Source organism: Daucus carota, chromosome 8 (genome assembly GCF_001625215.2).
Source record: "Daucus carota subsp. sativus chromosome 8, DH1 v3.0, whole genome shotgun sequence".
NCBI lineage: Eukaryota > Viridiplantae > Streptophyta > Magnoliopsida > Apiales > Apiaceae > Daucus > Daucus carota.
The window spans coordinates 1,881,044-1,949,509 of record NC_030388.2 but is presented as its reverse complement, the minus strand read 5'-3'; the positions used below and the strand labels follow the sequence as shown (position 1 = coordinate 1,949,509).

The window sequence follows — 68,466 nt, the reverse complement described above, 5'->3', positions numbered from 1 at the left end:
AATTTAGATATTAGTTTGAGTCGCCTTACTGTCAAACACATACTAATAAAAATTATTCTAATTATGATAAAATTAAAGATTATAATTGGACAAAAACTATTTTGAACTGTGATCCCGTTTTAACAAAAATATATATTATAACATAGAAAAAAAATTATTTTAGCCACTTTCTCGTCAAACATAATACTAATAGAAAATTTATTATTATTTAGATAAAAATTAGTTTGGGCCGCCTCCCGTGCCCGTCAAACACAATACTAATTAACATTATCATAAAATCAATATATGATTCCTATTTTATATGTATTATTTTATATGTTAATATTTTTATTTTTTGACTCCTTTTATTAGTTTAAAATTATTATTTTTTTATGGTTCTAATATTTTTGGTATTAGTTTTTTAATGATTATTATCTTTACAATCCTTTATTTTCTATTCGAAATTTAAAAAAATTATAAGACTAAATCGGAAATAAAAATTGTACGTATTACCTTACAAATCTTAAATATAAATTGTATTTTATCTATGATTATTAGTTTAAATATATATAATCATATTACTTTTGGTATTCCTAAATAATAAAAAAAATTGTATTACCTCTAGAATTCGGAAAAAAAAAATTGTATTAACTTTTGGAATCCTTCAAGTTGATTTTTTAAATTATAACTATAATTGGATAAAAATTATTTTGAACTGTGGTACCATTTTAAAAAACAAATATTATAACATAGATAAAAAATTATATTAGCCACTAACCCGTCAAACATAATACTAATAGAAAATTTATTATTATTTAAATAAAAATTGGTTTGGGCCGCCTCCCGTGCCCGTCAAACGCAATACTAATCAAGAATCATTAGCATTATTATAAAATCAATATATATTTCCTATTTTATATATCATATTTTTTTGTTAATTATTTTTATTAAATGATTCCTATTTATTAATTAAAAATTATTACTCTTTTATGGTTCTAATTTTTTTGCTATTAGTGTTTTTAATGATTATTATCTTTGCAATCCTTTATTTTCTATACAAAATTTTAAAAAAAATTATAAGACTAAATTAATAATAAAAATTGTACGTATTACCCTACAAATCTTAAATATAAATTGTATTTTATATGTGATTTTTAGTTTAAATAAATATAATCCTACTCTTTTTAGGATAACTAAAAAAGAAAAGAATTGTATTATCTTTAGAATCCAAAAGGAAAAGAATTGTATTAACTTTTGGAATCTTTGAACCTGATTTTTTAAACATAATCCTATTTCTTTTGGGATTACTAAATAGGAAAAAAATTGTGTCATCTTTAGAATTCAATAAGAAATATCAAATAAAAAAGAAAAGAATAATCCTATTTCTTTTAGGATTATTAAATAAAAAAAATTGTGTCATCTTTAGATTTCAATAAAAATATTAAATAAAAAAGAAAAGAATTGTATCATCTTTAGTATTCAATAAGAAAAGAATTGTATCACCTTTAGAATTCTTAAACATGATTTTTTGAATTATAACTATATTTTTTATCTGAAATTTAAGAAAAATTAGAAGACTGAATCGAGCAATTCTAGAGACGCCCGCATTCTCCTTTATATATATATATAGTGAAAAAAGCCGCGCTTCGCGGCGGCGTGATAAATTTTGATATGAATCAGAATTATAATAGGATAAAAATTATTTTGAGTCATCTTCCCATTAAACATATCACAAATGAAAAATATTATAATTGATATAAAAATTTGTTTAAGTGATCATCCTTTCAAACACAATGCTAATAATAAAATTAGTTCGAACCCCCCTCCCGTCAAAGACAATATTAATTCATAATTATTATTTTTATGATAAATTAAATATTATAATTTAGATCAAAATCAGTTTGAGCCGCTCTCTTGTCAGACACAATACTTATAACAAAACATTATAATTTAGATATTAGTTTGAGTCGTTTTACTGTCAAACACAATACTAATAAAAATTATTCTAATTATGACAAAATTAAAGATTATTTTGAATTGTGTAACAAAAAAATATATTATAACATAGATAAAAAATTATTTTAGCGACTTTACCGTCAAACATAATACTAATAGAAAAATTTATTATTATTTGGATAAAAATTAGTTTGGGCCGCCTCCCGTGCCCGTCAAACGAAATACTAATCAAGAACCATTTACATTATCATAAAATCAATATATGATACCTATTTTTTATATATTATTTTATTTGTTAATTATTTTTATTTTTTGATTCCTATTTATTAGTTAAAAATTATTATTCTTTTATAAAAATTATTTTAGCGACTTTCCCGTCAAACATAATACTAATAGAAAATTTATTATTATTTAGATAAAAATTAGTTTGGGCCGCCTCCCGTGCTCGTCAAACACAATACTAATCAAGACCCATTTACATTATCATAAAATTAAGGGCTTTTTTTATTAATAATCACGTTTTCAATCTTATTTCCAAAAATACTACCTTATCCAATCTTATTTTCAAAAATACTACCTTCTCTAAAATATTTTCAAAAATACTGTGGTTGCATATGCAACCATATATGCAACTACAAATCCTGATTTCAAGTTCCAGATTTCAAATGTCATTTTCGACCTCATCTTTGGAATTATATATATATATATGTATATATATATATATATATTGCAACCACAGTATTTTTGAAAATAAGATTGGATAAGGTAGTATTTTTGAAAATAAGATTGAAAACGTGGTTATGAATAAAAAAAGCCCTAAAAAGTATTTTAAACTGTGGTCCCATTTTAACAAAAAAAATAATATTATAACATAGATAAAAAAAAATATTTTAGCTACTTTCATGTCAAACATAATACTAATAGAAAATTTATTATTATTTAGATAAAAATTAGTTTGGGCCGCCTCCCGTGCCCGTCAAATACAATATTAATCAAGAATCATTTACATTATCATAAAATCAATTACGTTAAAAAAAATAAAAAAAAATCAATCTATTATTCCTATTTTATATATATTATTTTATTTGTTATTTATTTTTATTTTTTGATTCCTATTTATTAGTTAAAAATTATTATTTTTGTATATTTCTATTCGAAATTTAAGAAAATTATAAGACTAAATCAAAAATAAGAATTGTAATAATAATTTTATATATCTTATATCTTATAGAAAATAAGAATTGTACATATTACCTTACAAATCTTAAATATAAATTATATTTTATCTATTATTGTTAGTTTAAATAAATATAATCATATTTCTTTTAGAATTACTAAATAAGAAAAGAATTTTATCATATTTAGAATTCAATAAAAAAATAATTGTATTTATTTTAGAATTCTTGAACCTGATTTTTGGATTATAGTGAATAAAGCCGCGCTTCGCGGCGGCGTTATAAATTTTGATACGAATTAGTATTATAATAGAATAAAAATTACAAAAATTATGTTGAGTCATCTTCCGGTTAAACATATCACTGATAAAAAAATATTATGATTAGTATAAAAACTTGTTTAAGTGGTCATCCCGTCAAACACAATGCTAATAATAAAATTAGTTCGAACCGCCCACCCGTCAAAGACAATATTAATCCATAATTATTATTTTTATGACAAAATTAAATATTATAATTTAGATCAAAATTAGTTTGAGCCTATCTCTTGTCAAACACAATACTAATAACAAAACATTATAATTTAGATATTAGTTTGAACAATTCCACGTCACCTATTTTGAATAAATAAAATCCTATTCCTTTTATCATTCTCAAATAAGAAAAAGAATTGTATTATCTTTACAATCCTTTCACCTTTATAATACTTGAACCTAATTTTTATATGATTATTTTATTTTCAATTTGAAATTTAAAGAAATTATAAGATGAAATTGAACAATTCTTAATAATATTTTTTTATATTAAATTTAAGAGAAATAACTTTTTGATATATAAATTATATTACAGTCTTTTTAATCCTTGAACCTGATTTTTTTAAGTCATAAATTTACCGCAAAGTCCAGACTAACATTCTCACGAAGATAAGATTGAAGATTAATTCATACAAAGAAATTTTGCGCCTTTTGTTTGGAGATGTTCGTGGAGTTTATTCCGTGGATAATGAAATCTTTTCTAGTATTGAATTTAAAGCCTGACGAACTGTGTTCATAAAAACAGTTGTTTTCTTGGCATTACAATTGTTTTTGCTGCTTGTGAAGACAAAAACGTACTTCATCCTCTTTTTGAAGGTTGATATCTCAGCCTTCGCAATATTCGAACAATTCTTAATTTTGTTTTCTATTTTAAAATTAAGAAAATTAATTTTTAGATATATAAATTGTATTATCTCCGGAATTCAATAAGAAAAGAATTATGATTTTTTAGAATTGTATTACATTTGGAACTCAATAAATAAAGAATTGTATTACCTTTAGAATTCTTGAACATGATTTTTTGAATTATAACTATATTTTCTCGGAAATTTAAGAAAAATTAGAAGACTGAATCGAGCAATTTTAGAGACGTCCGCATCCTCTTTATTACTTTTAGAATTCGATAAAAAAGAATTGTATTACCTTTAAAATTCGATTCGATAAAAAAGGAGTGTATAATTTTTAGAATTCAATAAGAAAAGAATTGTATTACTTTTAGAATTCTTGGACCTTATTTTTTTGAATTATAGTTATATTTTCTCTCCGAAATTCAAGAAAATTCAGAATACTGAATCGAGCAATTCTAGAGACGCCCGCATCCTCCTTTATATATATATATGATTGATTCAATACGAAATACTAAATAAGAAAAGAATTGTATCATCTTTAGAATTCAATATGAAAAGAATTGTATTACTTTTAGAATTCTTGAACATGATTTTTTGAATTATAATTATAGTTTCTATCCGAAATTTAAGAAAAATCAGAAGACTGAATCGAGCAATTCCAGAGACGCCCGCATCCTCCTTTATATATATATATAGTGAAAAAAGCCGCGCTTCGCGGCGGCGTGATAAATTTTGATATGAATCAGTATTATAATACCATAGAAATTATTTTGAGTCATCTTTCCGTTAAACATATCACAAATAAAAAATATTATAATTGGTATAAAAATTTGTTTAAGTGGCCATACTTTCAAACACAATACTAATAATAAAATTAGTTTGAACCTCCTTCCCGTCAAAGAAAATATTAATCCATAATTATTGTTTTTATGATAAAATTAAATACTATAATTTAGATCAAAATTAGTTTGAGCCGCTCTCTTATCAAACACAATACCAATAACAAAACATTATAATTTAGATATTAGTTTGAGTCGCCTTACTGTCAAACACATACTAATAAAAATTATTCTAATTATGATAAAATTAAAGATTATAATTGGACAAAAACTATTTTGAACTGTGATCCCGTTTTAACAAAAATATATATTATAACATAGATAAAAAATTATTTTAGGCACTTTCTCGTCAAACATAATACTAATAGAAAATTTATTATTATTTAGATAAAAATTAGTTTGGGCCGCCTCCCGTGCCCGTCAAACACAATACTAATTAACATTATCATAAAATCAATATATGATTCCTATTTTATATGTATTATTTTATATGTTAATATTTTTATTTTTTGACTCCTTTTATTAGTTTAAAATTATTATTTTTTTATGGTTCTAATATTTTTGGTATTAGTTTTTTAATGATTATTATCTTTACAATCCTTTATTTTCTATTCGAAATTTAAGAAAATTATAAGACTAAATCGGAAATAAAAATTGTACGTATTACCTTACAAATCTTAAATATAAATTGTATTTTATCTATGATTATTAGTTTAAATATATATAATCATATTACTTTTGGCATTCCTAAATAATAAAAAAATTGTATTACCTCTAGAATTCGAAAAAAAAAAATTGTATTAACTTTTGGAATCCTTCAAGTTGATTTTTTAAATTATAACTATAATTGGATAAAAATTATTTTGAACTGTGGTACCATTTTAAAAAACAAATATTATAACATAGATAAAAAATTATATTAGCCACTAACCCGTCAAACATAATACTAATAGAAAATTTATTATTATTTAAATAAAAATTGGTTTGGGCCGCCTCCCGTGCCCGTCAAACGCAATACTAATCAAGAATCATTAACATTATTATAAAATCAATATATATTTCCTATTTTATATATCATATTTTTTTGTTAATTATTTTTATTAAATGATTCCTATTTATTAATTAAAAATTATTACTCTTTTATGGTTCTAATTTTTTTGCTATTAGTGTTTTTAATGATTATTATCTTTGCAATCCTTTATTTTCTATACAAAATTTTAAAAAAAATTATAAGACTAAATTAATAATAAAAATTGTACGTATTACCCTACAAATCTTAAATATAAATTGTATTTTATATGTGATTTTTAGTTTAAATAAATATAATCCTACTCTTTTTAGGATAACTAAAAAAGAAAAGAATTGTATTATCTTTAGAATCCAAAAGGAAAAGAATTGTATTAACTTTTGGAATATTTGAACCTGATTTTTTAAACATAATCCTATTTCTTTTAGGATTAGTAAATAGGAAAAAAATTGTGTCATCTTTAGAATTCAATAAGAAATATCAAATAAAAAAGAAAAGAATAATCCTATTTCTTTTAGGATTATTAAATAAAAAAAATTGTGTCATCTTTAGATTTCAATAAAAATATTAAATAAAAAAGAAAAGAATTGTATCATGTATTTCAGATAAATAACTTTCTTTTTAACAAATAATATCCTCACTTTGTTCCAAACTTCTGTTAAACTGTCTTGTAGAATCGATTCCCAGAGGCCGGAAATAATCAATATTAAGCTAACCTAGACATTAAGCTAACCTAGACAATTACACAAACAGCTTGCAGTAACCAACATTCAACAAACCTTTAAATTGATTGAGAAAAACATAGAGATTATTATGAGCAGAAAACAGGAACAGGTGGTGATTTTAGACTATGCTTGCTGCAAACTTAAGTCTCTTCAATCAATATTTTCTCGCATAAAGATTATCTAAAATTCATATTCCAATAAAACTGACCAGGTGCATCACATACCAGTTGTTTCATCAAATAGCACTTGCCAATCGGCAGGAACAGGCGAAGAAGCTGGTGGTTCCAAGTTCAAAGAAGAATCAACAGGTCTTTCCCATTGACTTATCCCAGACTTTTCATTATAGTAATAAAAGTCAACCGCTTGCAGGATCACATGCCTCAATCTACATTATGAAGTAGACAAAATTACAATATTAGTAGAAAAAGGAAGAATGACGGGCCCTGCGAAAAAATAAGTTTGTATACATATTTGATACAAATTTATGTGGAAACTTTAATAAAATAAAATAGAATAAAATAAAATTGAAGATAAAATTTTAGTTATGTTATAAATCTTCAATATATAAATATATAAGGAATTTTATTACTTTTAGAATTCGATAAAAAAGAATTGTATTACCTTTAAAATTCGATTCGATAAAAAAGGAGTGTATTACCTTTAGAATTCGATAAAAATTTTAGAATTCGATAAAAAATAATTGTATTACCTTTAAAATTCGATTCGATAAAAAAGGAGTGTATGATCTTTAGAATTCGATAAGAAAAGAATTGTATTACCTTTAGAATTCTTGGACCTGATTTTTTGAATTATAGTTATATTTTCTCTCCGAAATTCAAGAAAAATCAGAGGACTGAATCGAGCAATTCTAGAGACGCCCGCATCCTCCTTTATATATATATATGATGTACGAAAACTGATTTATATCATTTACAAACGGAATTTTACCTTGAAAACATAAATTTATAATTAGGTCTATGTATCTTATTTTTGACAAAATTTGAATTGAAAATAATATAAAATAAGTCGAAGTGAAAAAAAAAAAATTCTGACAAAAGCATATTCGCCGTAATTCTATAGACGTGCCTAGTTGAGGGTGAAGATGAGTTTTTAATCATTTTTTTCACATTTATTAACAAACAAACAATTTAGACAAGTTATCTATTTTCTTTCTATATCCTCTCATTGTTTGTTTCTTGTGATGGATATATTTCCATCAAGGTGGACCAAGACTACCTGAACCATCACCATATTCAATTAATAACCAAGAGTCAACCACTAACACTTATCAAAACATAACATATCTAAAATATGTAAAGGGCTGAGGTTGAAAAATTTCCAAACTTTTTCTTTTGCATTTTGTGATTCTATTATATGACATAAATCTCTATAAAAATTATATATTTTTATCAATAATGCTTGATTTAAAAAAGTATATTTTAAAAACTTCAAATAAATACAAGAAGATAAGCATTCAGAAAAATATTTTATTACATTTCTCTTGAATCTTAAAAAATAAAGAAGTTTCTAAAACAGGAAAATTCTCTTAACAAATAATATCAAATTTTGAAAAATGACTGTTCTTAAAAATATATATTAAAATGAAACATTTTCTCGCTTATTTTTACTCCTTTTGTCCATATCATTTCTTTATAATTTTCCCAATTACTTGACACGCATTTTGAGATGTATAAAAATATAGTTTCAGAATCTATCTTAAATTTTTAATTTTTTATATAAATATTTAAATGTTACTCCATACGTCTCAAACATTTCTTTAGAGTTTCTTTTTTGGGTTTCATATCCTTACATTTCAAAACTTACTCCCTCCGTCTCTTTTAATGATACTTTTACACACTATCTCTTTTTTATATATTAAAAATCAATAGGTCTCATCACTTTACCCATTTTTTTTTCTTTTTTCACCACATTATACATATTTCTTAATATACGTGTCAACCAAACGTAATGAATTGGTTGTGACAGAGGGTGTAAAAGTTTATTAAAAAAAATATTTATAATATTTTATGAAACTACATTTTATAACATGCTTAAAAGTGACTTCCCATCCCAAAGTAAAGAACCTAAACGACCGAGAGAGTAATCTTCCTTTTGAGGAAAAACATTTTAACAAAAACAAAAATATTTTCCTTTATGAAGATGTAGTCCACTTGTCTTATGGGGCAAGCAATTTTAAAACAAACAAATGGCTAATTATTTGCTCGAGAGTTTGGAGAGGGATCTCTTGTCTGGGGTTGACTTTTACAAACTTCCAAAGCGAAATCACATCGGGAACTGTGAAACACACAAGTCAAAAACCATCCGAAACCCAAACGACAAAAACAAATCAATTTAATCGGACGGGGTTGACTGGCAGGAGTGGGTTTAGGTTTTGGCTGGTTCAGAGATAGTGGGCACCGGTTCATTGGGGCAGCTAGCTTGTGTCCCAAACGTCCCGTTTCATGGCCTCCTCTGTTTTTTATTTACAAAAAAGTCAACCTTTTTATGTACTCCCTCCGTCCCCCTGAGTAGTATACATTGGGGTAGGGGTGAGCATTCGGTCGGTTCGGTCCAAAACCGGACCGAACCGAATAGACCGAGAACCGAAGTTTAGATTTTTTTCGGACCGAACCGGACCGAAGTTTTATAATAGACCGAACCGGACCGAACCGAAATAATTCGGTTCGGTACGGTCCGGACCGAAGGAACCGAAATTATTTTAAAAATAAAAAAATATTATATTTTTTAACTAAAATTCATGATTTATTTTAAAATTTTCATATTAATTAATCACCCCCAATTCATTAAAGATACATATAATTAAATTTACAAACTAGATATTATAATTATAACATATAAGATACATATATAATATAAATATAAATTAAAATTATATATATTTTGGACAATTCGGTCTATTCGGTCCGGACCGAAATAATTTTTTACGGACCGGACCGGACTGAACTTTATTTCGGTCTATTCGGTCCGGACCGAATGGACCGAACTTTCAGAAAATTAGGACCGAACCGAACCGAATTTACACGGTTCGGTCCGGTTTTTCGGTTCCGGTTCGGTTTTGCTCACCCCTACATTGGGGGACGGGGACGCGGCACGGACTTTAATGCTCCTGTAGAGTGTAGTTGTGTAATTTATTTTTAAAATTTTCTTTTTCTGAATTAAAGTTTGGATGTTGTATTTTTATTTAGAAAAAAAAAATCTCAAAAATAAGTTACGGAACTATATTTTATAAGAGCATTGAAATGCGTGTCGAGCAGTTGAAAAGAAACGTATACAATTAAATAGGACAGAGGGAGTATTTTTTTAAAAATTGTTTGTGAATGTGATTATGTATATGATTGGAACTTGGAAGGTGCATGCATGGTCCATTCTTAAATTATTCACGTGTGGTTTTGGATTATTGCAATTGATCGAATTGATTAGGGATCGGTTCAAGCTGTTGTGATTTTGTGTTGTGGGTTGTCGGTTTTAGCAAAGCAACTCTGGCGCGGCCGCCCCACGACCTGAGCGGGAATTTTGGCCCGATTTGCCCGTTTTTGATCCGTTTAAAGGCCCGTTTGCTGGTAAACTTAAAGGAGGACTTGGGGGACTTAAAAGATAACCTAGAAACATTCTAAGGAGCACGTGACGGCTACGGAGTAGATCAAGATCGATTTCATACTTTTCACTTTTGTAATTCTTCGAAGTAGGCGTAACTTGGATGCTCGTTTTGGATTTGATTCTTAACTCTTGTTCTAGTACTTTGATATTGTTTTTCCTATTCAGTACCATGTTTACATTCGAACCCATGATGATGAGAAGTTCGATTATGAACTAATCATTGTCATGGGATTTTAGCGGATTTATCGATGAATTTCAGTAGTTAATTTGCCTTGTTCATATGTGATGGTTTGATTTCCTCGTATTGGTTGTGCTTATTCGTCTTGGATGCGTAGCTAACATCTAAGATTGCTTGTTAATCTTTATTGAAGCGAAAGTGAATATATTGATTTAGAACTTGCCATGCGAGCATAGGTTTCGTGTTCGATAACATGACTTGTGATGTGATTTTACCCATCTTGCATCGCCCTATGTAATCTTGATAGATAACTTGCTCTTCAACCGTTATGTTTTTAAATTCTATAGACATATAGGGTCTAAGCATAATTGGTGTCTGTTTACTTTCTATCTTCATTGTGGATGTGTAGCAGTATGATGCACGTATAACGACAGTTAGCGTGTATCAGTCTCGTGTTATCTGATTAGTTATCAACCATTACAATCGAATAAAGGTAGAACTCTGAATGAAGTTGTTAATGAAGCTAGAATCCCATGTTTATTCTCATTGGTAAATCGTTATTCTCTTAGTTGATAATTCTTATTTTCATAATTCAAATAGGATTAGTAAGTAGAAAACCAAAACCCAATTTGATACTTGTCTAAGCATTGAATAATAATCATACATTGGTGCATAAGTGTATATTTCTGAATACACCAGTCTCTGTGGGAACGAACTTGAATTCTATTCTATATTACTTGTGACCACGTACGCTTGCTTGATTTTGTGCGAACATCAGTGCACTCCGTTAAGTCACTATACATATAATTGCAATTCGGACCCCCTAACTTACGTTCAAAAACATTATTGTACCCATACTTTTGGAAACCCGAATTGCACCACTTATCTTTACATTTCAAGAACGATACGCACCCCCTCTGTTGAATTCCGTTAACTTCTGTTAAAATACTACTCCGTCTCAATTTACATATGTCCCTTTTGCTTTTTGAGAAGTCAAATTGACTAATTTTTGACCAACTATTAAAAAAATATTTATTTATTATTTTAGGAAATAGAAAGTTACATATTGAAATATACTAGATTTTGTTTAAAAATAATATCATCAAAAAGTAAATCTAGTCTATTTTAATAGAGGTAAATAATAGGGGGTCCGAATTGCAATTACCTCAATTATTTACGAAATTCGGACCTTCTATTATTTGCGAAAACAAATAGACTAGATTTAATTTTGATGATATTTTTTTTAAAATTTTTGCTTAATTAAGTTATCCCCATGTCAAAATGATTTTACATATTGAATGATTTTAAATTTTTAGTGACATATGTATTAAGTACTTAAAATATACACTATTTTAAATATAAAAAATAAATATTATGTGATATTTATTATAAATAATACATAAATTTATATATTGATTAAAATATATAAATTTTAAAAAATATCATCAAAAATTAAATCTAATCTATTTTAATATGTAACTTTCTATTTTCTAAAATAATAAATACATATTTTCAAATAGTTGGTCAAAAATTAGTCAATTTGACTCCTCAAAAAGCAAAAATGAACATGTAATTTGAGACGAAGGAGTACTTTAACTGAAGTTACCGTAGTTCAACGGATGGTGTGCGTATCGTGCCTGAGATGTAAAGATAGGTGGTGCGATTCGAGTTTCTAAAAATATGGGTACAATATCGTTTTTGAACGTAAGTTATGGGGTCTGAATTGCAATTACCTGTATAGTGACTTAACGGAGTGCACATAGTTAACAGAAGTTAACGGCAGGGGGTGCATCTCGGGCTTGAACAGTAAAGATAAGAGGTGCGTGTTGAGTTTCTCAAAATAAGAGTACAATATCGTTTTTGAACGATAGTCAGGGGATGAGATATCCAATTACCTCTAGAAAATATCTCATTATAAAACAAAAGATGACAACCAGCAAATCCAATACCAAAAAACACAATCTACAACTAATACAAGATGCGCGAGTTACATGAGTCGTATAGAGCCAAGGCCCAAGAACACAAGCTGATGGGCCTGTGGTTAGCTTCCGCGTTTTTATATCTTATAGTATCTCCCATGACAATAATGATACAAAATATGATTCAGATAAAACTAAAATGAAAATGGTGGAAGTTAATAAATCATAAATGAGAATGCAAACAATTGGATTTTGGGAAACTCGATTTCTTAAATTTAAATTTATTTTTCGAAGTCAAAAATTCTAATTCTCATTTTCCATTTCATATTGTTAAATTGGTGAAAGTTGATCATTTCCCGACAAAAAAATTGATATAATATTTTCCGGGAAGTTTATCTACTTATAAAATGATATGGTCTCAAGTAAATTTTAAACTTACACCTTCAAAAATTTAAAAATAATATAGACATGGTAGATATTGTCCACATGTAATAATAAAATTTTGACTCAATTTTTTTCTTCAAATTTTAAATTCGATTAAGTGATTTCAGACTTTAGATTCTCAATTAAGATTTTAAATGAATTTTAATATCCAAAAATGTTTGAATATCGAATCATATGATGAATACGATATCAAATTTTATGGATACGATATCAATACATCGTTGACTCGTGAAAAATCCCGACCATAATATATATAAATAACCGTCACGTTGCATGTCATGAGTCAAAAAACGCGGAGAGGTGGAGCCTCTAACACGTCCACGTACAGTAAGTGCCATCCCATGATCCGAATAATATTTATGTTAGCAATGCAAGCCTTTAAAAAATCAAGTAGTTATTATTTTGTGTTTGCATTTATAGTTGAAGATGGAAGAAGAATGCTGCACTACGCCGAAGCAACGGGAATTTCGCATTCCAGAGACGACAGTTTGCCCTCCAGCACCGAAGAAAAAAACGCAAGCCGAAACCAAAAAGAATCTGAAAAATCCGAGTTCGTCGTCGGAGATTAGCTTTTTTGAGTCGGCTGAACTCGACTCGTTCTTTGCTTCCCTCCGTAGGCGATCTTAGCATGTTACCATTGGCTAAGAGCTAGTATTTGTTAGGCATTCGTCACATTTATTCGTCAGTAGTATTTCTCCGTTCCAAATTAGTTGTCGTAGTTTGTGTTCGAGTAGTTTTGAATTTTAGCGAAGTATTTTCGTTCCATTTATGAATTGTGTTACCTTTTGAAGTTGGTGGCTTAGTAAATTTGCAACTGGGTTTTATCTGGATCGTTACTTTAATGCTATTGCAAGTGTTTTATATTTATTTTAGACCGCAAGAGGTGAAAAAAAGATATATTTTCCGAAATATTGATGTCCTGTTTGAGATTTCGGAAATGTTTACCTCGAAGAATAATGTTGTCCAAATTTCTTTTTCCCGTGATGGGTTGGGAGTCTTGTGCATAGCATCTTGAGAAAAATTTTACACCCTATATTTCATCAGATTGTATACAGATTGTATTGAGGGACAGGACTCGTCACACGCATTTAAACGCTCCATTAATTATAATTTCATAATTTTTTTAATTTCTTTTCTTCTATACAAAAATCCAATATTTATTTTTTAATAAGAAGAGGAAAAAGTTAAAAAGTAAATTATATAAATAAATTTTATATTCATCTTAAAATACGTGTTGATCATTAAAAAAAACCGTATAAAAGTAAATAAGACGGAGGAATAATTATTTGCATTGTTCAATCAACCATATTCCACACTTCCTCGTATTCATCAGAAGTATCGTCACTCAATTCATATTCACAGAAGTAACATCACTCAACGATGAAAAAGAATCGATATAACGACGGGGATATTCTTTTTCTTCTAATTATGATAATGAGAAATAATTATCACTCAGAAAAAAGAGCGAGGACATGAAACTATTGCTCTCTATGTTGCTATATCACTGAAAATAGAACATACCGTATCAACTTCCAATGGCAGCTTAGAATCCAATAATCAACATTGCCACCATATCTCAGAATAATCAAAGGTGAAACATCAGAAAGAAAGATGGGTCGTAGGACTCTTATTCGTCAGCTAAGCACGAAGAGAAGTTAATACACAGATCGAAGAGATTTTACTAGGTACAAGAAAGGAAGCTGCCTCAGCTACTTGGGTAAATGTGGCTGCAAATTGCAATCCCATATTGAGAAGCTAAGAATGTCTAATAGAGTGAGAGTTTGAGAAGCTAAGAATGTCTAGTGGAGTTGAAGCAGTGACTTGTTTCTCGCTCTTTAATCTCTCCTATGGGTGTATAGGGGAGAAAAACACGTATATCCTAAAGATGTGGCGAAAAGATACATTGAATTGTGGGAACATAAGCTTTTTAACATGGAAGCAAAGTAATATTATCCGGATAGCCATGACACATAGTTCATCACAGCTTCAATTGAGCAAGACCCTTTTGAGCCTTGAGACTTGCATCTCTCGGCAGTATGACAACATGTCAACAAGTTGTCTGAGTAGATAAGAGTCTTATTTTTTCATGAGAAAAAAACATGGGTGGACTATTGGGAAAACGCATGCCACAAACCGATAAAAGGGGAAAAAAAAAGACATGAACATAAACTACAACATGGTCAATTTTACAGGATTACAAAGTTTAAAAAGTTTACATGTTAATTATGCTCATTTGTGCTAGCTGTTTTTCGTTTGTTCCCACCAGATTCTGAATTGCATCAGCAGGGCTTCTGGTTCTCTCTGTACATGATCAGCAAGCACAGCAACTGTGAAACCTCTACATAAACCACAATCTAAAAACCAAACCTTTTTGACATTTACGAACTTCAGCTATGATAGACCACTACTATGTAAGAAAGATAGAAAGACAACAAACTAAAACCAAAATTCTAACATGGTTGTATGGTAAAATCTATCGCGCTCTCAGGTTGAAGCTAATATCTTACTTCTAAGATTAAGCAACATTCAAGCGCTAGTTGCTTTATCATACGATGTGTGGAAATGAAGACCAGAACCCACATGACCAGTTGTTGGACATAACCAACAGAAAACGTTTGGACCAAGTACCTGTTCAATTCAAACAAAAAAATGAGGTGTTACAAAACTTTATTATCCCAAACGACAAACAATGACAGGATCCCCATGTACAGTCCAAATACTGGTACCCTCATGAACTAGATATTACTTTATTGGTGGTAGAAATCAAAGAGGAACAATACTAGATGGAAGATTAAAACTGTGAGGGAAGCGAGCACTTACTGATATTAGATTTTCATAAGAACCAATATTATATGGATGTATATACACATCTCCTCCCTTGTCTGCAAGCCACAAAGCTCTCACCCCTTCAAGTTGCTGCCAAATAAGTATCAATAATCATCAAATGTTAGTGTAAATAAGTATGTGGTCAGACAATTTATAAAGTAACAAGTTTGTGTCAAGGAACCTCAATGGTTGTCTGGTTACGTAGGATAAGCTGGACATGCCAACTCCAAAGATAGCTTAATGCAACACTTATCGCGACTAATAGAATAAAAGAAGTAACCTGAAAGTGAAGATTAAAAACTGTTACTTCAACAGATATTTGGCAATCAAGTGTAAACTACTGCAGGAAGCTAATGAGCTTACATAAACAAATTGGAGATATCCTTCAAGTTTCTGCTCATTATTGTGAGGCACTACGGTTAAACTACCCAGAAGCAGAATCTGATGAATTAAAAGCCAAAATCAGAGACAGGAGAGATAGATATTAGAGGTGCGATAAAGAACTGACAGTAAATAGGAGTAGCAGGCATGCCACTTGGTCAAGCATGACCTTCTCATTAGAACAGAAAAGAGAATTCCAGACTCAAAAATATAGCTTAAACTATATTGACCCGTTTAGACACCGAAAAGATCATCATCTTGAACGTACCAGGGAGTAAATACATGCGATCACAGCGTACGTAACAAATACAAAGAAGATCTTATAGTTTGCATGCCCCACACAATTATCTATCCAAGTGCAGTGGTGGTCCTAAAATCACGAGTAAAAACTATATCAATGTATATGGTTTATTTAACAGAAGGTATTTTGACAATGTACATAGACTAGGCATACCATTTTCAAAACACATCTTCTGCATATGCGGCAATGATGGGTGCGAGGTGGCTTGTATTGGGAACACTTTTGACAGTATCTCAAGTCCCCACCCTGCAAGAACAAAAAAATTAAGTACGTTATAATACTAAATTGTTCTTTATAAACTTTTATTTGCTTCATATCACAGATCCTGAGCCATAAGTTATGAATGCTAAGACCAGGCCAGGAAATAAGAAAAGGATTTATTCTGCACCCTTTATTGCTAAAAAAACAAGTTTGCCCCTACGCCTTATTAGAGGAAATCACAATAGCAGCATGAATTTATTTATGATTTCACATAAGAACCACATGAGCACTTTCTTCAAAAAAAAAAGTGCTCATGTGGTTCTTATGTGAAATCATAAATAAATTCACATAACTTAACACAAGAAAGGGCAAATATTAGATACGAATTCTAAATCCGTCACACTCATGAGGAATATTACAATAGTTGTCAGTTGTCACTAAAAACCTCAGTAAAAGTATATGAAATTACTCACTACTATAATTGACACCTATTAACACCTTCACCTCCATGGTTCCATCTGATCCGAATAACAATTTTGATTGGTTGATTAGACAGATTATTATTTTTCATTAGAGAGTATTATGAAGCTGGAAACATGCCATTTGAAACGGAATGGACTGGAACTCATTGTAAATGTGATTAGACAAAGTGACAAACACAGTCTGTTAATTGCGGTAAGAAAAAAATATATAATGTCAAGCAAGTCATTCAAATTGGGGAACAAACAAAAAGAAAGAAAAATGATAAGTATACAAGCATCTCATCCAGAAAACGGATAAATTCTATCAGCCGTATACAAATAAACTTTCCATGTAACCGTAAGGCGTAAACAACAAATTGTCAGCAAAATTAAGTCAACCCCCCACAATTGCAAGCAATAAAATACAAATTCAATATCAAGCAGAAAATAGATGACATTATTCCCTTTCAATATATGCGGAAAGAATATTCACATTAACGAACCAGTCAAGATGGCATAACACGTAAGCCATTACTAACACAGAAACTATTACAATGACATACAAATTCAATATCAGGCAGAACATAGATCACATGATTGAATCCCATTCAACATATGCGGAAAGAATATTCACATTAACGAACCAGCCAAGATGATATAACACGTAAGCCAGTACTACCAGAGAAACTAACAAAGGAAACAACTTCTTCCAAACAAAGATGAGGCCAGAGCCGTATAAAAACAATGGCAAGGCTGATGGACAAAATTCGGAGATGCAACACCGTTTTGCTTGAATTTGAAATCAGTTGTCAAAACACACACTGCCACGTGCACCGAGATGATAAGTTACCATCTCTACTTCCCGTTAGGAGGTTTAAAATATCTCTTTTCAATTCAGTTTTAGAGGATATCATACCAATTCAGGTACTGAAATCTAACTACATATAATCGATATGTCAACCTGATTCCATCAATATCACATATTTCACATCACAAAATTGGTATCTTCCACAAATCTTTGCATCAATTTCCTCTAAAACATCAGAATATCTCAACAATAAACCCAAGATCAAAACTTCAAATTCAACAACAAAAATTTAGTTCACATGACATTTACATCCAGATCATCTCAGCTTATTAACATCATTAATTGCAAGATCAAGCTCACAATCCACACAAAGACACACACAGAGAGAGTTAACATACATACAATTCTTTTCGAAAACACAAAAAAGGGGTTGAAGTAGAGTAAATTCAACACACATAAACACAAACAAATTCATACATATACCTTGCGTTTGACCTCATGAACAGAGCTACTAGAATCCTCAATATCGGGTTGAAAATTCGAGGGGACCCGACCCGGGTCAGTAAACACAGCAAGGGCATAATTATACACACACATCACTGCAAGAGCACTGTATATGACAACATTCATCAACCCTGGTGATGACCCGAGTCCGAACCACCGGTTGATGAATACAAAGACAGTAGAAAAGTATATGAAAGCGATGCCAGTTGATACAATGGCGATGGGGAACGAGAAATTCGCCATTCTGGGTGTCTGAAAGTGTGTTTCTTTCTTGGAAATCGCGAAAGTTTCGGTGGGGTCGGAGAATCACCGGCGAGCTCCGGCGAGGTCTCCGGCAAGTTTGGTTTGGGTCGGTGCCGTTGTGTTTTTGTAACTTTTAAAACAAAGGTGGTATTTATATTTTTTTTTTGTGTGTAAAAAGAATTGTATATATTTATGATTATTTTATATTTTAATTAGGTATTTTTTAATTTTTTTTTTTGAAGAATAAATTTTTTTTTCAATTAAGTTATGTTTATATGTTGATAAGTACAGAAATACGTTACATGTTTGTAACCGCTTTTGTTTTATTTTGCATGTAGTTTTGTTTGATTTTTGATGAATGATGCACCTACGAGGAAAAAAGGGAGAGTTGAGATAAAGGTGACCAAAGTTCTCGTTTATCTTTTCGATTATTTTTTGTTTAAATTTTTTATTTAGAACAAAGATTTAATTTTTTTGTTACTTGTAAAATAGTACCTACAAAATTTCAAAAACAATTAAAAATTATTAAACATATAATTGATTATATTATAATATGTCTATGTTCTAAAAGTCGGTGTCCGATTAATTCATGTTCCGTAGCTCGCTAAGCTAATTAAATCTTCGATTAATCCCCGGTCAATTCAATTAATTTCTGATTAATATTTGTTTCGTGACTTCACCGATTAAGTTCTATCCCCGCATTTTACACTCACTGTTAAATGCTTATATTGAAACACAATATCCAATAAATTCAACAAAATTTACTCCTATCATTTTCTTTTTTTTCAAGTAAGTATTTTAGTCAATTTTTTTGGAGATACTCTTTCAATGCTATTACTTTTGCTAAGATTTTTGGTATTGACTATGTTCTCATTGTGTTAAATTTATTGAGCTTCTGAGACATACTCTCATAACATAATTGTTTGGCGAGTGTGTGCTCATCAGCATATGCTAAGTGCTAAAGTTGACTATTTAGTTTGTTTTGATTAGTGGAACATTAGAGCTTTTGTATATGCAAAGGATCATCACATTAATAAATAGTAGCCAATCAAAATGAATTAAATATAAAAAATTTGATACTTAACCATGGACACACTATTGAAAAATCGATATTTTAAAACGTGTGATTTGGACAAATTTATGTAATCAATGCTTTCTATTATCTTGCTCTTACTAAGACTCTATTCTCGTAAAGAATCATGTGTGTCGAGAGTCAACACATATAATTAGGATTTTAGCTGCATCCATTCATCTCCCATTTTCTTGCCTGTTTACTAGTTTTTCAATAAAAGCTAAATTAATTTTTTTTTGAAAATTTTTTTATTGAGTATCTTGTTATCGAAGTTGTAAGTGATGTTTTTTTTTTGAAATGCTAACGTTTTATGTTTTGATATTTTTGTGTGCGTTTGTGTAGTTTAGACGGTATTTTCGGAGATCTATATAATACTCGTAATACTTGTATTGATTCCGGGACATTGTGGATATTGCAAAAACTCACCTTTTATCATAAATAGTTGTTCATATTTGTTCCTCCAACATCAGTTGATTTAGTAGATAATAATTATGGACATCGGACTACACATGGTACTTATGTGATGGTCAATTACACATGGTACCTATATGATTGGTCAATTACGATGCTACTAATTTCACATTTGACATAGGTTGGATTACTTGAGATGTTATTGTAATAGTTTTTAGATTAAAATTTGGATATTCTATGTGTTGCGTGATTTGAAAATTAAACAGTTATTTATCTATCTTGTTTTTTGTTTTACAATGAGATCGTAGGTGACAGTTCGGAAGTTTGTACCTGGATTTCAGTATATATTTTTTAATATATTTGATGTGAATAAAATTATTTGTTCGTGAAAAAAAAAAAGAATTATGTAATGCAGAGTATATATAGTTGCGGATAGATAGCGACTAAAGTGCCTTGAGTTATTATAATTATTTTATTATTATTAAAGGTTTTTATTGAGGTTCTATTGTATATTTGTATGGACGAGAATAGCGTAAACTTAATTGATAAATATTTTAAATGTATATTAATAATTGTCAATGTTACAAGAGATCAGAAAAAATATAACAATTTCAACTCTTCTCGGAGCACCAGCTATCAAGCAATTCTAGAATGACAAGAGGAAAATGTTGCAAAAATGAAAAATAAAAAAAATAATTAAGGAAGAAACAAAAAAAGAAAAAGAATAACAACTCAACAATAAAATTCTTTTTGAAGTCAATATTGTGACTTGAAAATAATTAACATTTGGGAAGATCAGCAGGAGGTGGCAGCAGCTTTTGATTCGGAAGCTTTCCGTCCAACACAAGCCATGCCATCTTCAAACCCCAGCTTGTGTGCACCTCTAAATGGCAATGCATAAACCACACCCCTAATAATTACAACACAAGCAAAAAAATTTAATCATATATAAAAATTTGTGTCTCGAAAAATTTCAAATTTTATTTTAAGACCCGAACATGCATGTCTCAGACGAAATTCTCGTAACTCGTAAATAAAATTATGACTTGTAGAATTCTAATTTTATTTTAAGACTGAAACATGCATGTCTCAGCCGAAACTCTCATAATTATTAAGTTTCTTTAAAATTCAAGCATGTCTCGAAAATCATGTATTAGAAATTAGTGAATTAATCTTGGCATGCATCGGAAACTAAAACCCATGTATTTAATGTTTAAATCAACTAACCTGGATTATCGGCTTGGAACCTTATGGCAACCCATCCACCTGAGGGCACGCCAACAGTGTTGCGCTCAACAGGATCCACAAGGTTGAAGTTTTGAGGGTCTACACTTGGATCATAGTTGCCAAAACCTTGTCCAACAACAAAGAAATTGAAGCCATGGAGATGAAGTGGATGGCTTTCGGCCCCTAAAATGCTTGTATCCTGCATGACTAGCTCCACACTTGTGTTGAATGGCAGAACCATAAGTTTTGTGCCATTGCTCACAAAAGTATTGTTTGGAGGGGTTCCGGTATAGTTAAACCAGTATGCAGGACTGACAGGGAAATTCGGGTTATAAACGCCGTTTGATTGGCCTAAAAAGTGGGATTGAAGGAGGGCTGTTGTTGGTTGAATGAATGAAATGTTGTTGATGGAAGCTGCAAATCTTGTTCCATTTGGACCCTGGCAAGTCTGGTTTTTAAGGCCACAGGGGCTTGTTCCGAGGCCTACTGTGAAGAAAATCTGTTTGTCGACGTTTTTAGGCACATTGGCTGGAAATTGAGCACTGGCTAGACTACGAAGTTTCTTGGAGAAGTTGGTGGCAAAAGATGTGTCATTGAGGGAAGGCAAGGTTGGTTTAAAAACCGGAAGTTTTTTCATGGTATGACGCGTAGAGCCTTCATATTGGAGAAGTCCTGCAACTGTGGAGTTATCAAACGTGCCAGCGCCTGTGACATAGGGTCTAGCAGTCATGAGAAAAGAGGCTTTGGGATGGTGGGGTTTGGTCTTTAGGAGAACATTTGTTGTTTGTCCAGGGGTGAGTAGAATGACTTCTGTCTCGAATGGTTTGACGTAGATTGCATCTGCTTCAACAACTGTGAGACTATGATTTGCTATGCCGAAAAAGAGTTCATCATTCAGTGCAGCATTGATAAATCTTAGAAGGTATGTTTTCCCTGGCTTCACCTTTAGCTTGAATGTGTCTGCATTTGAAAACCAATAATAAATTAGAACAAGTGAACTTGTCTGTGATCATCTACTATTCTACTAGTACACTTTCTTTTTCGAGCTTAATTTGTAGAATGAATACCTTTAGAGGAGCAGTTGTACAGAGGTCCAGGGAGTCCATTGAATGTGTATGCATCCGAAACATTAGGACCTCCACCAGTTTGTGTAGCTTGAGTTATAATGGCCTCGGTATCAGCATTGAACCACTCTCCTACAAAAAACGACGAAAGAGTCTCATGTAAAATTATAAAACCTGAATAGGACTAATGGTAGTTTACATAGTATAAAATGTGGAGATTACCAAATATGATTGGAACTTCCTTATGGGGCTTGGGGAAAGGGTAAGGCACATTGTTCTTGGGGAGAATAATAAGTGGACCGTAGAGAGTCGATCTTAGCCATGAAATATGAGCATGCCACCAGAGAGTTCCTCTTTGCCCAACAATGGTGTAGTTGTACACATAGCTCTGGCCACTTTGAATGGGACACTGTGTGATATATGCAGGACCATCAGCCCAGCCGCTTCTAAGCTGTCGAATTCCATGCCTGTTCCATGTAAAATGTAGCATTTTAACCTTAATTAGCTTTCGAAACTTACAATACTAATTGTGACAAGAGAAGTTCATGCATGTGTTTATACCAGTGGATGGAAATATTGTTTGGGACATGATTAATGACTTTAATGAGCAGACGATCCCCCTCTCTAGCTATAATCCGAGGACCGGGGAATTTTCCATTCACAGTAACAATGCTCTTGCTGTGGCACAGTCTTGTCACATTTTGCAGCTTGATCTATTTGTAGCCAAATTAAGAAAGAATGACACATGTTAGTGTTACATATCGAAAAATGATTAAACACATAAACTGAATAATTACGTATAAGATGAAACTCACATTGAATTCGTAATGCCTAGTTACAGAGCCTGCATTGCTTGCAGAGGCCAAATGAGGAAGGAAGTACAATGCAAACAGAAGAATCCCGAAAATTTCCATTTTTAGCAGCTTGATTGTCTTCTGACTGTGTGTCTGTGTGTTTTTTAATATCCTTGCTGTTTCTCTTGTGAGAAAGGCTTATAGATATTGGATCTTGTTTGAATAAAAGCTACGAAAAGCGGGTATATATAGAAGTGAAGCTCTGCAGATTTAGGTGATGCATGGATAATATTATAACACTATACATGCAGCAGTGTTATTTGTTTGGATTTAAAGGAAACCAATACGCTGGAATAGTTAAGAAATACGAAGCAAACAAGCTTTCGTCTGGACCAACTGTTGTTGGAGAGCAACTTTTGAGTGAGGTCAAAGACAATCTAAGTAATTAACATTTCTACAAGCTTTTTCTGGTAATTAGTATAGGCAAATCTGTATTTCGGGTTTGTTAAGCTCTCGTGATTATGATTATGACAGCGTTAAATTGTTAATTAAGCTTATCGAGTAGGTAAAAGTGTTGGGGGATATATGTGTCAACCTGATCAGTTTGATGAAAAGGACAGAGGAATGGTTGGGAAGGATAACTGAAGAAGCTCAGTTTGGTCTGGTATGCATTTTCATCAGTCAATTTTCGAGGTTTCAGATGTATTTTACGTGATTTCTTATTAAGCAAACATGGGACAACTGCCTGCTGTGTTTCTCCTATTTGCAGAAATGCTTTCAGTAAAATGTAGTTTAATCTGTTTCTAGATTGTACAAAAGATTATTGCTTAAGTTAAAAAAGATTCTATTCGCGACGGATTAGAACAGGATTAGGAAGATTATTGCTTAAGTTAAACAATTATTTGATCTTCTTCAGATTATACCTCTGGACTTTTATATCTTATAGAGTTATAGGTACCTTCTTCTGTTCAGCCGGACCACCTGATCTCTTGTCTTGAATTCTGTTAGTAGCGGATTAGTTATCGTTGTCTAATTACTAAAAATTTAGGGAGATTGTAAGAGCACGATGAACACAGTCTGGATATTAAGATAAACTGCATTGGTAAATAAAGAAAACCAGGTTCTGTTTCTTAACATTACACGTAACATCGTTTCACTTTTATTAGATCATTTGTTCCTGGTGATAATTTCTGTTTTCTAGAGTTCAATTTTTTGCCATTTCAGTGTGAGTTTTTCCTTCCATTTTCCTCTTCATTGAATTGAGGAGATAGTCTCCATACTTGACCTTCTTGTAATTTTTAAGCAATCCTTGTGATTTCACTACACAGTCAAAGGGCTCGATTTCCTTGTCAAGGTTTGGGAAGAGAAAAGCTGCTAATGACATTCTTGCTTTACTTTCATTTGTCACTGCTCGGTGCTCAATGCTCTTGTATTTCCCATTACTCCAAATCTGCAGGAAAAAAAGAAAGGATGAGTTGTAATGGAAAAGCAAGTTTTTCATCGCGTTATATATGTCTGGAAGAATCGGTTACCTCTATAACATCTCCAATGTTGATGACCAGAGCGTTTGGAATCGGCTTAACTGGAATCCACTCACCATTATGGTGTATCTGCAAACCATGCAGATGATCTTCCTGTAGTAGTATAGTTATTGAACTTGTGTCCGAGTGAGGACTAATACCGAGTACTTGATCAGGCCTAGAGCAAGGAGGATAGTAGTTTATACGCAAAGCTTGTGACAAACCCTTGTGCTCTTTAATGAGAGTGTTCCTTTCTAGTCCCAAATTCAGAGATATAGAGCCGAGGAGCTGCTCTCCAACGGTTGCAAGTCCTTTTGAATATTTGTCAATAATCTCCCTGCAATGACAATGGATGACTAAAGTTTTAGCTAAAGATTTCAAATATTTTGTTTAATTACGAGGTTATGGTTCAGGGACATACTTAAAACCTTCTGGCTTAGTTGGCCAATACTGAAGATTGCGGAACTCTGGAGGCATGGTAACAAGCATCAGTGCATCGGACCAGTCTAGCTTCTGCTCTTTAGAAACAACATAAGCATGACCATAGCCTTGTATGTCGTCAGGGGGCATCGAGAACTTATTCTTCTCTTCGAGGGACAGATTGAAAAAACCATCTGCATTCTGCTTCATGTTCTGCAGCACCTCACTTGGAACTCCATGGTTTATCACCTATAAAAAAATTAAAAATTCAGAAATTATAAAAATCGACGAATATTCAGAAAGAGTGTTTATTATAGTAGGTGAAGTTTTAGCATGCAGTGCATTTGTAAAACCTGAAAGAATCCCCATTCTGCGCATGCCTGATCGAGTCTTTTCAGCTCCTCAACGTTGCCATTCGAGAGCAGAGATAAATCAATGACAGGAATATCAGTAACTAGATGAGCCATATCAGTAGCTTTTGGCATTTCATATTGGTCCCTGATGTAAATTTGAGGAACACGCGACGAATTATCTCTGACAATTTCCTGGACATTTGGTACTTCTAAGGATCCGACGAAGGTTGGAGCAGTCTGCTCCTGATCAAAAATTGTTTCGCAGACCATTGAGCCCATATTTCTTTTTCCAGTGAATATTTATGCTCTGAATTATGTTCTTGCGACTTAACGTATTTATAGGCAAGTTGTACTGCAGTTTCTTACATGCAGTTTTATTTGTTAGCTAGGAGGAATCTTATTCTCCCCCCTTTAACATATATTCCTCAGTAATGCAGGAAGTCGAGGTTTATGCCACGCCTCAACCTTTTCGTATATTACATATGTTTCAAATTAGGCGAGCTGGGTTATTCCCATTATCCCGTAGTCTGAATTCAATTCTCGCTCATCCCGAGATTTATTAGCAGAGATACTTCCTCTATCATGTTCAATTCTATCCCAGATTTTGAATTTAATTCTCGCTCATCCCGAGATTTATTAGCAGAGATACTCCCTCTGTTTCATACAATTTATATGTTTTTTTTCAGTACTCGACACTCCCTCCGTCCCATTGCATTCTACACGTTTTAATTCTCTTATAAAATATAGTTTTGTAGCTTATTTTTAATCTTTTTATTAAATTTTTATTCAGAAAATCTCAAAAATAAGTTCCAGAATTATACTTTACGGGAGCGTGATTAAGAAATATTATAGCACTACATACAAGAAGCAAAAAGATTCCTAGCTTAGCTTAATCATCATTTTTGAATCATGCAGTCTGTTATTACTAGATTATCTGGTTAACAGTTTCATCTCATTAAAACATACACTTCTTATTACTGCAACAGGATTACTTCAATTCGAAAAGATTTACATCCCTCTGAATAGTTTACATACACTGTTTGCACGCATTTTAAAACTCATATAAAGTATAGTTTCATAAATTTTTTTTAAAATTAAAAAAATATATTATAAAACTATACTTTAAATGAGCGTGGAAAAACGTGACCAGGTGGAGTAATAAATTTCTGCATTTACTGAAAATGTAGCGCGACGACAACTTCATTGAATTCGATTACCTTGGAGGTTTCAGACACTCCGAATATTGCAGTTTGCCATAACAACTTGCAAGCTCAAGGTTATAAAAATAATTGCATAACAAACGGCTGTTGCTAGGATATGCTGGACTCTCTTTGCTTGATTTTTCGATAAGTTACAAGTGCTGTCTCCCCAGAATGTACTTTTCTTCTTTGTCTTCTCATCAAAATTTACAGGTGCGGCAGATCTCAATTTGCCACAGCATCTTATCCTAAAGATCAGTGATTCTTTATTGGTTAGAGAAGAATTGTTCACAATAATCTTTAGCTTCTACTGAGATGTCACAAATCAGAATGCCCGCAGTGCAAGTTATTATATAATATTAATGATATATTTTTATTTGAAACAAGTAAAATTTTGAAATTATTAATTTCAATTATGCGGTCAAAAGTTGAATAATCATTTTTTGATCTATTTAAATCCACAAACATGTATCAACTCATTCTCGACTATATTCTTCGACCTAATCCATAAACATCTGTCACCGCATTCTCAGACTTTAAGATGCTTGAACCAGAAAATAGACGTAACACAAAATAATATTCGATATATGAAGATTTAAAATTATTAGTAGTCGAATATATTAGATCTACCTGTTTATGTTCCCAGAGTTAGCACTAGAATTATTAGAGTTTTTCTACATCATGTAAACGAATATTTAACTACTCATGTAATCTGCAAACATACTTCAACTCATGCAAACCTACATGCACAAGATAAGCAAACGAAATTTATAGTAATTAGTAAAAATTCTCAGAACTAAAGCATCAAGTCGTTGTAGTATAGTGGTAAGTATTCCCGCCTGTCACGCGGGTGACCCGGGTTCGATCCCCGGCAGCGGCGTTATTTTTTCATTTTTTCCTCGGATCGAAATCGGGTCCTTCTTCAACCCGAATACAAAACGGGTTATCACAGATAAAGCTACACAGACACTGCACTTCGAGATAGAACCCAATTCAAAGCTTCGATTTTTAAACAAAATCGAGACGACTCCGCGATGTTTCGTGCTGCAAGCAAGCTCTCAACGGCGGCGAGGCCGATTTTTTCGGCGACTTTTTCGCTCTCCAAACCCGTTTGTAATTCAACCTTTTTATCACAGTTATCAAACACAAAATCACAAAAGATTAGGTTTTTTTCATCAAGTGATGTTTTTAAGGCCAGCCCAGTTGCTGTTGAGATGATTAATTATGCTCTGTCTCTCGCAAGATCCCAAAAATCAGGTCTTTTTTAGCTTCCCCATTTTTATATTTAGTAGAATCTCGATAAATCGATAAATTAGTCCCACATCATATAGACAGTGTATTTTTAGTCTCGATAATTTAGTACTAATTTAGAATTTATCAGTTCCCGGTTCCAGGATTATTAATTTACAGAGGTTTAAATGTATGTGTGTTTATCTCTACTGTTGTAATGTGCTCTACATGATATAGACATTGTATTTTTACTCTCGATAAATGAATATGATTAATAATAAACCGGTTCAGGGGTTATTTAAGTACTGAGGTTTAGTTGCATGTATGTGTCTCTACTGTTGTAGTGTGGTTATTGTGTTATTGACTCTTCTGTTTTAACTGATTGTGTGTGTAGATGAATCATATGCACAAGGTTTATTAGTGTTGGAACAGTGTCAATCTACGCAGCAGGATGATAATTCGAAGGGTCTTGTCTTACTTGGCATGTCTACCTTATTCTCGGAAAGGTATGAAGTTTCTGTTGTTCTTGGTTAGGAATTTTTATTTTTATTTTTGATTTGATTTTGTAGCTGATTTATGATTTATTGAATTTGTTTATGTCGTAGAGGGAATTATGAGGAAGCGATTGAGCAGCTTAAGAAAGTTAAAGACTTGGCAGTTTCGTCGTTGGCTATTAAAGGTAGACAGTAGGATATCTATTATGATGAATGGGAATGAGTTGATTAAGTGTAAGCTTCTGATTCTCGGTTCTTGTTTTGTTGAAATCTAGTGGCTGCTTCAGAAGCTCTTGTGGGACTTCACTTAGAGCTTGGTCAGGTAATGTACTACACAAAAAAGTTGTAACAGTGTGTGTGGTTTATTAGTTAATTTATATTGATCCCAGTCTGTGGTAGCGATATGTATTTATCTGGAGATGTTCTCCATATATAGGATGATTCTTCATCAGTGCTCGCAGATATATGCTTACAACTTTTAGAATCTGTCAAAATGGAAACTGGCAGTGGTTATGGAGATGGAGTACTGGATGCTCGTGCTAAGGCTTTAAAAGGGCTGGTTGAGCTTGTCCGTGGTGATCTTGAATCATGTACGATCCCTTGCCTCGATGAGCTTTTTGTTTCTCTCTTTGATTTTTCCAAATGCAACAGTTGGTTGAACATTGAGTTGCTCTTTTCCAGCGGATCTATATTTTCAAGGACTTGAGGGAATTAAAGGTGGTATGATTTCAGTATATGTTGTTGTATTTCATTTTATTCTCCAATATATTAAATTATGATGTTATTTTATAGGCAATGTTGCTTTATCATATGGAGGGTTCCTTCATGCCAAGCAGAATTTCCCGATGGCAAAGGAGCTATATGAGAAAGTTATCCAGGGGGCAACAGAAACAAAAGATTTAAGCGATCCTCATAACTTTGCAGCTGGTAATATGGCTTTGGAGGAAGTTCTCCTGGCAGCTACTTGCTCATTGGGGCAGCTTGAGGCACACTTAGGGTTCGGTTTTTTTGTTTTTTTTTTAATACTGTTTCCCCCCTTCAGTTTTTTAATGCAAGTCCTATTCCTTAATGAAATCTATCTTGTGCTGTTTAGAAATTTTTCTGAGGCAGAAGAGATGCTGACTCAAGCATTGACTAAAACGGAAGAACATTTTGGTGTGTAGTATATGTGTTAATATATTGTTAGTAAAGTATGAAAATGTTTCTCACGCTAATTAGATTGTATTGATTTTAATTTAGGCTCACGTCATCCCAAGGTTGGGGTTGTTTTAACCTGCATAGCTCTTATGTATAGACACAAAGCAGCAACAGAACGGTCAAGTTCCCTTTTGATTCAAGAGGTAAGATGCGTATTAAACTTTCGCAACTTGGCATGAATATAAGCAATGAGTGTGCTCACTTAAAACACACTGGTTGATTTATCACAAGAAATTTATAAAAACAAACAAGACTTTTACATTTGCAGCTTTGTATTAAGTTGATGTCATATATGGATTTTTTTAACTTTTCAACTAAAAACTACTCTGGAAACTTCCTGTGCTGATTTCCATCAATTTGTATCCAATAAACTTTACATCAGCTTTTAAGATAGGCGGTTCCAAATTATGAATATCACGTGACCTGTAAAACTTATTTCAGTACATGATATATAATTACTAATATGTTGTCAAGTAGTATATTGTTATAATGTATTTCAGAATTAGTGCTTTAAGTTCTGATATATGTTATCTACAGGGACTATATAGGAGAGCTTTGGAAATGCTAAAAGCTCCTTCACTAGAAGCTAGCGATGTGGACAAGGTGCACAGAAGGGACATTGTTGCTCTTGCAAGAGGTAGAAATTAAATTTTGAGTGCTTTTTTATATTTATTAGGATGCAATTTGCGATGTTCTTACCCCATGGTATGATTCTAAGCACATGGAACAAACCTAACGGACTTCTTAAACATTAGTTCGTGATTTAATGTAGCTAATTATGTGTAGGAGGGTATGCTGAACTGCTATGCGTGCAACAAAACAGAAAGGCTGAAGGAGAAAAGATGAAAAAGTGGGCAGAAACTGCATGGAAAAATCGCCGTTTATCAGTAGCTGATGCACTAAATATATCCGAGCCTACTTCTAAGGTGCCAGTTGTTGATCTTAGGATTAGCAGAGTTTTGTAATTATCTGCCTAGAGCTTCTGACCAAGCAAGTAATGTGAATGTTTACATATTCTATGGTTGTAAAATTTTATCAGAACCTGTAATATCTAGCGAGACCATCAGAATGTGTGATGTAGTCTTGAAGAGCATACTAGAGAATAACACGAGATCAACAGAATGTATGGTTCTGTACTATCTTCTAGAGATGCCTGAGAATGCCAAATGATGAATAAGCTTTCTGTTTGTTCTTCTTTGCAGCAGATATGGTTTATTGCTTTGTGCCTTTGTCGATTATTTCAATCATGGTCATGAGTGCAGACGCCGTATTTTTAGCAGAGGCTAACCTCTTTCGACTGGAATTTACATAAATGAAAAAAAATCTATATTTAGCTTGAAAAATGTATTAGATATCAGGACATGGAAACATTTGATGCAAATAAGAATCTCAACAATTGTGTCATATAGGCATTTTACAAGGCTCTTGTATCATTGTATGCAACTTAAACAGTGCCTCTTCAAAGAGGAAGGTCAAGGCCTTTCCCAATCTCCACTCCTATCACCTCAAGTATACCCTTGTGGATTATCTGCAAAAAATCAAGAACATGCCAGCTTAAAATCAAGAAAACCACATAGCTACAGCTTTCGAAAAAAATCACCCAAAAGAACTCTGTAAAACAATAACATTACCAGCTCTACAAAAAAGGTTCCAATAAGACCTATCATACAAGCTCTGGAGTTCCAAATCTCAGCAGTTCTTGTAAATCCAAGAAAAGGGGCTTTAAATTGAGGCTGCACTTTAGGCACTTCAACCTGCAGAAATTTTTAACTGTTTGTTAACAAACACATGTACAAAAATATTAAGATTTGCATGATTAAAAAAAATAAAATTGAAGAGATTTACCCCAGCAGGAACCTTTGCAGCTTGAATTCTGAAAGATGGTAGCTTTTTCTTGTTCAGTGATGTTTTGCCAATATGATTATGAGTGGAGATTTGCTTAGGATAGTGATGAAGGGCTGGAAGAAATGAAGATGAAAGTGCTGAAGATGTTGCCATTTTGTGTGCCTGGGTGGTTGCAGAAACTATAGCCAGTTCTTTCATTCTCCAGAGTCCAGACAACCTTATCTATCTCACTGCTGACTCTGGATTGTGTGGACCCATGTTTTTGGAGATGACTTGGGGATTTAAGTGTTTGTACATGGACCTCACATTTTATCAACCCTTCCTGTGTCTTTAATAGTTTAATACTCCTTCCGTCCCCCTCAATTGTTTACATTGGAGGGGGACACGGAGACCAAGACAATGCATGAAAAATGAGTAAAGTTAGATGAAAAGTGGGTAAAGTGGTGGGACCTATCAATATTTAATAATAGATTTGAGATAGTGGAGGAAAATAGTGGGTGTAAAAGTAGTTTTTATTGTTAAATACTATGAGATAGTGAGGGAAAATAGTGGGTGTAATGATGAGAAAAACTTACTATTTATATTAACTTATAGTAACGTAAAGAAATGAGAGGGACATCCCAAAATAGTAACCGTAAAGAAATGAGAGGGACAGAGGGAGTATATATTACATGTAATCATTTACTCGATTTATTAAGGAGATTGAAGGTTTTAATTTTGTTAAAGATAAGACGGGTGCGTTAATGTGTTTAATTATATATAAGAAAAAATCCGTCTGATAATTTTTGTAAGTATACATAGTTTTTGCCTACATCTCACCCTCTACAAATCATATACTTAACAGGGACATGTAGAGTATTTTAGTTTGCTATGTTTCTCTTTAATTATGAAAATAAGAGTAAAATTGCATACACAAGGATCTTTTACAGACGTGCAAATATGAGAGTTTTGTGCACCAGACTCGACTTTTTATAAAATGATTACTCTATGAAATACTTCTACCATCCTGTGTCCCGCCCTTTTATAAAATGATTACTCTGAAATAATTTTATCATTGTGTGTCCAGACAAATTCTGTAGACGCAAAAGGTAAATTTACACATCGCGGTGAAATCTTACAAATGTACTGAACTCCCATGCAGACAAATGCTGTTAGTTAATGTTTTATTAATACATGAATTTGTAATCCTAATAATATAAAGACCTCCTCTTTGAGCAGATCATGAATCTTATGCTTCTACAATAACTACTGCACGACAGCTTATCCAACCATAACACAATCCATAGCCCCTTTTACGCGGCCTATACCATACAAACTACTCCAAGAACTAACAGCAATTACATTATTCATGCAGATCAATCCTCTTCCTCTTCCTACATGCCATCTTAGAGACACACAGTAATTCATCAACTTGGGGATCACATCTTTCGACAAGTGGAGCCATATTTAATACAGTTACTGGACTTGAGGATCCGTAAGGCGGTTCAGAAGATAGTATGTTGTACAAGTGATCAATTAATCTGCTGTCCATGATTTTGTGGCACTTGATCAGACTCTCCTGGTAATATAACTGATAATTAATCGATGAAACAGTAATTTATACGCGGCTTTATACTAGGAAAGTGATATCTGATTACCATTTGATCTTGTGGAATGAGGTTTACAAAATGAGCAAGGTGAGAACTGTATGCTGATGGGATCAACTTTTCAGGAAGGCATCTGAGCATGCACAGAGCGATAACACTTGGCCTGAATGTTAGGAGCTTACAATCTGAAAAGATTCAAGATCAAAATTAGTCATTAATCGGATTAGTATCTTGTTAATCTATTCTTCTGTCAATGGCATTAAACCAATTTCATCATATGAATTATATCTTATTATGATTGCAATGGAGATCATTAAGAGGAGTTTTCAGTCACCTAAACAAAGAGCAAGCAGAAGCAAATCCGTCACTCGTGTGAGTAACTCGTCTGTGAAGAAATCAAAATCGCGTATCATCAGTTCTACATAAGAATATGGTGTTTTACAATTAAGTCTCCAGTGTACTGTTTGCAGGAGTTTCAGTTCCATTTCTTGGATCAGTTTTGGTTGAAAAGTATGATCCAGACCCTCTACCTGCAATATGTACATGTAACGAGTCACATTCAATCAGTGGCGGAACTAGAGAGGGGCTAGAGGGTGCTTGAGATCATCCCCTGACCTCCGAAAAACAGGGTAAACATGATCACTAAGAAAAAAATTAACTTCCATGATCACTAAATCATGTAAAAAAAAAATATCAAATTTAATTTCAGTTTATCAAGAACATCATGTTCACCTGAATGTCGAGCAAAAGAGGAGGGGATGTTTCACCGAATTTAGAGGCAATGGATAAACATGCAACTGAAAGTAATGCCACCATCCAGTATTTCCAACCCTGTAAAACTATAAACGTTACACGGAGCAAATTACATACAGGAGTGACCCTGACTATAGGCAGACAAGACTAGGATCCCGAGATTTTAAAATCATTTACATATAAACAAAATTTGCTAGGACTCCTGAACTTACATGGCACTGATTCAAAGATATGAATCGATCAAGGTAATTGACAGCATTAGAAACAGTTTCAGGAGACAGATTCAGTCGTCGTCGCGTCTGATCCAATCCGAAACACACAAAAAGAATGTCACATAATGATCATGACATCAATTCTTTAAAAAAAGGACTTAAACTTACTTGAATAAGCCAGTGAATAGCTCTGCGTCTACAGAAGCTGATAAACCGATCCAACTCGAGGCGATCCACGTACCCCGGCTGAGGCATGTAAGTTTGTTCCTTCTGCAAGTACAACTCAAACGCTTCTTCAAAATCTTGTGATCCACTCGAGTAAACACAAGTAGTATTAATATTAGTTTCTGAAGTATTGAAACTTGTCTGGTCAGGAACTGCAGCAGCAGGACTCATCATAAGCCAAACATGCTCCTCAGTGCAGAAAAGACTGTCCATCCTCGAAAATCGGGTTGGAAAGAAGATAGCATAATATGATGGTGCAGGCGCATTTATAGAAATACAGTTGTCTACCAGTTCGTCAAATGATATCACTCTCGCTCTTAGTTATTTTTCTAAAGATAAAACGGGTGTGTTTGTGTGTTTAATTATCAAAAAGCTTAATTTCAATGTTTGGGGGTGTGTAGCGATGCGGTCTCAATGTTTTATCTCGACTGATTCAACCCTCAAAGTATCTAATATGTTCTGATTACCCTTGATATGAAGCCAAAAAACGGTATACAACGGAAGGTAAACTTAACAATTATTATTGAAGATAAAGTTTGTTCGGTCATTTTAACTCCTAAAGAATACATTAGATGTTTCTTTTAACACCTAAAAAATACATCATATGTGTGTATTAATCCTTTTCACCCTCAATGCTTAATACAGTTTTAACTCTCCTGAGCCTCAAATATGATGGTTGTTCATCCGTTATATACTATTTTTTAATATGAGGGTTAACCGGAACATATGGGATATTTTGAAGGTTGAATATGTCGAGTTAATATTAAAATCGTATCAATACACACTTCAAACATCGAGGGTTAGAAGAGCATTTACGATTATCAAAAATTAACGAATGAATGATATATGAGTAAGATGGTGTGCATGGGGAAGGTGGTGGACGTGGGGAGCCATAAAGAAGAGGGACACGTAACACATGAAATGGGGTAAATGCAGTTTCAACTGTGTAGTTGGGATTTATTGTGTTTAGTTTTTGACTGCTCAGTACACAACTGCGTGACTTGTTATAGATTAGTTGCACGAGACCTCTATTTATTATCCATCTTTTGGACCATTCCTTTGGTAGGGAATGAGCGATCAAATAAAATACTCCATCGGTCTCCTTTTACATGTTCATTTTATTTTTCGAAGAGTATCAATTTTTGACTAAACATTACGAAATATCTACTTATTATTTTTAAAATCTCAAAGTTACATATTAAAGTAAACTAAATATACTTTCTAATGGTATAATTTTTAATATTTTTCACAATTATCTGATACATATAAAATTCAGTCAAAATTCAATCAATCTGACTGGTCAAAAGTCAAAATGGAAATGTAAAAGGGGACGGAGGAGTATACCTCAAGCTTTAATACTATATCTTGTTAAGAATTAAGTTACGAACTGAGCACGATTGGATAGCCCAAGTGGTGGGTTTATCCTCTGTTGTCCCCGGACACCCGAGTTTGACTCTGACTCACCCCGAGAATTATTAGAACAAATACTAATTTGTAAGGCATATAAACTTGCATTGTCAAAAAAAAAAAAAAGTTATGAACCAGAAATCTTGAAAACTACATATATTTACTCTGTCTTTTTATATTTTTAAAATTAAAATTTTAAAATTTTGATCAGTTTGATCGATCAATATTCATAAATATTTTAATCTTATTTTAATAAACTAACTCTATTTTAATTATAGTTTTTCAAATTTCATTGTTTAAACATAACTACTGTATATCATTAAAGTGGAAATATTAAAAATTTTGATTGATCATTATCACAACCGATTTACATGTGAATTTATATTAACACGTATTTAAAAGAGCGAACTATATGTTAATTATAACCTCTTTGAATATAAAAATTAAAGTGAATTTACTGGAAGTACGTTTTTAAATAAACAATTTGCAAATTTACAGTTTTGAAGTTTAAATATATTTTTACTGTTTCGGGGTTATGTTATTTCATATTGCCGAATTGTTGTCTACTTTACTGATATCTTTTTTTTATCTGAGTATACATCACCGATCTTTTTCGTACTCCCTCTATTTTCAAATATTTGACGTTTGACTTTTGTGCACACATCTTTAGGTGTATTGACCACATAACTAAAATTAATATTTTTAAAATTTTCTTTTTGTGAATTAAAGTATAAGATTAATATTTTTATTCAGAAAAAGAAAATTTAAAAAATAATAATTTTAAGTATGCAATCAAAGCTCTTAAAACTGTGTGTCAAAAAGTCAAACGTCAAGTATTTGAAAACGGAGGGAGTAATATATTATAAGGGATTTTCTATGGTGTGCCCAAGGGCACACAATAGTCCCTAACTCTAATAACAATAGCTCTTTTTGATTGGTGGATGAATAATAAATGATAATGGCCTCCCTGCATTCACATCAACTCCACCAATTAGAATAGACCATTTTTATAGAATTTAGTGATTATTGTGTGCTCTTGGCACACAACCGATATTATAATGCTAATTTCTTCTTAAAGTACTTTCTTCATTCTTGAATGTCGCATGAGTTTTGACATGATCCATTCAATAACAGTTTGGGAGGTAACAATGGCTCCGAAAACCATGTTCATGATGATTGTTTTGGTGATTGAGTGGTCAATGGTCTGTGCTAATTGCTTAGAGCATCTCCAATGGGTTTTTCAAACAAGCTCCTAACTCCAAAATTTAAGAGGATATGAAAAATTAGAGCTCCAATGGGCTCCTAGTAGCTCTTTAAAAATTTAAGAGCTTGCTCTCTCTCCTTTCTTTTAAAGAGCATCTAGGTACTCCTAACTAATTTTTATTGAATAAAATAATCACATACTTTTCTTTCTATCCACTTTTCTCTTATTCTCTCTCCAACTTTTCTCTCAAATAATAATAAAATATGAGTTAAGAGCAAGTATAAAGAGCATGGTTGGAGTCGTCACGATATTAAATGTATTAACTTACTAGGAGCCATATATTATATTATTTTTTAGAGAAGAAGTTAAGAGCACCATTGGAGATGCTCTTAGGAGTAGTTTTGAGGCGTGAGTTAATGCCTTAGTAGATCTGGAACTTGGATTTGTATTTTCGGTCTTTCTAATGTGTGCCCAAGGGCACACAATAAGTACCAACTTTCATGAAAATAGCTTGTTTTGATTGTTGGAATTTATGTGAATGCGGGGGGGCATTTACATTTATTATCCATCCACCAATCAAAGACTAGAATTCTTATGGGAGTTAGTGACTATTGTGTGCCCTTGGGCACACCATAGGAAATTCGTTGTATTTTCTTAATTCGTACTCCCTTAATCGAAACACAATCATTGTCATGGTAGAGGAGCCACGGCGGCGGCTGTTGATGCAGGAATGAGAGGATAAAAAGTTTGATGGAGAGCGATAAAGAGAAAAAGATAGAGAAATAAGTGTGTTTGCTTTTAGTTGATTTTGTGATTTGCTTTTAATTGGTTTGTTGGTTGTTTTTGTTATATTAGTATTGGCCTCGTAGAGAAAACTAATTTTTTCAACCTTTGCAACTATTTACAACTTATTATGCAATTCGATAAAAAAAAATCATTATGCAGTTAAATGTAATTTTCAATATGATTAAAGTTGCATGAGTATTTTTGTAATTTATTTCATAAAATGCTACATTTGTAATTTTATATGCAAGATCGTTTTTTTTCCAAAAACTTTTTAAAAAATTATAGTGGTTTTGCAAAAACACTTGCTAGCTTCACATATTTATGAAAATACCCAAAATTTAAACGCATTTTTTATGCTTATTTATTTTCACATAATAAAATAAAAATAATATATATATATATATATATATATATAATTTTTTAAATATTACCAATCATTATAGCCAATAACATCGAAGTATAAATTTTTTAGCAAACATTACTTATTCAGTATTTTATATTATTTTTAACTAATATTGTCGAAAATACTCCACCATACCATCCATTTCATATATTTTATAATAATATTATATTTTCTTATTTTTGGTGCTACACAGGCCCTCACCGGTAAAAGTTTGTGGAATCCATCGCAAGATGCACGATTTATGTCATGTTCGTATGTTACATGTTTAAGCACCGAATTGTTTGCGTTGGGTCATGTTCAACAGAGAAATATTGAGAAACCCATAAAACTCTTAGTATTAGGCAGGGTTCTGCAGTAGAATTTCACATACAAAAAATGTTAATATCTACGATGAAAAAATATAAAAAATACATGCATTTAAATTTAGATCGTAAATATCTATTTAGAATTTAGGGTTTTGCACCACAATTTTAATGATATGTATTTTAAGAAGTGGTTATCCCTTGAGCGCGACCCTGTTTGCAGTACCTACTGATTTGTGCATCAGACAAATAAATAGATTTCTGAAAAAAAAAATATTCAAGTTATTCGAACCTTGCGTGTTATATTTGAATATATATGTTCTATTCCGTTTTAAGATCGGACTCTTCAAGGATTTTGGATTTTACGTACAATCCACTGACCCTTAACAAATTCTCAACATCATTTTCACTCAGTGTCACAAACATGGAATTATTACTATTACTCTGCTACATAAGGCAATAAGCTAGCTGCATACCAGTTCATTTCTGTTCAAGACTTCAAGCTGGTTCAGAATATCAATGGCCAAGACAATTACAGGTAGCGGTGGAGATAAACGATGGTCTCTCGACGGAGCAACCGCCCTCGTCACTGGTGGAACTCGTGGCATAGGGTCAGTTGACAGTTATTAACTTATTAACAATTGTTATTGTTTTCTTTACTTTACTTCCCGTTTTTAGGTGTTAGAAGTTTTAAGAGAACCGGTAGCTTAACAACATATTATGATATCAGCTCAAATAAGATTTTATGAGAATTGGTAATTTAACATTAGCGAACATATTTTTCTAATTTTAATTTTGGCTTCTGATCGTGAACTACAAGAAGCAGGATTAACATGAAGCGAATAATTTTACTTTCCGTTTTTAGTTGTCAGAAGGTTTAAGAGAACTAGTAGCTTAACATGATATTGTAATATTAGCTCAAATTATAAGATTTTACGAGAATTGGTAATTTAATATTAGTGAACATTTTTTTTTAATTTTAATTTCGGCTTCTGATGATGAACTTCAGGAAGTAGGATTAACCTGAAGTGAATAATTTGGCTTAATAGGCATGCAATTGTAGAGGAGCTAGCAGGGTTTGGAGCATCGATTTATACATGTTCTCGCAACCAGCAAGACATTGATAAGTGTATAGAGGAATGGAGAATCAAAGGTTTTACAGTTACAGGATCAGTATGTGACTTAAAATCGCGATCTCAACGGGAGGAATTAATGAATTCTGTGGCCTCTGCTTTCGATGGAAAGCTCAATATTTTGGTGAAATCGCGATAAATGTTTCATTGACCTTTCTTGAATATTTCTGAAGTACTTTTATATGGTTATCTGACAAATTATTATCATGTTTAGGTTAATAATGCTGCAATAGTTGTGGTCAAGGAGACGACAGAGTTCACAGCCGAAGATATGTCTAACATGATGAGTATTAATTTCGAGGCGTCTTATCATCTGTGTCAGATTGCACAACCGTTACTAAAGGCATCAGGAACCGGGAACATTGTGTTCATTTCCTCAGTTGCTGGAGTTGTAGCTTTGCCTATGCTTTCTATTTATTCGTCGTCAAAAGGTGCGTTAATATTTAATTGTAACTTACATAGATAAGATTAGAGAATGAGTACTTAAGACGGATATTTGTCATGATGAACATGAAAATTGCAGGAGCAATCAACCAACTGACCAAAAGTTTGGCGTGCGAATGGGCCAAGGACAATATTCGTGTTAATTGTGTGGCGCCATGGGTGATCAAAACTTCGATTCTTGCAGATATTGAAGTAAGGAATACAATTCTTAACTCGCTAATAGTTCTTGGTGTTTTAGTTTAATTAAAAAAAATGTTGCAATTTTAGCAAGTAGGAATGCCTCAACATGTTTGATTTTGCAGAGGCAGTCTCCAGGATACATGGAGAAGCTTGATGGCATGGTCTCCCGGACTCCAATTCGCCGCCCTGGAGAACAAACTGAAGTTTCGGCATTAGTCATATTTCTTTGCCTACCAGCAGCTTCGTACATTACTGGCCAGATAATCTGCGTTGATGGAGGCCATTCTGTTTGCGGTTATTGACCAGAAATTAAATATACTCATTCAAGAGCTTTCTTTGTAATTATCAGAGCATGCATATTGTACTCTGCATTCCTTTGTTTAACGTCCATTTGGATATTGTTTAAGTGCATCAATTTGAAGGTTTTGGATGTTATTTAAACCAGGATTTCTCAGTTTTGAACTACACACTTAGAGGCTGGAACTGGAAGTGCCTGTTAATTTCTAATAGTGGCCCTAGAGTCCCGAAAATTAAGAATCATCTTTATATAAATTGAAAAAATATGTGGATTATAAACAAATAAGGACCACATACTGATTTTGACTAGGACCCGTGAACTTCAGGACCGCCCTGATATTCCAGCTCTAATAACGAACCTGGAAGTAAAAGCACCGGACTCAATTAATTCATAGATCGATCAAGTACATAATTGTGTCTAAAATCATAAAAGAAACACTAATGATGTTAGTAAACAAAAGATCGTAGATGCTGTAGACTGTCATACTGTTTACAAGTTACAACCAGTCGAGCAGACCAGTAGGCTAAAGTTGAACGTAACTAAGAGTTGAATGCTTATGATTCAAACTAAGAAGCGTGTTAGAAATATTGCCCCCAGTATATCATTGCATATTTGCACATAAAATCAACAAGGTCACATCATATATCAATGGCCGAGACAGTTACTGGGAGGAGCAGAAATAAGAGATGGTGTCTAGATGGTGGAACTCGGGCCAGATGTAGGATTTTTAGTTTTTATTCCTAAAAGGTACAAAACAAATTTTCAGAAAAAAGCTTTATAATTTAAATTTTATGGAGCCATTTTTATAATTTTATAAAATTTATAATGACGAAAAATTGTCAAATTGTTTTAGGAGGAGACGTGCCTCCATCGCCCTTACTAGCCGCACTTGTTCATGCATGACTATTATTATTATGTTCTTATGATTTTTTTTTTTTTTTTTCTGGAATTGACAAGGAAATATTGATTTTGCTGAATAGGCATGCAATTGTAGATGCGCTAGCAGAGTTTGGAGCTTCAATTTATATTAATATGTTTTCGCAATTCGCCAGCAAGACGTAGGAATGGAAAATCAGAGGTTTTACAGTTGCAGGATCTGTATGTGACTTGAAATTGTCATCTGAACGCGAGGAACTAATGAAATTCCCTTGTTTATCATCCATTTGGATATTGCTGTACTACCTTCCACAGTTCCACTCCTGTGTGTTTGCAAGCTGCAGCCTTCATCTTCAAATTCAAAAATATTTTCCGAGTGATTAAATTATAAAAGAAAAAACGAAATTTAGGAGATAAAAGATAGTAGATGTCAGAAGCTTTGTGTTAATAAAGTTGATGTCGATTGAGATGAAAGTATTTGGATAATTTTACTTATAGGTCAATTAATATTTGGTAATTTAAACTTATAAATGAAATAAAAATTCAAATTATTTAAATATATGAAGCTTCTTAATAAATAAAATTAATTAAACACTAAAAATCTAACAACTTCATAAAAAAATGTAAATCATTTAAAAAAATCCAAACAAAAACTAGTATTCTACTTAGCTCCTGGTTTTAAAAATCCAAAAAAACACTCTTACTTTTTTTGTCAAAAGAAGCAACTTAAATTGTCAAAAGAAGCCAACAGGCCAAATGACATCTGTGGCTGTGGCCTCTGCTTTTAACGGAAAGCTTAATATTTTGGGGACATACTATCTTTAGACATTCTTGAAAGCAGAAGATACTTTCGACATTTCTGTGCTTACCTGCAGCTTCATATATCTTCGGTCAGATTATTTGTGCTGATGGAGGTCATACAATTTCAGGTTATTGATCATGAACAAATTTTTAAAAGGACTTCCAAATATGTTGCTCAACTTTGAAACTTAGTAGGCCCAATGCCGAGAAATCTGGTTTTATTACAATCGAAGTCTTCTCTGCTTTTTAACTTTTCTTTTCAATTTCATAGCTACAATCTGAGATGGATTTACAATGCAAGAGCATTAATGTAAGCTCGAGCTCGAACACATATTATGTGATATAAGAAATTGGAGCTCTATCTATTCCGCAACATGAATAATTCAGCCCTCCCGAAAAGCATTTCTTGAAACAACAATGTATACTCGAATGGAATGCAATTTTGAGATTAAGGGTCCTTATTCACCAGCCGCAGCTGTGGAAAACAAGCAGACAGAGTCCCTTTCAACTTGGGTGCAAGTGCATTGTGACTTAAATGTAACAAGTGACTTATCAATAATTCATACATCATTATTGTGGGGTTCTTTCTGCAAAGAAATATGTAGAAAAAAAATTAAGACGTTTAATGAAATAAACTATTGAAAACAACTTTAAACGAGAGTGCCAATGCCATGTGTCATGAGTCATGACTCTCAATGACTTGCCACATTATAAGATTCTGCTAGCAAAAACGAGCTGCAAGCCGAAATTTTGAACACACACAAATTGTAATTCTGCTAAGTTCCATAGTATCAATGGCCAAGACAGTCATAGGTAGCGGTGGAGATAAGAGATGGTCTCTTGATGGAGCAACTGCCCTCGTCACTGGTGGAACTCATGGCATCGGGTTCGTTCATCTGCAACTACTTTCGTGCTTCTTCTTTTCCTTGACTTATGTTTTTTTTAGGTGGTACAATGATTTTTGTATATTACTCAGTGTTCTAAAAATCGGTTGACTCGGCCGAGTACTCGTTTTGACCCTCCTGACCGATCCGAGTTCCGAGTAATCGGAGGCAAAACCGATTTTTTGAAAAATCAGTCAAAACTCGGGTTGACTCCGAGTACTCGGTCAGACTCAAAGTTTGACCGGTAATTCTAACCTCAGTAAGCTCATTATACTGCTTAATCTGCAATGTAGACATATCTTAACATGTTAGTAAGCACTTTGCACAGAGCCTCAAATGATTTGAATTTTGGACATAGAGAACTTTGATCATAGTACAACATTGATTATAATTTCATCTAGGGTTCTCAATGGAGTTTATTAAAGTATGTACAATGACTCAATGAGTCAATGACCGGTAAATTAATTTTGGCCAATTATTATTTGTTTTGAATTTTTGGAGTTTTGATTCAAATTATTAAATTATATTATTATTAGGTTATTACTAATATAGTAATATAAATTTAAAGTACAAGAAAAATATATAAAAATTGATATCCGATTAGTTATCCGATTACTCATTCCGAGTACTCTCCGAGTTCCGAGTACTCTTTTTTCCCAAACCAAAACCGAGTCGACCCGATTTCCGATTTTTACAACCTTGATATTACTGCATCATTTTCACTGAATTTATATTTAAAATTTTGTTTTTATTGAATAGGCATGCAATTGTAGAGGAGCTAGCAGGGTTTGGAGCTTCAATTTATATATGTTCTCGCCTTCTCGGACCCAGAAAGACGTTGAGAAATGTCTAGAAGAATGGAAAATGAAAGGCTTTAAGGTTACAGGATCAGTTTGTGACTTAAAATCTCGGTCTCAACGTGAAGATCTAATGAAATCTGTGGCCTCAGCCTTCAGTGGAAAGCTCGACATTTTGGTAGAATATTTTTCTTTAGACATTCTTGAATTCTTGAAACGCTTATATGGCAAATGGTTACTTTGTGTAGGTTAACAATGCTGCAATAGTTTTGAGTAAGGAGAATGTAGATGTCACAGCAGAAGATATTTCCAACATAATGAGTATCAATTTTGAAGCGCCTTATCATCTGTCTCAACTCGCCCAACCGCTGCTCAAGGCATCAGAAGGGGGGAACATTGTGTTTATTTCCTCAGTTGCTGGACTTGTAGCTTTCCCTGGAAAATCAATTTATTCATCGTCAAAAGGTGAGTGCAGATTAGGTTCACTTCACATATTTGTAACTCCTGTGTGGTTTAATAATTGTTCAGTACTTCAATATTGTCGAAAACTGTAAAAATACAGGAGCAATCAACCAGCTGACCAAAAATTTGGCATGTGAATGGGCAAAGGACAATATTCGCGTTAATTGTGTTGCACCATGGGTTACCTTAACTCCGATGCTTGAGAAACTCCAAGTAATGATTCCACTTCAAACTTTGCTCGCTATTCTACGTGTTTCTTTGATAAAGAGCAAAACCAGTGGCATAATTCACATGTAATTTTTTTGTTCATTATGGTAGGATGAGACTCCAGGATTGGAAGAAAGTATCAATGCCATGGTTTCTCGGACTCCATTTCCCAGAGCCGCAGAGCCAACTGAAGTTTCGCCATTAGTTGTATTTCTCTGCCTACCTGCAGCTTCCTATATCACCGGTCAGATTATTTGTGTCGATGGAGGCCATACAGTTTCCGGTTATTAATCTGCTATTATGATAATAAATTGACAGAAAATCAGTACTGTCCAATTTTTCGGGGATATCATTCAGGAAACTCTCTGATGTTACAACATTCAATATCTCAATGCTTCTTCCTAGCCTATCAAATACGTAGAATATATTTTGTTATCAGATAATCGATCTCTCTTCATTCTGCAACATCCAATTTAGCCCTCGCGATAAGCCTGTTCTTGTGATAACAATGTGTAATACACTCAAAACGGCTCCTTTGTGACGATACTTCTATGTTTCTACCATAACTACCCTGCATAATGGCTGCAATGCAATTTGGAGATTTCTGCCAATTAAAATTGTTTCTATTAGGCCAAAACATTTATTTTCAACAGAAGTTCGGTACTTGTTTATAATCAGACGAGCATGCGGTTGGCTATAAGGTTGAAGATAAGATCTCAATGCTCATGATTTAAAGCACGAAAACGTGTTGGAAATCTTGACACATACATCAACATCAACAAACTAACATCAATGATTTGCCAGTGCCACATTATAAATCTGTGCTAAGTGGTTAAAGTATTGAACACGTAAAAGCTGTAAACCAGTTCAAGTTTGTTAAGGTTCATACTATCAATGGCCAAGACAATCACAGGCAGCGGTGGAGATAAAAGATGGTCTCTTGATGGAACAACGGCCCTGGTCACCGGAGGAACTCGTGGCATAGGGTTTGATCATCTACAACTACTATCATTTTCTGTTTTGTTCTGTTCTCGTGATCAGGTTTTCATTTCTGGTTTTTGAATCGCCAAGGAGTTTGTGTTCTTTTCGCGTCGTTTTGTCATTTTTTTAACACGAAAGATTCATTTCTGTAACTTATTGTCCTACCATGTTCTGATATTATGTCTCATAAGCTGATACGATGATGAAATTAATGACGGATCCTAAAAGGAGAGAGGACTCCCTAAATAATTTTTTTAATATTATATATATTCGTGTTAATTGTGTTGCACCATGGGTTACCAAAACTCCGATGCTTGAAAAACTCCAAGTAAGGTGTTTGCTCTTTGTTTATCATATACTCACGTACCCGTCTTGTTTTTGACATGTTTTGAATACTCGACCTCTGTACCAGGAGGTCATTGTTTTTTTTTAATTATAGACAATAGCAATGTCATTGTTTGGGTTCTTTTGTCTATGAATTTTGTAGGATGAGAGTTCAGAATTCCGGGAGAATGTTAATGTCATGGTTTCCCGGACTCCGTTTCCTAGGGCCGGAGAACAAAATGAAGTTTCAGCATCACTAGGGTTTCTGTGCTTGCCTGCAGCTTCGTATATCACTGGTCAGATTATTTGTGTTGATGGAGGCCATACAGTTTCCGGTTATTGATCAGCAATCTTTTATGTTATTATCAATGTAGGAGCATTAATTTGCCATTCGTGCCACTATAAATTGTGAGAATATTGGGGGTGGCAGGGATCGAACCCGAGTCCTCTGCCAACCTCGCTCTGATACTATGTCAAGGAACCAGTTACTCACCTCAAGGTGTTAGAGAATGTCCCTTTCTAGGAACTTATATTTTAACATTCCTTATTACTCCTATTCTCGATCCTTGTTTGTGTTGAAGTTTGTAGCTTGTGGTGGCAGAATCGTGTAATAAGTTTCACTGTTTCCATATCATAGGAATATGCTGGGGATTATCCCTAAGTAATTTGGTCATCATGATTTAGTTGGCTCATTTGAACCAAGTTTTGGTGATGTCCCGTCAGCAAGGTTGGGTGTCGACCATGACACTGTTAAACTGACAGGTGTCCAGTCAAACTTTTGATTTATCACCAAACAAGGAATGGTTGGAAAGCTATAGAGTTAATTGCAAGACACATTCTTTCAGTTCGAACCAATTGCACTTTATTACCTGCACTTTAGATGATTGCAGAATGCATCCCTATTTATTGCTGCTTAATAAACACATGCTTGTCCATACTGTAATAAAGGTGAACTGTGCCCTTAAGCCGGTGCATGGGAAAGACGGTCAATTGGTGCTGAGGAGTCAGGAGAAATATAGCTTGATCATTGACTAACTGTAACCTGTTGATTATGAATACAAGTCCTCTGAACAAACATAGTGTAAGTCAGCCAAAATCACAATAGAAGAAATTTCGCAAAACATAAACTTAATACTAAAATGTATGCTTTTACTGCGTGAAGTCAGAAAATGAAAATTGATTGATGAAGCATGAGAATTCATCAGTCCCTTATCTCGAGTTCAGGGACTTGAGCCGCTTTATAAAAGTCGGGTCCTTGTTCACCATTCACCACACGCACCCTATCACAAAAATCTGAAGGCATGCAGCCTAATGATAATGTTTGAAGGGAATTGAGGAATCTAAGTCCTTCTGGAAGCTCCTCCAACTTCGTACATTTAAAAATATACAAGGCTTGAAGATTGGACATGCTTCCTTCGTAAAGCCTCCATTGTACCATATTGGGAAGACACTGCAGTACAAGGCAGGAGAGCTTAGGGAAACCCTTGGCTGAGCAAACCATTTCCTCCCCATCAAATGCAAAAATTAAACATAGATCCCTCAACATTGGGAACTTCTCCAATACTGGCATTGGGTCTTCCAGTAGAAATGAACGCCGTAGGTCTAAGGTCGTGATATGAATTAAAGATGCATAAAAAACAGGAGTATTATCAAGTTGTTGCTGGCCAAATATTTGAACTAACTCTGGTATCTTGCCCCTTGTACTTAGTTCCTAAAGGTTATATTTATGATTCCAGAACAACTGTCTCCACATATCAGCACCATTTTCCGACACTAGATCATCTGTACTTATACTAATGTCCAAGTACTTGCCTGTATATGATGACAAGTATTTAATCATCTCTTCCATATCATTGTAACTACCATCCACATGCAGGCTTAGTTTCTGAAGACTGATTAATTTCGGTAGATCCTTGACCTCACACCAACTAGTATCAAAACGCTCCAGCGTCTCTAACTTACTCAACCCATCAAACCGTAGTTTCAAATTCTTCCCTAAGCTGCGAAGTTCATCGCATGCTGGTAAATACAGATGTCGCAGCCGTCCTAACTTGTTGAAAACATTCTTCGACAGACGTGGTGGACAATACACATAGAATGCTTGTAATTTGAGAGTTTGTAGTAGTTCCAACTTTTGCATGCCAGGAAACATCAGTAAATTACTTCCATTTAGACTCAGATACCGCAAGTGAGTTAGCCTGCCTAATACTTTTCCAAAATTAATATAGAAACGACGACCAGAGATAGGGGTGTAAATAAGCCGAGCCGAGCCGAACTCTAGAGTGCTCGTGTATCGTCTGTTAAAAAATTAGCGAACTCGAACTCGAACTCGAACTCGAGCTTGGATCAAGCCAAAAATACTGTTTGAGTATCGACTCATTAAGGAATAACTCTATTCATGAACGGCTCGCGAACCGCTCACGAACATGTCTCACGAGCTGTCTCACGAGCTTTTGCTCACAAACCGCTCATTAAGTTACGCTCACGAATGTGTCTCACAAATTTTTGCTCACCAACCGCTCATTAATTTTGTTCACGAGCTTGTTTAATAAACTTTGCTAACGAGCTAGCTTATGCTCATAAATTTATTTACGAGCTTGTTTGTTATTTAATTTAATTTAAAAAATTAAAATTCTAACAATATTTTAATTTATACTCTTAGGAATCATAAATTCATGATAAATCATCCATTAATAAAACTCCCACTAATAAAACTCCCACATCCACGAGCCAAGTTCACGAACTCATAATTCGAACTTGTTCGCGAACTCGAGTCGAACTCTACTGTGCTCAAGTTCAGCTCGTTTATAAAACGAACCTTAAAATTGTGCTCAAGATCGACTCGTTTATGGATCGAACCGAGGTCGAACCGAGCTTTTTTCGAACCGAACACCGAGCGGTTATCGAGCGTATCAGCTCATTTACAGCCCTAACCAGAGACACTTTCTATCTCACGATTAAATCTTTCCACAGCAAAAACTCTTAGTAACCTGAAGTTTGTAAAATGTGATCCTAGTATTGGCGGAAAATTAAAACTTGCAAACACTAAGACTGATCTGGCACGTCCTTGATTGTATTTGTTGACAAGAAAGGGATGATCTTTGACACTTCTATGTTCTTTTGCATCAGAAAAGACTGTTATTTGTCGCGTGGAAGAGGAAGTCTGTTTAAAAGATGCTGTATCTTCTACTTTTCCTAGATCAACCACTTTAAAGAAATCTTCCCCTTCAGCTAAGGACATAGATAGCTCTCTCATTAGGTCATGAAGCTGACAAGTTTTGATTTTCCTCTGCGAGTGTATGTTGTCTTCGTCTTCATATTTTGCTTGAACCATACTTTTATGGACCAATTCCCCCATATAGGATTCAGCGACTTGCATCAGCGTTTCTCCTCCTCTTCTGTCACTGGATAGTACCATCCCTTCCGCGATCCACAACTGACAAAGTGTCTCTGCTTCAACTTCTTCATCTTCAGCAAATTTACCCATATATAGAAAGCACAATTTCAGTTGAGTGGGCAAAGCTTTGTAACTCAAAACTAAAATTCCAAAGACTTCATGTCTATATATGAGCTTCTCCAAGACTTTTGCAATATAGACTATCATTGTATACCTTCTCCCACTCTATAAAAGTCGGTTTTGTTACAAGTATTCCGCCCAGAACAACTATAGCTAATGGAAGACCTGCACAATGTTTGAGCATTGCTCTTCCGAATTCCTCCATTTTTTTTATGTCTCTGCTATCTATCATGATTAACACACAGAAAAGATAAAGGGAAAATCCAATAAGATAACTCAGTTACACACTTGTGATCAGTAAAAGATACAAATTGCATATATTAATTATATATTCATAAATGTAGTGAAAACCGAACTATATATTTAAAAATTTAATTCATCATCAGCATAAATCATAATAGGTATCTTTTAAGAGTATCATAGAAAGTTCACATTATAACGAGGAGTGAATGGTCTGGTTTGTCTATGATATAAAAATGTTCCAAAACTAAGGTACTTACTTAGATGATCTCCTTTTGGAAATGCTTTCAACCGGAGTAGCGCCCAACTTTCTTCTGCATCAAGAACTTTTGGTTTGTGAACAAAGCATCTCGGGTTCACATGGTCAGCAAGATCTAGAATACGGCTTGTCAGCATTAATTTGCTTCTAGAAGTTTCAGTTGGAAAGGCCGCTTTTAATAAATCCCAAGCATCACTTGACCATATGTCATCAAGGACTACTAAACAATTTTTGGTTTGCTGAACTTGTAGCAGATTCTCAACTAGCCTGTCATATTCCATCTGAAGGATCTCCTCCTTCTTTTCATGGACAAGACTAATAAGAATCCGCTTGAGCACATGTTTCGCTTGCCACTTCTGTGATATAGATACCCAGGCTAACCTCGGAAAGTGTTTCTTGATGGTTTTATGATTGTATATTTTTTCAGCAAGAGTGGTCTTTCCCAGTCCGCCCATTCCACCAATGAAGATCACCGGGTAGGAATCATCACCTTCATTGACCAGATGCGCCACCAAGCTTTTAACATCCTCTTGGAATCCAACAAACAGTTTTGGCTCCACAACAGAAAAGGTGTGAAATCGCTTTAGCCTCCCCGGTTCTGATTCACTTGACGATGACCCGTGGCCTTCATTTTGTGTTGATTTAATATCATAATCACTAAAGCATCCGAAAAGGTTCTGTATCCGTTCCTGGATCTGTTTGATCCCCTTAATGAACTTGTGATGATAGAAATATTCATCAAAAGAACAAACAGATCTCTTAACTTTGTTTCTGAATCCTCCTTGAACTTTGCGCCTTTCACTTGACATAGCACTGAGTAGAAAAGTTTCAACAACATCTTCAGCATCATACACAAGATCACGTACTTGTGCAAGCAGATTTCCAACTCTCTCTTCACTGATTCTCGAATCAGCATCTCTTAAGAATGCCTTCATGCGCATGAGCTCGGTCACCACTTGTTGAATTTCATCTCTCACCACATTAAGAAATTGAGCTTCTTCAGTCAATAAATCAGTGAGCCTTCCCACTACCATCAACACAATTGCTTCAGCCATTTAAAGTTCTTTCCGTTCTTGTTTGTTTGACAGATAACTCAAATGTAGATATGTTATTGTAGTTAACTTAAACTTGAAAAATAATCTTTTATGCTGTTTAGTTTGTTAAGAGTAAATAATATCAAGTCACTATATGTGGCTCAAACACCATCTTATGTAATTGCAGCAATCATGAATGGACAAACTAATAGTAACCAAGGCCCCTCCATGACTGCGAAACTAATAATAAATTTCATACAGCGGGCCACAACACCTCTAATATCTCAAGGTCTAGGATAACTAGTCACTTAACATCCTATCACAGTATAGGCTCGTCATTTAACACTAATTTGCTCAACCTATTAAATCATAATTATACCTTTTTCCTGTGAAGTTGCCCAGAAATCAGAATATTTTCCTGTGGAATATCAAGATTTCTGTTTTGTGTATGGAATAATACACTTTACTATTTGTGGCAATCAATCTAAGGACCCCCTTGTTATTATTGGGAACTAGCTTCAGCATTATTAAGAAAAGCCATGGAAAACCCCTGCTCGATGCTACAAAATAAATTTGATTGTATTATAAGCCTTAAAAAAGTCTTGACTGCGAAAAATTGATAACAAAATCAAAATTCTAAAACAGTTGAAATTAAAACAATTACAAATTTTTGAAGATTAGTTCGAATTTGAAACTAACTCACTTCTTGCTAACTAAAAAAAATCTTATTTTTTTGCCTAATTTTAAACTATACGATATTGCATATAACATGTACAGAATCCATCTTCCGAACCATATGTATAATTTACGTGAGATTTCTTGACTACGCTAATTATATACTTCATCTAAAACTTTAGAACTTTAAGATGTTAGAAAATGATATCTGATGGGAAGTGAGACAAGAAGCACAAGAAGTTTGAACAAGAAAAATTGAGATTTACACAGTTCAAGCTTAATGTTTCAAATAAAGCTTAATTTGACTATTAAGGTTTCTATCTACAAAGTGTATAGTAAAAAGAAATATCCAAAGCATGAGAGTTCATCGATCATAATTGTGTGAACGGCCAAGTACTTACCTGAATATGGTGATAAGTATATATTTAATCATCTCTTCCCCATCACAACTAATATCTTTAACCTCACCGGCTCACACCATTAGTATCCAAGATAATTTCATATATTCTTCCTTAGCTTCCTCCTTCGATGGTAAAATTCTGATTTGTTGTTGCAAAAGTCCTAACGAATTTTTTTTTTAAAGATTTATTGTTTTTATATATATAGAATATAGATATTGTAAATGTCAAATGAGTAATGAATATAATACATGGGTTTGGCCACCACTCATAAGTCCATCTTCTGAGTTCCTGAGTTAACAATGCTGCAATAGCTAAAAGCCAGGAGACTGCAGATTCCACAGCAGAAGACATTTCCAACATAATGAGTATCAATTTTGAGGCGCCTTATCATCTGTGTCAACTCGCACAACCTCTGCTTAACGCGTCTGGAGTTGGGAACATTGTGTTCATTTCATCAATTGCTGGAGTTTTAGCAGTTGCAACCGGTAGAACGAACACCAATTTTATCCAAAAAAATCCAATATTTTTTCGGGTTTTCATCCATATTCCGCGTTAAAAATATGACAAAACGATGCGAAAAGAACACAAGCTCCTTGGCAATATAAAAACCAGAAACGAAAACCTGATCACGAGAACAGAAAAAAACAGAAAATAAAAGTAGTTGCAGATGATCAAACCCTATGCCACGAGTTCCTCCGGTGACTAGGCCGTTGTTCCATCAAGAGACCATCTTTTATCTCCACCGCTGCCTGTGATTGTCTTGGCCATTGATAGTATGAACCTTAACAAACTTGAACTGGTTTACAGCTTTTACGTGTTCAATATTTCAACCACTTAGCATAGAATTATAATGTGGCAAATCATTCAAGTTAGTTTGTTGATGTTGATGTTTGTGTCAATATTTCCAACACGTTTTCGTGCTTTAAATCATGAGCATTTAGATCTTATCTTCAACTTTAGCCAACCGCTTGCTCGTCTGATTGTAAACAAGTACCGAACTTCTGTTGAAAATAAATGTTTAGGCCGTATCTTCCCTAATAGAAACAATTTTAATCGGCAAAAATCTCCAAATTGCATTGCAGCCATTATGCAGGGTAGGTATGGTAGAAACATAGAAGTATCGTCACAAAGGAGCTGTTTTGAGTGTATTACACATTGTTATCACAAGAACAGGCTAATCGCTTTCTACGTATTCAATAGGCTAGAGCACATTGAAATATTACATGTTGTAACATCACAGAGTTTCCTGACTGATATCCCCGAAAAATTGGAGATCACTGATTTTCTGTCTACAAATTGTAGCCATTTATTATCATAATAACAGATCAATAACCGGAAATTGTATGGCCTCCATCGACACAAATAATCTGACCGGTGATATAGGAAGCTGCAGGTAAGCAGAGAAATACAACTAATGGTGAAACTTCAGTTTGCTCTGCGGCTCTGGGAAATGGAGTCCGAGAAACCATGGCATTGATACTTTCTTTCAATCCTGGAGTCTCATCCTACCAGATTGAACAAAAAATTACATGTGAAGTATGCCACTGGTTTTGCTCTTTATCAAAGAAACACGTAGAATAGCAGTAAAGTATGAAGTGGAATCATTACTTGGAGTTTCTGAAGCATCGGAGTTTTGGTAACCCATGGGGCAACACAATTAACGCGAATATTGTCCTTTGCCCATTCGCATGCCAAATTTTTGGTCAGCTGGTTGATTGCTCCTGTATTTTTACAGTTTTTTACAATTTTGAGGTACAATTAAACCACACAGGAGTTAAAAATATGTGAAGTGAACCTAATCTGTGCGCACCTTTTGACGATGAATAAATTGATTGCTGAGGGAAAGCTACAAGTCCACCAACGGAGGAAATAAACACAATGTTCCCCCCTTCTGATGCCTTGAGCAGCGGTTGGGCGAGTTGAGACAGATGATAAGGCGCTTCAAAATTGATACTCATTATGTTGGAAATATCTTCTGCTGTGACATCTGCAGTCTCCTTACTCATACCTATTGCAGCATTATTAACCTACACAAAGTAAATAACAATTTGCCATATAAGCGTTTCAAGAACTCAAGATTATCCGCCTCAAGCATCCAAGATGTCTAAAGAAAAATATTCTACCAAAATGTTGAGCTTTCCACTGAAGGCTGAGGCCACAGATTTCATTAGATCTTCACGTTGAGACCGAGATTTTAAGTCACAAACTGATCCTGTAACCTTAAAGCCTTTCATTTTCCATTCTTCTAGACATTTCTCAACGTCTTTCTGGGTCCGAGAACATATATAAATTGATGCTCCAAACCCTGCTAGCTCCTCTACAATTGCATGCCTATTCAGTAAAATCAAAATTTGAAAAATATATTCAGTAAAAATGATGAAGTAATATACAAAAATCATTGTACCACCCAAAAACACATAACTCAAGGAAAAGAAGAAGCACGAAAATAGTTGCAGATGAACGAACCCGATGCCATGAGTTCCACCAGTGACGAGGGCAGTTGCTCCATCGAGAGACCATCTTTTATCTCCACCGCTACCTATGACTGTCTTGGCCATTGATACTATGGAGCTTAGCAGAATTACAATTTGTATGTGTTTAATATTTCGACTTGCAGCTAGTTTATGCTAGCAGAATCTTTTAATGTGGCAATTCACTGAGAGTCCTCTCACTCCAATGGAGAGCCAAGAAGCGAGTCATGACTCATGACACATGGCATTGGCGCCCTCGTTTAAAGTTTTTTTCAATAGTTTATTTCATTAAACGTTTTTTTTTCCTACAAATTTCTTTGCAGAAAGTTGCCCACAATAATGATTTATGAATTATTGATAAGTCACTTATTACATTTAAGTCACAATGCACTTGCACCCTACATGAAAGTTCCTCTGTCTGCTTGTTTTCCACAGCTGCGGCTGGTGAACAAGGACCCTTAATCTCAACATTGCATTCCAGTATACTTTGTTGTTTCAAGAACAGGCTTTTCAGGAGGGCTGAATTATTCATGTTGCGAAATAGATAGAGCTCCAGTTTCTTATCGCACATAATATGTGTTCAAGCTTACATTAATGCTCTTGCATTGTAAATCCATCTCGGATTGTAGCTATTAAATTGAAAACGGAAGTTAAAAAAAGGTACAGAGATACCATGCTCGGGGGTATGAGTGTGCTAGTAGCCTAACCGGATTAGTCGAGGTGCGCGCAAGCTGGCCCGGACACCGGTTTAACAACAACAACAACAACAAAAGAAAAAAAAAAGGTACAGAGAAGACTTCGATTGTTATAAAACCAAATTTCTCGGCATTCGGCCTATTTCAAATTCAAGCTCAAAGTTAAGCAACATATTTGGAAGCCCTTTTAAAAATTTGTTCATGATAATTAGTGATCAATAACCTGAAATTGTATGACCTCCATTAACACAAATAATCTGACTGGTGATATATGAAGCTGCAGGTAAGCACAGAAATGTCAAAAGTATCTTCTTCAGTGTATTCTGTCGTTGCCTTGTGGAGTTATAGCTATTGCAGCATTATTCACCTAAGCAAAATAATTAGTTTGTCATGTAAGCTTGTTAAAATAATCCACCTGAGGCAATGTTCAAGAATGTCTATATGTTCCCAAACTATTAAGCTTTCCGTTAAAAGCTGAGGCCACAGATGTAAAGTAGGTAAGCTTTTGTTTTACATTTAAGTTGAAAAAAAGAAGTTGAAAGCCAAGTTAGTGCCTATCTGGGAAACGCTGCTTCGGACTTTTTTCGATAAGAAGACGGTATCTACTTTTCTTTGACCCGTTTGTGTAATAAACCAAAAGCACTTATAAGAAACCGAGAATGTTAACTTTTGTTTCAAGAATTCTACTTCTTTTCCAAACAGTATAATCACTCGTAAGTCTTAATTTACTTCTTATTTCTGGTCTGATTCTTTACTTTAAGCAATAAACACTTTTTTTAAATTTATCCAAACGGCCTCTTGGACTTCCTAACTTCTCAATTCTTCTGCAAAAGCTCAAGAAAAGTTGGTATTACTGTTTTATCCAAACAGTCATCAAAATGTAGAAGTTGTTTTTTCATGGAAAAGAAGCTCTGCTTCTCAATGCCAAACACGATATAGCATGCCTAGTGCCTACCCGGTGAATGGCTGCAAAGCATTGGGGACACCAGCCCTAGCTGCGCAAAACAAGCATACAAAGCAATGGCCGGGTTCCTTGATCTGTGGCTAGATATAACAGTGTCCCTTCATACATCACAGGTAAATTGGGTCAGTTTGATTGACTGATTATATTTTAGCTATATACCCCTCTTATAACGGTACCGATGTGGACAACTCCTAACATTTCCAACATAATGTTTATTAATTTTGAAGCAGTGTCAACTCGCACAACCGCTTCTTGAGGCCCGCGGAGTTGGAAACATCGTGTTTATATCAGCAGTTGACGGAGTTCTAGCTTTGCCCGAGGTTTCTATCTATTCATCGCCGAAAGGTGTGGATACCTCTGTGTGTAACAGACTTGTGACAGTATACTTGGGAATGTATACTACTTCATAAGCATAAGTTTACTCAGAATATTTATAGTATTTCTATGATTTTATCGCGCAGGAGCGATCCACCAAGTGACCAAGAATTCGGCATAACAATAGGATTCGTATTATACTTCATACTCTAGTCAGTAATTTATCCTATATATGAACAATAGCAACGTCATTCTTTACGGTCATTTTTTTCCTATGATCACTATGGGATGAGAGTCCTGAATTCCGAGAGACTATAATATCTCGGTTTCTCGGACTCAGTTTCCTCGGGCCGGAGAACAAAATGAAGTTTTGGCATTAGTAGCATTTATGTGCTTACTGGCAGCTTCATATATAGTCAGATTATTTGTGAATGATCATAAATTTACCGTATTTAAATCATTAAGCGGTCATATAAAGACAGATGTTACTTTCAATAGAATACATCTCTGATTATAACATACCTGCCCTACAGAATGGCGGCAGTGCAATGGAGATTGTGGCCGATGAGGGTCCTTGTCCAGCAGCCCCAGCTCAGCAAGCATTCAGAGTCCCCAGTACCTTGGCTGCATTGTAGCTTGGTAAAAAGTGAAATATTTCTCTGTTTGCTTAAACTTCTGGGGAGTACTATCAAGTAATAAGTAATAACTCGATCACTATGACTCTGATTCTACAAATACTTGATGGACCAATCTACAATGTGGCAGGTACCGATTAGAGACCAGCCAAATACTCAACTGAATGTATTCTATAATAGATATAAAAAAACACGTAACAACTTAATATTCAGGGGAAAAGATGATAAAAGACTTACTCGTCATCTCCGCATCACATTTAACCTGTCCATATGATATCACTATCATTGATTTCGAGTATAAACAGAACATATCCGGGGAAACTTATTATCCCCGGGTTCAAGCACACTTCCCCTCATCCCCTGGTCATATAAGCCGGAACCCCTAATGCCTAAACTATGTGCAAATTGTCTGAATTTCTTGACCTTATCGAGCAAAAATGCCATAATCAATGTGAGCAGTTCATAGCTTTTAACTGTTTACGAGTTCTGCAGATTAAGGCACTTTCAAAAACTATGAGTTGTATACTCTTCCTAGTCTTAATAACAAAAATACTGCATAATGATATAAATTGATTTACCGGAAAGTATTGTAAAAGGAAGGAGAAGTCAACATAGTAATGGGAAGGAAATCTTTCTAATGAATGCAAGAAATACAGAACAGTTGTGCTAGCAAGAAATCAGCATTAGATTGATTGTTTTATTCTGTTTTCCAATAATTTGCCTATAATGTAGGGTCTTGTCTTTTGGTGTAGTCAGCTTATATGTAGCCTATATAAAGGCCTTGAAGGGGAGTGAATGAATACAATTTTTATCTCTGAAAATAAGTCTAACGAAGGCTCTGTCTAGGACGAGTCTTGCTGAGAACCCTTCAGTATAGCTAATACACAGAAAGATTCTCTTGTATCTAGACCTGTGACTAGATCTTACGCTAAGGCCCATAACACATAACTAGTACTATTTTTTAAGTAATGCATCCTATTCAAGTCACAGCATGTACTAGCTATCTTAGTGCCTGCTTATTAGTTACACAAAGAGAGAGACAGGAGTTAAGGCCGAATCTTATGGAAATGGGCATTTTGGATCTCATGGCTTGAGTTGGTCTGCAGCAAATGACGCAATAAGTTCAACAATGCTTATCCAAAAATAAAGGCAAGCTCGGGTGTTTAATATATTACGGAGGAATATCCAGATCGTAAGAAACAAAGAGTACATGAACAGCAATACCATAATGTAAATACCAAGGTCAACAGGTTGGCTAACCCCGGCAGAATTTCACGCTATTCTGCATAGTAATCTATTGTTGTCACAAGGATAAGTTTTAGATTATTGCTTATTCTTCTGAAGTGTGAAGCTGAATATATTTTTGTCATTCAGATAATAACATAAAATCACAGAATTAACCGGAAGAAGCAGATAGAAGCATCATTTCAATAAGAAATTTTATATAGTTTACCCACGAAACAAAACAGAAAATGTCAAATTCTAAGAACATGAGATACCTCTATATCAGTTTTGCAAGAAATAACTGGGCACTTAAATGCAAAGCTATAACAAAAGCTGAAGCAGCATACGTTTGACGAAGAAGAAACAAGGGGATGAGTAAGAGCATCAAATACATCCAAAATTGCAGCAATAGTGGTCCAGGAACTAGTCAACTTAATAAAATATATACATGACAAAGAGACAAAATTCATAAGGATAAGATGTAAATTAGAGAATAGGACACACAGTGGCACAATGTATACCGTGGGATGGTAAACTAATCATGATTCATATTGATGCCAAAATCCAAAACATTACATGTGAAGATACAGCAATAAGTAGCCAAGTAGTGAAGGCCAGAGCAATGGAAAGGTCAAATCTAGCGCAGGGGATATGCAAATGAGGCTTGCAAAAATCGAAGTCTTTCGCATACAAAACTGCGACCCCTGCCGATGAGCATGCAGCTGCAAGTGATAATGTAGCAGTCACCTGCATTTTCTGAATTAATAAGGGTACATACATATTTTAAATGCCAACTGAAAATCGTGAAAGAACATTGTGCCACTAAGATGTACTTAAGACAAAGTAGGCAAGAGCTAAGGAGACATACTAACAACATCCATGGAAACTCATCAAAACATATAGGGAAGTAAAAGGAACTCCTTACGATAAGCTACATACCCAATCACCGACAACAAAAAGGCTGATTAGGACTGGATTTTGAAGGTCTTTCTTTATCTTTAAAGCATAAACATCGAGGCACGCGAGTCCAAAACTCCATAAGACTTGAAGCCCCATCGATGCAATCAAATAACTGTGACAAAAGAAATTCTGTCAGAAAGCAAAGAGCTTGATGATTACAGGGAGTATATCTGCAGTGCCAATATAGAAAAACTCTGAGAATGTTAAAAGAAATGAAAAGAGCAGCCAGACAAAAAACAGTAGACACAAAATGGCGGTGAATGCTTTAACAGATGCAACAAACCAGTACTGATGCTAAATACGGTAGATAGCTCGAATTAATTTCCTGACACATCACTAGCTCTTTCCCCATAGACCTAAAAGCAGCCTGTTAGCAGGCCCCAGACTTAACATTTTCTTCGAACATCTTTAATGGAATAAAACAATAGGCCCCTGAAATCTACAATAAGAAAATATTTGGGGGACTTACGCTGTAGTGTAGACCAGATACTTATCCCAGAGAGTTGCTTGTTCACAAGCTTGTGGCCAGAAACAACTAAACAAGTACTCATTCTTTTCTTTTCTTTTTGCTAAATGATTAAAGTACTCGTTCCTTTTGTGACATAAATATAATATCATTTTGTCTTTTAAAGTCGATCAAATGCATCTTAACCTTGATGTGGCATTACATCATTTCAAGTAAAACAAGTATAATATTATAAAGTTTGTTTAAGAAACTACTAGACCACAAAACATTTATTATAATTCAAAATATGTCGTGGACGCTCCACCATGACCAGATGCAAAATTTATAAATCTAAACACAGTAAGCGCTATTGCAGTTGTTTTGTAAATATTTAAAGTTGGCATGCATGTTACTCTACAATTCTTAATAAGCTTGATGCTCTAAGATTCTTATGAATATCAGTATCAACACTAAAGAATAGGAACAACATTACTAGAATACATAAATTTTTCATTTAAATGAGTCAAGAACCAATTTTCAAAGTTTTATGCTTTTCTGAATAGACAAACAGTTGCCAAGCACTGACTAATTCAAAGAACATATCTACAAGATACTCCATGACCTAGGTTATCACTATACATCTTTTACTAGAAGATACCAATCTTTTTATGTCAAAAATATCAACAAATAGCTCGTGAATAGCAAAATATTAAAGAACATCCTTGTAAGCAACCTCGTATTTGATATAACTAACATGAATAAGATACTATTACATATAAAATTGAAGCATGGAAACACATACTTCAAGACATCTAATTCTAGAAATCCATTTGTGACTAGAGCAAAGAAATGTTTACAATTAACACTTCACAATTCAGCCAAGTGCTTGTTCAGTAACAAGAGCACATTTAGAAACACACTTAGACTCAAGTTCGATGAAAAGGCCAATTGTTGGCCTTCGTCGAATTAGCTAATTGTATCATCTAAAATGCAGTAATTTCAAACTAATCAACAAATACATGCTTGTACACAAATTGCTGTCAATGTAAAGGTACTAAAGGCTGTTCTTCTCTTATAGTAAGATCACTAGAAAATCTAATCACAAAAACATCCTCTCCACTCACCGGAGTATGATAAGGTCTGCATATAAAATAAACTATATACTTGGATATAGTTTTTGAATAGATTATCCAAAAATTGTTAAAAAAAACTCTACCTGCATTCAACCAAAACAACCTCGAAAACCATCAATATATATGAACATTAAATCAGGGTACCATCTTGCATACACATTCAAATCATAAATTACACATAAACTAGATAATCAGATAAAACCAATGAAATACAAAGCCCAAATACAAAAATGTACCAGAAGGCAGTGTAGCCAGAGAAGCCTCTAGCAGAAACCATCACTCCAATAGAAGCAGCAGCACACAAAAACTGACCAATCCTCAACACTAGACCACTCACCATTCCAGGACTCCCAATCAACCTCTTCATTTCTTATCTGAAAAGCCACCAAAATACAAACAAAATCCTACCAAAATCTCAATATTCACACATCTCAAAAGGCTAAAATCAATACATTCATATAATCTACAAGTCTATGCAGACATGCACAACAAAACCCCAAAGATGAGTTCTTGAAAAAGTGGGATCTGGGTGGTTTTTGAGTGAGATTTGATGATACAAAATGACCCTTTACCAAAAAACCAATTGGGTTAATGAAAAACCCAAAAAGATGAGTTCTTGATGAGTTTTAATTTGACTGCATTATCAAGTACAGTAAGAGTGTTTAACGGTAACGGAGGCTTTGGTTTACCTTTTTTTAGCTGTGGACCTTTTCCGACAATAGCTTGTACAATGTCTGACGTGGATATAACATTTATGTTAATTAATAGACTTGTTTCCGAACATAATATTATGACGTGGGATTAGTAAAGTTTATGTAAATCATTGAGAACATTCGAGGTCCATTATTTTTTTTTAGTTGCAACTACTTTTTATACAAGCAAACAAGAGGCATTGGATTAGGTATTTAATGAATAGAGTGTACTTCTAATTTCTAATATCGTGAAAAATAATCCATACAAATAAATTTTATTTATGTTTATTATTATCACCGTTGTACAAAGTAATTAACTAATATCCTGTGTATATGTTATAATTTTCATTCAAAAATATCGTTAAATAAATTATAATACGGATAAAATGTTACACACAAAATGGAGAGGTAATTAAATTGTTATATATTTTTGAAATTTAAAATTTTAAACAAAATCATTGATTCATAGAATAATTTGAGTTAAGTTTCTCATGAAAATGGTAAACCAAAGACTAGCAACTAATTTTCTTCAAGAAAGCTCAACTCTTTCAACTAAAATATCATGTAAAATTAAATATACATTTATGTTCATCATTATTATCGTTGCAATTATTGTATAATACAAGTGAATAATTATTTCATAAAATAGCTGATTTCTATAAGATAATGCATTTTCAAATAAATTTTATAATATTCAAATTTCTTAAATAAATAGGTCGGACGTTAAATTTAGTATAAAAAATTATATCAATATATTTTAATTTTACTAAAATTAAGATTCAAATTTTTTAATAATATATTAAAATAAATTTTTGGGCTTTTTTTATTAATAATCATGTTTTCAATCTTATTTCCAAAAATACTACCTTATCCAATCTTATTTTCAAAAATACTACCTTCTCTAAAATATTTTCAAATATATATGGAGAACCATTTTATATGGAGTGTCATGGAGAACCCCCTCTCCATTAATCTAGACCTTTAGATAAAAAAAATTAAAATATTATTTACATATGATTAGATATAGCTGTTATCTCTCTCTCCTCTCTCTTCTCTCTCGCGCTCTTGCCTCTCTCTCATCTCTCTCGCGATATCTCTTTGGAAACAGTTGTTCTTGGTCTCTCTGTAGTTTAAACCACTGCCACATGATGTCTTCAACAAATCAAGCTCAATCATCCACAAATCAAGCTCAGATTTGTGATAATATCGATTTAACCAGTTCATTAGGTTCAATATATCTCTCTTGAATTTGATTTTGTTACACTTACACTTATCTCTCTATGTCTCTATTGATTTTGATTTGTTATATGTTGAATTGTAAGTTTTATTGTTCATGTGATATGTTTTAGTTTCGTATTAATTTTGTCTGGTTCTGTTGTAGAATCAAATCAATTCGATTTTTACTTTTAAGTTTTGAACTGTTTTGTTCCTTCTCTCCTACTCTGTTGTTTTTGTTAAATGCTGAATTTTAAGTTTTATTATTCATATCATATTGTCTTAGTTTTAAGTTGTATTTTTTTGCTGGTCTTGTTCTAGAATCAAATCAGTCTGTTTTAATTTTTAGTTTTTAGGTGTTCTGTTGCTTTGGTTCTAATGTGGAATCTTTTTTTATAAATAATGCAGTTTGAGATTATTCTTTAAATTTTGATTCTGTTACAGAATCAAGATAGTGAATTTATTAAAATTCTGAATTCTGAATAGTTTTGTATCATAGGTTTGGTTCTCCAGTAGTATCTTTTCTAACGGAGTTCTAATTAGAACTAACATGTCTGGCTGGAAAGTATTTATGCTTCTGTTGTGGAATCAAGCCATTGCCCTTCATCATGATTTGGTAATTATGCTTTGCAGACTTGTACATAGTAGAAATATAAACATGCAATTAATTTATACTACAGTTTTAAGATATCTATATTATGATACATTTGTAGAATCAAGGCATTAATTTGTGGTTGTTGTTTAGTGTTGTGATTAGTGTTCTTGATTTGTAGAATCTAAATCGGAATGCAATGTCCATGAAAATAGAAACAGCTAGCCATATATTACATTTCTAGACCGCCCTTGAAACTGTGAGTGGCCACATTTCAGAATAGAATGTCATTTTATACAAAGTGTGGAATCCTAGAGATAAAATGGAACATATTCGAAAGGAAGAGTTGTAAATCGAGAAACCAAAAAATCTGAAATACATACATAAAATATTTGATAAGAAAGTACAATATATAAAAATGAGCCCCTTGAGAGGTCCAGTAGCATCCAAGGGGCAGAGTTGAGTAACACTGGAGGGATTGCAGTATTTATATAAAATGGCAAGGCCTAAATAAGAAAAAGGAGGCTGCACACAATTACCTTTTGTTTAAATTGGTAATATACTGTTGAAAATTATCCGTCGAACTAAGTAAAATCTTATTTATATTTTCAAGTTTAATGATTATTTGCAGAGGATGCTAGCTTGAAAGGTTATAGCAATGCAAGTAAACCATCAAATGAGATGAACAATAACAATGCCAATGTCAGTTTTGCCAGTCTGAACTAAGATCTAGATGGAGACCCTACTACCTGTCCGATTCTAGAAGGCTCATAAAATCCCAATGAAGCTATCATGTACATTTCTAGGGCCTGTGGTGCAAAGGATACAGACCAGACGAGAAATGCAAATATTGAAGTGGAAAGCAATCTAAAAGAAAATGCCCATATAAATGAGAGAAATAGGCGCGATGACCGACCTTGCAACTTTGATAGATCAAGAAAATTTGAACGAAGAGGAGAAAACATGCAGCTAAACAGGCAAGGTCCTGGTCCTAATAACATGGGAGGAGGGCCACCAGGCATGGGAGGCCAACATAACATGGGAGGCAAGATCGATCAAAGTTTCTTTTTCTACAGGAGAGTTTCACAGAGTACGTTACAGGGTCGTCATTCCCCTATGAAAGATAAAGAAAGTCAATGAGAGCAAAAATATAGAGCCACCTTCAAGGAAGTACATGCGGATAGTTACTAGAGATGATTTTGAATTTTGGTTTATGGGACTCTAAAATTATGGAAGAACGATCATATCTATTCAGAATGCACTCTCTCATTCACAATGAATTGAACTCGGATGAAGATATCAGCATAATGTGTTTTACCATTGAATCTCTGATGCAACTGGAATTACATTGAGCTATGTAGTTAGTAGTACGCTAGTACTATCGTAGCCTAGGGTGTACATATTTTGTTTTAGAATTCATTTGCCTTGATGAATATATTTTCTGGTAAATGAAGTTGTCCAAACTTGTTTATATAATGTGTTTCACCATGATTCAGTTGTTATGATTCATTGTCTTTTGTATTTTGATATCACGCAATTCTTAATGTCATATGTACTCTGTTAGCCGGGAATGACAAGGTATGGCACGTCTTCTGCTCTCCATTTCCTACTTTCATGTGATTATATTGATAGATTTAATTTGTAGTAACCAAAGAGTTATGTAACAGTTAGTATGTAAGGTATGCATCTTAGTCTCGTCATATCCTACACTGATACTTTCTGCCTCTTATCTGCATAATAAGATTCTTTAAGTGCACCAAACCTTTGTGTGCACACTAATATATATTTCTGCTAAATCGTAATTAAACATTTAACAAGCTCGTTAACTGCTGATGAGCTCCTGATGACCTCATCAGGAGCTCATATATTACCAAACTCCTGATGATGCTAAATTGGTAATCCACATAGAAAAAATATGCTAACTTTGCAAGGAAATTCTAAAAGAAATTTGTAAGAAATTTTGCCCACAAGAAGTTTTACTTTTATAGACAAACTGAATATCATAGATCTGCGAATGAAGTAGCTCACAACTCATTTTATTTCAGATACACAGGAGTGGATTGATACTGCTCCTAACTTTATGTTAGATGCTTTGAGTTTTGATTCTATATAATGAAAGCAAGTACTTTATTTCAAAAAAAAAAGAGAGCATCACTTTCGTTCTGTTATAGAACCACATTTAACTTAGCAGTTCTGCCATGGAACCAAATTGGTACTATTTGTTGCTTAAATTGTAATGCTAATATATTTAAGCTACATTTTTAGTATGATAATATTTTTTAATTTTATTCTAATGCAGAAAGAAATTAATACATTCACGATTTGCTCTTCTCAATTACAAGCTACTAATGTAAGAATACGCTGCTTGATTCCACTATAGAACCAAATTAACAGATAAGCATTTGTAATGTTGTGTTTTGCTTCTATAGTAGAAACAAATTAATTTATAATATTGTTTTCGCTTCTATAATAGAACCAAGTTAGATTTTTTATAAGTCAATGGCCTGCTGTATGAAAGGCCAAAACATAATACTGTTTTAAAACAAGGAAGTTAGAAATATGATAAATAAAAATTTTGCTTTGATATCATATTATTTGATCCAAAATGAAAGGCTAATATACTAGAGCCTATTCAATTTCTTGCTACTTATCGATAAGAATTTATCATTTTAGAACAGAGCACAAGGTATTTAGTTAGGAAAGAATAGACACACTGAAACTCCGATGAGGAACAGGAGCTCCAAACAATGTTGTTGGAAAACCGCCTAGATATAAGTTAAGACATGGGAATATACTTAAGAGTAACGCATTTATTTCGAACAGAAAATATAGTCTGGATATGTGTAAATCCATAAAGGCAGAATGCCATATTTAAATAGGACTACATTGATGCCCCAGAAGACCAATTGCCTGTAACTGGTGAGTATATTCCCTTCCAAAGTCCAGATGAGCATAGCTTGTGATTATGTTATGAGATTTCCATATACACGTTGAGGACGCATCCCTCTTCTGTTGATGGGGGTTCCACAATTGTAGGCTTTTGAGATTTATGCTCAGCTGGCACGTCTTCTGGGGTCCCATTTTGTGATGCCTCCATCATATCACCTGAGGACAATGACTTCCAAAGACCGTGTTGCCCTGATATACTCATCATTGCTGCATGTTCTGGATAGGCGGGAAAGCTCATCATCTGTGCCTGGCAAAAAAGGAGATTTCGTTTACAATAACTCGACGTAAAAAATACCTATATGTTTCTCCAAACAACAATATACAAGAAATCAACCATAACAACCATAGTAAGAATCGATTCTCGAGCATTTATAACACCTTACACTGGTTATCGACCATAACACGACTGATAGGCGTTCGAACAATGCAGAACAGAAAACAAAATATGACTCTACTCTACGGCCACTATCCAACATTATTTGGTTCAACATTATTCAATAAACTAAACATTTATGTCCTTGGCGCATCAACTCCAATTGTCTTATGCGATGCCTTTAAGTGTAGGTGTTCCCAAGTGGATTATTTTGTACACAGAGAATACAGTTTCCCTGTATTAGTCTTTGACAAAGCCTTCTATCAATAAGTTATCTATTGTTATCAGCCTAAAAAGTTCATAAAAGTTGATGTTACTAATTCAACATAGCCTCCTTTTTACATTCACTACTAAAGAACAATTATATTGAGGTTTTGACCAGGGAGTAAGCATGAGGATTAGTACCTCTATTTTGAAAAATCTTCATTTGTATATAATGTGAACAATGAACCACAAGTCAAAATTAGTGAGATATAACTGCTCAAGCAATCGGTACCCACATCATCAACACATACATTTACTATAGAACCAAATCTGAACTTGAAAATACTAAATATATTCTAACAAAGAATCAAAATTAAATAAATTAATAGTTTACCTGAATCATTAAATATTTTATCACAGAAACAAAATCCAAGGAATCAGAAACATGTATAGATTGATTATAGAAACCAAATCTATATATAAGATTCTATTATACAACCACTACTCCACATTATTCGGTTCCTAGCAAAAAAGAAGTCTGTTAGGCCGAATAAACTCACTATATATAATAATATAGTGAACACAATCCAAGACAAACACAAGAATAAGAGAATAACTCAATAAACTCTTATTCACAAAACTCAGTAGTTTACAAATAATCTCTTAGTGATTTATACTTTATCACTAAGAGCTGCTAGGTTACACGAATAATATTCAATTGATAACTCGTCTAGAGTAAACCCTAAGCTGTGTTTATATACACAGTTACATGATATCTACTGATTGATTTATGATAATCTGTTTCCTAAAATAATCTAATCAGTAGCTATCTTTCTGCTTCCCTGATCTGTACAATCTCTCTTGATCTTTATCTTCCTTACTTAGTCAGATATGCTCCTGAAAATCAGCCGCCTGCAAACTCTGATCATCGCTTAAACTCTGATCCAGCTGTCAGTCGCTAAACTCTGATTTCCAGCTAAACTCTGATATTTGCTTCTGCACACTAAACAAGTTAGATACCTGTGACATCATCAAATATGTAACAATCTCCCCCAACTTGTACATTAGACAGAATGAACAAGTTCTATATATTTACTGATGATGTCAAAAACAATCAAGAACAAATGCAAGAAATAATTAATCTGCATAAATGAATCATAACTTACAGATTGAGCAGAACTAATTACAACTTACAGATCACAGCAGAACTAATTATCCAATCAGTCTATACCCATAGCTCTCCTTAACAAACTTGGTAATCAGATCTTCTTCAATTTGTTTCAGAGTTTGTATCATTTGAGCTTTGACAGTCTTCAACTCTTCATCTTCATCTCCTGTCTGGTATATGGCTGATCTCAAAGCATTAGCCTTGCTTCTCTTCATAGCTTCTCCCAACTGAATTGCTCCTGGTCTTTCAGCTTCATTATTATAACCCAGAATTCTGGTTCCAGCAATAGTCTCCATAACAGAGCTATTTTTCTCCATATCAATCTCTGAACCATTTTCCAAGATTATCTTAGGTACATATTCAGCATCAGAACTTATCCCATAGAATCTTCTTTTCTCTTGGATAGTTCTCTTCATTCTGTCAGACCATCTTCTGGATGCTTCATTCTTTATCTCAAGCATATAGTG

At 33.6% G+C, this 68,466-nt stretch overlaps 10 protein-coding genes, 1 non-coding gene and 1 pseudogene across 13 annotated transcripts; 4 read left to right on the top strand and 8 right to left on the bottom strand.

Moving 5' to 3' along the window:
* Positions 1–15,164: 15,164 nt before the first annotated feature.
* LOC108197736 (probable protein S-acyltransferase 16) lies at positions 15,165–18,899 on the bottom strand. 2 transcript variants are annotated; one of them, XM_017365432.2, is made up of 8 exons: positions 18,484–18,895; positions 16,684–16,776; positions 16,498–16,599; positions 16,212–16,289; positions 16,030–16,128; positions 15,843–15,938; positions 15,530–15,650; positions 15,165–15,323 (listed from the first exon to the last, which is right to left on the bottom strand). In XM_017365432.2, exons 1-7 carry the CDS (start codon positions 18,745–18,747, stop codon positions 15,549–15,551), a joined length of 834 nt encoding a protein of 277 aa, XP_017220921.1. In that variant the 5' UTR covers positions 18,748–18,895; the 3' UTR covers positions 15,165–15,323; positions 15,530–15,548. The 2 variants fall into 2 exon arrangements, with proteins under 2 accessions (XP_017220921.1, XP_017220920.1); XM_017365431.2 differs by having other exon boundaries at positions 15,165–15,650; positions 18,484–18,899.
* A 1,861-nt stretch (positions 18,900–20,760) lies between these two features.
* Positions 20,761–23,611, bottom strand: LOC108197718 (laccase-17). Its single transcript, XM_017365409.2, has 6 exons — positions 23,337–23,611; positions 23,083–23,234; positions 22,744–22,988; positions 22,525–22,653; positions 21,458–22,417; positions 20,761–21,140 (listed from the first exon to the last, which is right to left on the bottom strand). Exons 1-6 carry the CDS (start codon positions 23,433–23,435, stop codon positions 21,010–21,012), a joined length of 1,716 nt encoding a protein of 571 aa, XP_017220898.1. The 5' UTR covers positions 23,436–23,611; the 3' UTR covers positions 20,761–21,009.
* Positions 23,612–24,393: 782 nt separating this feature from the next.
* LOC108197923 (S-norcoclaurine synthase 1) lies at positions 24,394–25,905 on the bottom strand. Its single transcript, XM_017365660.2, has 4 exons — positions 25,609–25,905; positions 25,257–25,504; positions 24,848–25,172; positions 24,394–24,765 (listed from the first exon to the last, which is right to left on the bottom strand). Exons 1-4 carry the CDS (start codon positions 25,885–25,887, stop codon positions 24,520–24,522), a joined length of 1,098 nt encoding a protein of 365 aa, XP_017221149.1. The 5' UTR covers positions 25,888–25,905; the 3' UTR covers positions 24,394–24,519.
* Positions 25,906–27,615: 1,710 nt separating this feature from the next.
* On the top strand, positions 27,616–27,687 carry TRNAD-GUC (transfer RNA aspartic acid (anticodon GUC)). Its single transcript has one exon. It is a non-coding gene; the product is annotated as a tRNA-Asp (tRNA).
* Positions 27,688–27,750: 63 nt separating this feature from the next.
* On the top strand, positions 27,751–30,919 carry LOC108197051 (uncharacterized). The gene is made up of 11 exons (XM_017364529.2): positions 27,751–28,064; positions 28,432–28,543; positions 28,643–28,716; positions 28,807–28,853; positions 28,968–29,121; positions 29,213–29,248; positions 29,324–29,528; positions 29,625–29,686; positions 29,771–29,871; positions 30,266–30,365; positions 30,515–30,919. Exons 1-11 carry the CDS (start codon positions 27,842–27,844, stop codon positions 30,691–30,693), a joined length of 1,293 nt encoding a protein of 430 aa, XP_017220018.1. The 5' UTR covers positions 27,751–27,841; the 3' UTR covers positions 30,694–30,919.
* A 118-nt stretch (positions 30,920–31,037) lies between these two features.
* Positions 31,038–31,842, bottom strand: LOC108197052 (light-harvesting complex-like protein OHP1, chloroplastic). The gene is made up of 3 exons (XM_017364530.2): positions 31,574–31,842; positions 31,360–31,482; positions 31,038–31,256 (listed from the first exon to the last, which is right to left on the bottom strand). The coding sequence occupies exons 1-3, from the start codon at positions 31,769–31,771 to the stop codon at positions 31,188–31,190; spliced, it is 390 nt and encodes a 129-aa protein (XP_017220019.1). The 5' UTR covers positions 31,772–31,842; the 3' UTR covers positions 31,038–31,187.
* A 1,073-nt stretch (positions 31,843–32,915) lies between these two features.
* Positions 32,916–34,562, bottom strand: LOC108199150 (putative cyclin-D7-1). The gene is made up of 6 exons (XM_017366887.2): positions 34,293–34,562; positions 34,125–34,211; positions 33,892–33,990; positions 33,494–33,689; positions 33,211–33,344; positions 32,916–33,131 (listed from the first exon to the last, which is right to left on the bottom strand). The coding sequence occupies exons 1-6, from the start codon at positions 34,560–34,562 to the stop codon at positions 32,916–32,918; spliced, it is 1,002 nt and encodes a 333-aa protein (XP_017222376.2).
* Positions 34,563–38,796: 4,234 nt separating this feature from the next.
* Positions 38,797–40,649, top strand: LOC108197361 (tropinone reductase homolog). Its single transcript, XM_017364953.2, has 5 exons — positions 38,797–39,062; positions 39,501–39,708; positions 39,799–40,015; positions 40,108–40,220; positions 40,331–40,649. Exons 1-5 carry the CDS (start codon positions 38,971–38,973, stop codon positions 40,508–40,510), a joined length of 810 nt encoding a protein of 269 aa, XP_017220442.1. The 5' UTR covers positions 38,797–38,970; the 3' UTR covers positions 40,511–40,649.
* A 2,108-nt stretch (positions 40,650–42,757) lies between these two features.
* On the top strand, positions 42,758–44,940 carry LOC108199397 (tropinone reductase homolog; annotated as a pseudogene).
* Positions 44,941–48,510: 3,570 nt separating this feature from the next.
* On the bottom strand, positions 48,511–52,965 carry LOC108199396 (putative disease resistance protein At1g50180). 2 transcript variants are annotated; one of them, XM_064082478.1, is made up of 3 exons: positions 49,856–52,965; positions 49,450–49,580; positions 49,071–49,306 (listed from the first exon to the last, which is right to left on the bottom strand). In XM_064082478.1, the coding sequence occupies exons 1-3, from the start codon at positions 50,907–50,909 to the stop codon at positions 49,217–49,219; spliced, it is 1,275 nt and encodes a 424-aa protein (XP_063938548.1). In that variant the 5' UTR covers positions 50,910–52,965; the 3' UTR covers positions 49,071–49,216. The 2 variants fall into 2 exon arrangements, with proteins under 2 accessions (XP_017222686.1, XP_063938548.1); XM_017367197.2 differs by lacking the exon at positions 49,450–49,580 and having other exon boundaries at positions 48,511–49,306.
* A 117-nt stretch (positions 52,966–53,082) lies between these two features.
* Positions 53,083–58,534, bottom strand: LOC108199399 (tropinone reductase homolog). The gene is made up of 5 exons (XM_017367198.2): positions 54,431–58,534; positions 54,088–54,295; positions 53,775–53,991; positions 53,573–53,685; positions 53,083–53,469 (listed from the first exon to the last, which is right to left on the bottom strand). The coding sequence occupies exons 1-5, from the start codon at positions 54,520–54,522 to the stop codon at positions 53,290–53,292; spliced, it is 810 nt and encodes a 269-aa protein (XP_017222687.1). The 5' UTR covers positions 54,523–58,534; the 3' UTR covers positions 53,083–53,289.
* Positions 58,535–58,668: 134 nt separating this feature from the next.
* LOC108199400 (CASP-like protein 5B2) lies at positions 58,669–61,633 on the bottom strand. Its single transcript, XM_064082479.1, has 4 exons — positions 61,496–61,633; positions 61,043–61,180; positions 59,208–59,340; positions 58,669–59,015 (listed from the first exon to the last, which is right to left on the bottom strand). The coding sequence occupies exons 2-4, from the start codon at positions 61,171–61,173 to the stop codon at positions 58,815–58,817; spliced, it is 465 nt and encodes a 154-aa protein (XP_063938549.1). The 5' UTR covers positions 61,174–61,180; positions 61,496–61,633; the 3' UTR covers positions 58,669–58,814.
* Between the last annotated feature and the right edge of the window lie 6,833 nt (positions 61,634–68,466).

What these genes read in the sequence shown, in the direction of transcription:
- LOC108197736 (XM_017365431.2), bottom strand. Translation starts at nt 18,747, where the DNA reads ATGGCGAATTTCTCGTTCCCCATCGCCATTGTATCAACTGGCATCGCT. An exon ending in TCGCATGTATTTACTCCCTG is followed by an intron (nt 16,290 to 16,497) that starts GTACGTTCAAGA and finishes TTAATTCATCAG; the next exon opens with ATTCTGCTTCTGGGTAGTTT. An exon ending in GATATCTCCAATTTGTTTAT is followed by an intron (nt 16,129 to 16,211) that starts GTAAGCTCATTA and finishes CTTCACTTTCAG; the next exon opens with GTTACTTCTTTTATTCTATT.
- LOC108197718 (XM_017365409.2), bottom strand. Translation starts at nt 23,435, where the DNA reads ATGGAAATTTTCGGGATTCTTCTGTTTGCATTGTACTTCCTTCCTCAT. An exon ending in CTAGGCATTACGAATTCAAT is followed by an intron (nt 23,235 to 23,336) that starts GTGAGTTTCATC and finishes GGCTACAAATAG; the next exon opens with ATCAAGCTGCAAAATGTGAC. An exon ending in GTTCCAAGCCGATAATCCAG is followed by an intron (nt 21,141 to 21,457) that starts GTTAGTTGATTT and finishes TGTAATTATTAG; the next exon opens with GGGTGTGGTTTATGCATTGC.
- LOC108197923 (XM_017365660.2), bottom strand. Translation starts at nt 25,887, where the DNA reads ATGGGCTCAATGGTCTGCGAAACAATTTTTGATCAGGAGCAGACTGCT. An exon ending in CAGAATGGGGATTCTTTCAG is followed by an intron (nt 25,505 to 25,608) that starts GTTTTACAAATG and finishes ATTTTTTTATAG; the next exon opens with GTGATAAACCATGGAGTTCC. An exon ending in ACTAAGCCAGAAGGTTTTAA is followed by an intron (nt 25,173 to 25,256) that starts GTATGTCCCTGA and finishes TTGTCATTGCAG; the next exon opens with GGAGATTATTGACAAATATT.
- LOC108197051 (XM_017364529.2), top strand. Translation starts at nt 27,842, where the DNA reads ATGTTTCGTGCTGCAAGCAAGCTCTCAACGGCGGCGAGGCCGATTTTT. An exon ending in TCTACCTTATTCTCGGAAAG is followed by an intron (nt 28,544 to 28,642) that starts GTATGAAGTTTC and finishes TTTATGTCGTAG; the next exon opens with AGGGAATTATGAGGAAGCGA. An exon ending in CAGCTTGAGGCACACTTAGG is followed by an intron (nt 29,529 to 29,624) that starts GTTCGGTTTTTT and finishes TGTGCTGTTTAG; the next exon opens with AAATTTTTCTGAGGCAGAAG.
- LOC108197052 (XM_017364530.2), bottom strand. Translation starts at nt 31,771, where the DNA reads ATGAAAGAACTGGCTATAGTTTCTGCAACCACCCAGGCACACAAAATG. An exon ending in CTGCAAAGGTTCCTGCTGGG is followed by an intron (nt 31,483 to 31,573) that starts GTAAATCTCTTC and finishes AAATTTCTGCAG; the next exon opens with GTTGAAGTGCCTAAAGTGCA. An exon ending in GAACCTTTTTTGTAGAGCTG is followed by an intron (nt 31,257 to 31,359) that starts GTAATGTTATTG and finishes GATTTTTTGCAG; the next exon opens with ATAATCCACAAGGGTATACT.
- LOC108199150 (XM_017366887.2), bottom strand. Translation starts at nt 34,562, where the DNA reads ATGGACAGTCTTTTCTGCACTGAGGAGCATGTTTGGCTTATGATGAGT. An exon ending in TATCTTTGAATCAGTGCCAT is followed by an intron (nt 33,991 to 34,124) that starts GTAAGTTCAGGA and finishes ATAGTTTTACAG; the next exon opens with GGTTGGAAATACTGGATGGT. An exon ending in CTCTTTTGCTCGACATTCAG is followed by an intron (nt 33,690 to 33,891) that starts GTGAACATGATG and finishes TACATATTGCAG; the next exon opens with GTAGAGGGTCTGGATCATAC.
- LOC108197361 (XM_017364953.2), top strand. Translation starts at nt 38,971, where the DNA reads ATGGCCAAGACAATTACAGGTAGCGGTGGAGATAAACGATGGTCTCTC. An exon ending in ATGGAAAGCTCAATATTTTG is followed by an intron (nt 39,709 to 39,798) that starts GTGAAATCGCGA and finishes TATCATGTTTAG; the next exon opens with GTTAATAATGCTGCAATAGT. An exon ending in TATTTATTCGTCGTCAAAAG is followed by an intron (nt 40,016 to 40,107) that starts GTGCGTTAATAT and finishes TGAAAATTGCAG; the next exon opens with GAGCAATCAACCAACTGACC.
- LOC108199396 (XM_017367197.2), bottom strand. Translation starts at nt 50,909, where the DNA reads ATGGCTGAAGCAATTGTGTTGATGGTAGTGGGAAGGCTCACTGATTTA. An exon ending in TCCAAAAGGAGATCATCTAA is followed by an intron (nt 49,307 to 49,855) that starts GTAAGTACCTTA and finishes AATTTGCTGAAG; the next exon opens with ATGAAGAAGTTGAAGCAGAG.
- LOC108199399 (XM_017367198.2), bottom strand. Translation starts at nt 54,522, where the DNA reads ATGGCCAAGACAGTCATAGGTAGCGGTGGAGATAAAAGATGGTCTCTC. An exon ending in GGTGGAACTCATGGCATCGG is followed by an intron (nt 54,296 to 54,430) that starts GTTCGTTCATCT and finishes TTTACTGAATAG; the next exon opens with GCATGCAATTGTAGAGGAGC. An exon ending in CGATGCTTCAGAAACTCCAA is followed by an intron (nt 53,470 to 53,572) that starts GTAATGATTCCA and finishes TCAATCTGGTAG; the next exon opens with GATGAGACTCCAGGATTGAA.
- LOC108199400 (XM_064082479.1), bottom strand. Translation starts at nt 61,173, where the DNA reads ATGAAGAGGTTGATTGGGAGTCCTGGAATGGTGAGTGGTCTAGTGTTG. An exon ending in TCTGGCTACACTGCCTTCTG is followed by an intron (nt 59,341 to 61,042) that starts GTACATTTTTGT and finishes CTTTTGTCACAG; the next exon opens with TTATTTGATTGCATCGATGG. An exon ending in TTTTTGTTGTCGGTGATTGG is followed by an intron (nt 59,016 to 59,207) that starts GTATGTAGCTTA and finishes CAGAAAATGCAG; the next exon opens with GTGACTGCTACATTATCACT.